This window comes from Miscanthus floridulus, chromosome 6 (genome assembly GCF_019320115.1).
Source record: "Miscanthus floridulus cultivar M001 chromosome 6, ASM1932011v1, whole genome shotgun sequence".
In the NCBI taxonomy this organism is placed as follows: Eukaryota; Viridiplantae; Streptophyta; class Magnoliopsida; order Poales; family Poaceae; genus Miscanthus; species Miscanthus floridulus.
This window is the reverse complement of record NC_089585.1, coordinates 3,752,989-3,822,652: the sequence shown is the minus strand read 5'-3', so window position 1 is coordinate 3,822,652 and position 69,664 is coordinate 3,752,989. Positions and strand designations below refer to the sequence as shown.

Sequence of the window (69,664 nt, the reverse complement as noted above, 5' to 3'; positions counted from 1 at the left end):
TGTGATGTTTGCAGCTTTTTAGAGGCCTAGCTTATATTCATAATGTACCAGGAGTCTGCCATAGGGACGTAAAGCCACAAAATGTTTTGGTATGTGTCGTGTGGACAAGGTTATGTTCTTTCTTTGATTTGGTAACTAGTTCTGAATTGGTCTCATCTCTCTTTGATATACAGGTTGATCCTCTCACCCACCAGGTCAAGCTCTGTGACTTTGGTAGTGCAAAAGTCCTGGTATGTTGATTTTCCTTCCATGAGGATCTATAGTTACATCCAGTTGTTGTATGCTTTCTTTTTTGAAATATTCTTATCATAGGCTAGCCGTACTGTTGACACGGCATTAGTGGTTTGTCACTACATAACATGTATCATCGATATGCTGCTTTTGCCTGTTATGATTGATTGTGATTGTAGTTGGTTGGTCCTATGAAACAAAACATGTCTTGAAGGTAGCTTAAATATAGAAGCGTGCCTCGTGGACATATTTCTCAGTGAGCTGTTGATATAAAAACTGCCCAGTTACATAGCGTTTGTTTAGATATCTTGTGGATCAATGTTGGCTACATTTAAGTCAAGCTTCTCAAATTGGTTTCATTATGTGCAGTTACCTTTATCCTATTTGATCTATGAGTTATTCAATTGTTTGTGGAGCTGTGTTAGTCTGTAATAGCAATGGTTCTTTTACTTCTGTGCGAAGTTCTAATCTTGAACTTGACTGTGATTCACGTGTTATAATAATTGGATTCTTTACTTGTATACTATAATTTTTTTATCCACATATTAATCAGTTCCTTATGTTACTTTGTCAGGTTCCTGGTGAACCGAACATATCTTACATATGCTCTCGTTATTATCGTGCCCCTGAGCTCATATTTGGCGCGACGGAGTATACAACTTCAATAGACATATGGTCAGCTGGTTGTGTTCTAGCTGAGTTGCTTCTTGGTCAGGTTGGTTGCCTTCATATAATGATTAACCTAATATTTTTGTACCTCAATTCGACTAAATCATGTATGGTGTGATTCTAACCTCTTGGATCTTGTATATGTATCAGCCACTGTTTCCGGGAGAGAGCGCTGTTGATCAGTTGGTAGAGATTATCAAGGTACTGCAAAATTTTCTAAAGTAGACATTCTATTCTTCTGCCATGGTGTTTCTTATTGTCATGTGATATGCCTGTAGGTTCTTGGTACTCCAACCCGCGAGGAGATACGATGCATGAATCCCAACTATACTGAGTTCAGGTTTCCTCAGATAAAGGCTCATCCGTGGCACAAGGTATTCATATGTTAAATCATGCTTCTGTTCACATCTATGATTCCATTTTACCTGTAGGTACTGTAGTTGTATACATGTAGTCCACAGTCCATGTTCTTGAAGGGCGCTTAAAGAACTTGTTTGTAGATCATATCGAAAATTTGAGTTTAGAATGCATCAGGTACTAACTGATCCCTCTACTTCCGGTTTTATCTGCCAGATTTTCCACAAGAGAATGCCTCCTGAAGCTATAGACCTTGCTTCCCGTCTCCTTCAGTATTCACCAAGTCTTCGCTGCTCAGCTGTGAGTATTTTTTTACTCTGTTTATTTAGAGTTGGCTTTGATGCTAATAGTTTGAGGGTAGTAGACATTGGAATGAGACATCAGACTAAGGTGATTGTGTTGCATATTGTCAATTTTACTTGGCTGTGCTTATTCGAAAGGTTCCATTGTTGTCAATTATTCGTAGTCTTGTAGACCAAGACCAATTAAAAGTGGTTAAGTCCATGTGGAAGTATGTCCTCTCAAACCTTAGCTTATGGTCCTGCATGGATATGATAATTATGTTGCCCAGTGGTCCAGAAGGTTAGAACCAAGAGTTTTAATGGATGTTAGCTGATGAAGAGTGGGGTGCAACTTTATAGTCACATGTGCTTGTTAAGTGTACTAGCTAGTGCCCCACCTAAAAAGAGTAGCGCCAGTGCTCATGCTGTAGGTGGCACACAGCATATAATCTTTAATATATCAGTTTGTTGGTTAGAAATGTTCTTATGTGTTTCATGTATTCTATGCAGCTTGATGCATGTGCTCATCCCTTCTTTGATGAGCTGCGGGCGCCGAATGCGCGCCTACCAAATGGCCGTCCATTCCCTCTGCTCTTTAACTTCAAACATGAAGTAAGTAAATTGAACACAGTGCAAAGTTCAAATAGCTAGTTTAGCCACATGCTTCAGTTCAATCATTGAAGACTGAAAGCATCCACTTTGCTCTTGCTCTACTGTTTTGCTCATCAGTTACCCCCTTTCTGCTATGCAGCTAGCAAACGCCTCTCTGGACCTCATCAACAGGCTTGTACCGGAGCACATTAGACGGCAGAATGGTGTCAACTTCGGGCATATCAGGAGCTAGGAAGGCAGGCGCTGCGATGGTCAAGTTTTTTTGTCTTGGTTCCCCATGTGCAGGGCCTATGCCATCCGGAGAGGAGAGGGGCTCAGCAGTACCTGAGAGAAGTATGTAAATTATCTGACCGTTAAGGAGTACCGCCAGTGTTAAGCCAGTAACTGGCACATGTTGGTCCAGTAGTTTAAGGGTAAGAATGTAGGAGGTGGAGACTGGTTACTGCTTAGGGTTGTTTTTGGTTATTGCCATTTTGTAATGTTCGTCGGTACTTCCCAGCAGTAGTGTAGCTGCTCCTGTTTTGTTCGTCCGCCATGATGTAAATGATCATCACCCAACTGCAATGTCTGTTCTCTCTGATCGTTTCGTAGTCCTGATGCTTGTTGTGATGGAGCTCTGACTCGGAGGCAGGAAAGTGGGAAGAACTTCCCGCTCTCGAAATGGAATTGCTGCTGGTGAAACTATGGCGAAGTTGTATTGAAATTTTGCATTCCAACAAACAGCCAATAAAAATGCATCTGCCGATTCTATTGGTTGGAACTTGGAAGTAGTCTGATCAGTGGTTCAATCGCAAATGTTCATTCCCAACTCCCAAGGCCACAAATACTTTCGGATCGTAGTGTACACGAACAATTCCTTCAAATCGTAGTTTGATTTTGGTTTTACACAGAGATGATCGAAATTTACAAGCAGACAACTGCGGCTTATAGACGCGGCCGCGCCGGCGCCTCGCCGCCGTAGTCCTAGACTTTGCTCCAGCTCCACAGCACCGGCCAGGTGGCCTTCCGGATGTTGGCCAGGTTCTCCCCGTCCCAGCCTCTGCCCGCGAGCTCCTCAGCCATGGCGACCGCCGCGGCCACGACGTCCTCCACGCCGCCGTTCACGGCAGCATCCACAATGCCTCGACGCACGGCCTCTGCGGCTGTCATCTTATCCCCTTTCATCACCAGGTCCCTCCTAGCGACCGCGCCCGGGACCTTCTGCCGGAGCACCTCGCTGACGAAGTCGATCTTGATCCCCGCGTCGACCTCGCTCATGTAGAGGAACCCGCGGGAGGCGCGCATGACGACGGCGTCGTGCGCCAGCGCGAGCGCACAGCCGGCGCCCGCGGCGTGGCCCGTGACGGCCGCGACAGTGAGGAGGTCGGCGACGAGACCGTGGAGCGCGGCGCGATATGCGAGTTGGCGGTCCGCCGGAGCAGTCCCGGCGCGCGCCCATGCCAGGTCGCCACCGTTGCTGAAGAACTTGCCCTCGGCGGCCAGGACGAGCGCGCCGGCGCCACGCGGGAAGGCCCGGACTGCGGCGACCGCGGCGCGGATGGCAGACAGTAGAGCCGGGTTGAGGCGGTGCTCGCCCTCGCCGGTGAGGGTGATGACGTATACCCGGCCGCGCTTCTCGACGGCGCATATGTTTTCGGTGGCCATGCCTTTCTTTGACCAAAGAAACAAAACTTGTTCAAGGGTCAAAGTTTAACCAAAGAAAAGACAACATGGAACTGATTTTAATCATATGCCCACCTTTAATGGAAGGTTACTTAGTGAATCAAGCCATGTGATTGTCCCTAAAAAAATAATCAGCGTATGCTTAGATGTTTCAACACCAATTGTTTGTAATTAGCATGAAATAAACCAAAGTCAGAGCATGCCAGTAGTAGTAGGACGGACCAGCGCATATGTATTCACTTCTATGCACACATCATTGGTAATCGCAAATGAAAAGTTTTGACTCTGCGCTTCTTCATTATTAGTTTTCTCAGTTGATTAGTCATAACCTGTAGCCTTTAAAGACATCAATAAAAAAATGTGGAAGAGAGGGAATTCAAACTAAAACATCCATTCAGAGAAAATACGATCTTCCCAAATGATTAGAGATCAACAGACCAGCAGCATAGCAAAGCATAAAAGACCGAGCAAGACACAAACATATGGTATAATTTTTAACATACTCCAACATAGTTCTATAGCTGGAGTCCACAAAACCTCTGTAGTATAAAACAATCATTTTTAATAGATGCACTAAACACAAATAAGTAATTCATGTTCTACCATTGGATAATGGATAGTGACACAAGAAACCCACAAAATATTTTATCATATAACATCCAATACATGGATAACTCTCTGCAATTTTTTCTCAAACGCGGACGAGAGCTGCAATTTTTTTATACTAAGAAGATTAGAGGGTGTGTGTGTGTGTGTGTGTGTGGGGGGGGGGGTGGGGGGGGGGGGGGGGGGGGGGGTGGGGGGGGGGGGAGGGGCAAGGAGCCCCCACGAAAGAAGACCCGGCCCACGGCCCATACAAAAAAAAAACTATAACAGACCAGACTCACACACTCACAAAACTCCGTGCAAAAGTGCCCTCCATGACAGACTTTTTGATAGAGGTCAAGGACAAGTCTACATGAGATACTTCTATGAAGCTGCGGTGCATAGTGGTTTGTGGTTGGTGTTTATTCCCAGTGTGTAGAGGGGTGGGTGTGTTCAATTAATTGCAAAGCTCTTGCCCTCTGTTCAAAGAAGAAAAGACAAGTCCAAATGGAAACAAAAGAGAGGCAACTGTGATTAGATAAAACAATGCTGGCCTGTTTGGTTGTGCCTCCAGGCAGTGCTTGGCCAGGCCGTCGATTTTGAGCACCTGGCGGCTGGGATCACTGCCTCGCCGGCACCCTGCCCAGGCCCGGCCCTGAGGCGGGGCGGGAGGGACGGCCGTCGCCCTCCCCAGTATGCATACACGTCTAGTACTCAGCCCAGTATCCAGTACGGCAGAGGAATCACGCACGGACTGTTCGAGTCCTTCCTTGCGAGTGCCTTCCTTCCTGCGTGTGGGTGCGTGGGAGGCCGGGCGGCGTTCGCAAACGGAGATTCACACAGGGCACTAATCTCACCTCACGCGATCCCTCATCCCTGTTCAGCTTCGGCAGTTCCAGCAATCGGCAGAGCAGGCAGGCGTCAGGCGGCAGCAAGGTAGGAATCTGAAATTTAGTTACCCAGGTAGGACAGCTATGGAGATTTTTGAGTTTGTTATCCCAGTACTTCCATTACTTATCTTATCTTGTTTACTATGTCGCATCAGCTGAGAAGCTTCTCAAAATTAAAATTGCTAAAGAACCATATGAGATCCATAATGTCACAAGAGAGGATAAATGGAATGGCAATATTATACATTGAGAAGCGATTGTGTGGATCAAATCGGTGCTCCGGGCTGTGCCGATTTACTCAATGATGGCGGACAATCTTCCTCCCTGGGCGAGAAAGGAAATCGACGCCATATGCAGGAAGTTCCTATGGGTCGGCAAGGATGCGTCGGTACGTGGGAAATGCATGGTGGCGTGGAACACTGCTCGCAGGCCGACGGAGTTAGGAGGGCTCGGAATCACCGACCTCAAACTCGTGGGCTATGCACTGCAGACGAGGTGGCTGTGGCTGCAGAAGACTGACAGTTCGCGGGCAAGGAGCGAACTGCCGATCAACGCCGAGTCAGAAGTGCGCGCCTTCTTCCGCGCATCCACGCTCACAGCCCTCGGAAACGGCATGTCTGCGCACTTCTAGGATGACCGGTGGATTCAGGGACAGGCGCCATCGGACATCGCACCCAACCTGGTGCAGCTCGTTCCCAGAAGAACCAGAGCTCGCCTCACCGTCCGCCAAGGCCTTGTCAACAGGCAATGGACGCGGAACATCACGGGCAGCCTGACACCGGTTACGATCGCTGAATACCTGGATCTTTGGGAGGCCACGGAGAACATCAGCCTCAACGATCAGCCAGACAGGACGGTGTGGCGTTGGTCACCTGATGGAAACTACAGCGCCAAGTCCGCCGACAGAATGATGCACGTGGGCTCCGTTCCATTCCGGGGGCACTTGCTAATATGGGAGACATGGGCGCCGTTGAGGGTAAAAATCTTCCTCTGGCTCACCTTCACGAGACGACATTGGACGAACGACCGGCGTGCAAGGCACGGTCTCAAAGCAAGGGAAGAGTGCTACCTCTACGATCAAGCGCCGGAGACGATAGACCACATCTTGTGTAGCTGCCCCTATTCAAGGGAGGTATGGTTCCACATTTGCCGAACTCTAGGACGTGAACTACCAGCACCGGCGCCATCAGTTCTAGCATAGCATGGTGGAGGCGAGTTCGACGGAGCTGGCACGACCATTAGAAGAAGGGCGTTGACTCGCTGTTCGCGCTGGTCTCATGGCAACTGTGGAAAGAGAGGAACGCCCGTTGCTTCAGGGATGCCACGACCACGGTGCCCGATATCCTGCTCATCGTCAAGGCGGAGGCCGACCTGTCGATCCAAGCTGGAACAAAGAATTTAGGGAGTTTAGCATCGGGGATAGCTCGCTACTCACCGAGATCTCAATGTAACCAACCGTCTAAGCCCCGCCTAGAGCCGGCACGTCTATTCTCTCCTTAATACAATGATATGCAACGCTCTTGCGTATTCGAGAAAAAAAGACACCATCATCGATGACTTCGCATCGAGGAATGTTAGAAGAAATTTTTGAGGTAATTTAATATGTATACAGATTATTTCTTATGAATATTGTTTTTCCATTCAGTTAACTGTTTATTGGTAACATTTTGTATATATGTGTGTATATATACTAGCAATGAGAGTATATTATCATGTTTATATAAAAGACCCAACATTTTAGTTCCGTTCTAGGTCCAATAAAGCTCAGGACTGACCCTGCCTGCCAGGTCGCAATCCAAACAGCCCTGCTATTAAGCCTGGGCAAAATACCCGATACCCATTACCCGTACCCGAATTATCCGAACCCGGACCCGAATTACCCGAACCCGAGGTACCCGATCCCAAATTCGGATAGCGATTTTGATTACCCGAAATTAGTTTGGGTAATTCGGGTAATATCCCCCGGTACCCAAACTACCCGAACTACCCAAAGATTTGTTTTTGTCTTTGTATTTATCATGTGTTGTTAGCTGAACCATTTAACTTATCACTTTATTAGAATATAATTCTCTCTATTTGAATGAGTGACTGTAATATATTATTCTCTACAAATTGCTATTGAAATTCTATACAAATTGCTGCTGAAATTATGTATAGATCGCTACTAAAATTTAGTGTAGTTTGTTGTTTTCTGTAAATTTGGGTATATCGGGTAATACCCGAACCCGAACCCGAATTATCGGGTACCCGAATTTGCGGGTAGTGTTTTTTCGGGGGTAATATCGGGTAGCAATTTTCATTACCCGAATTTTGAATTACCCGAATTACCCGACCCGAAAAAATCGGGTAACCCGAACGCCCAGGCTTACCTGCTATCTCCGTTCATAACTCAAGTGTGAATGTTTGATTTATTTGTGCTAGGAGATTGTAAGAATAAAGTACCATTAAATAAATATCATCTAAATCCAAAAAATACATAAGTAATATTGATGTTTCCAGAATAGTACTTATCACCAGCAGATGGCAAATACTTGGTTATCTCATCTCCATCCAGACCAATCAAATCCTGGGCAATTGGAGCTGTTCAGCAGTTAGCACATAGAGAAGAGAAAAAACCAATTATAGAGACTTACTGCATAAGGCCAGCTAAGTGGAGGAAGTTCAATAGACAGGCCAAGATCTTGCGCATCCTGGAGAAAACAAAGTATTGTTATGGTAAACAAAGGACAAAAAATATATTTTGAGATGTGCTGGCAGCATGCAGTTTTAAATAGAAGAATTGCCTTTGCACGTTGAACTGTTGTCCTAATCATGTCAGTTTTCACTGCTCCTGTAATAGTACCAAAAGGATCATCTTCATTGGGGAATATAAGAATTCGTTTACTGACGGTCTTCACAGATCTGAAAAGTTTCAAATGAGGAACATGGAATGACTAGATTCAGACAGGTATTAAGTGGTGCAATTGAAGGAAGACAAAGCACTACTTGCATGCTACATTCACTTTATCAATCAAATACCTACACAAACTGATGCAGTCTAGTTTGCATAATGTGAACAAATTTTAGCTTCATTGAGTGATCCTACATGAGAAGGGCGGGCCTGGTGCAAGCGGTAGAGTTTTACCGCCTGTGACCGAAAGGTCCCGGGTTCGAGTCGTGGTCTCCTCGCATTGCACAGGCGAGGGTAAGGCTTGCCACTGACACCCTTTTCCAGACCCCGCACAGAGCGGGAGCTCTCTGCACTGGATACGCCCTTTACGAAACAACAATTTGTTATTGGATGCAAATTACATGACACTGCTCAAAGGCCAAAAGAAGGGAAGTAGTCGTACCCCTTGCACAGCAGCGCCTGAGCAACCCAAAGAGCATTATACAGGGTATTCTCCCGAGATCCAGCTGTTACTCCAAATTGACTTCCAATGATGCTCATAAAAGAATCTGCGATTAGTCGAAACAAGGTTTATAACCAGAAAAGAAAACAGGATTGCTGACTTTTCCCTATACATACATAGATATCTCATTGAATTAATCCATCCAGACCAAAACAAAATTTATATCTATATATCTTTTAAAAGCAGTCCACACTACATATCTATCTCTCCATGCAAACTATCCATGTCTGCAGTCCGCTAGCGTGCAATTACGAAAGCTATCTCTCCATGCAATCTATCCACATCATGGAGGTGTCCCGAACCTCAAGCTCGTCTTTGTCCTCGTGCGGTGGAGCTCCCATGGTGGTCGGCGACGTCGCGCGTCATGTCGTCCTCGAAGGATCCGGCCATGGCCGCCGGATCTCGCACCCTCCTTGACAGACCCAACCATGGCTACCGGATCCCACGCCTCCGCTGCTCCGCGAGGTTGAGGTGGGTAGGCGCCTGAAGCGCCCGTGGGTCAGAGCTAGCAGGAGCCGGGATGCAGGCTGCCCACGAGCGGTAGGGAGCCGCTACTCACGCGTACGAGCTGGGCCTCGATGAGGATGACAAACGCCGTTTGGAGAGTGGTGGAGGTTGCGCCCAAGATTTGAAGAGGAGAGCAAGGACTGTGCGGGGCTGTGACGGGAAGAGGAGAGCAGGCGTCATGCTCACGAATCTGGCAGAGAGAGGGAGCGGGGGGCGGCGGTTGTGGGAGGAGATGTGTCCGGCGGTCTCTCGCGGTGCTTGGCGTTGCTCGCCTGGTGCTCGGCTGCGGCGCTCTCGGTGGTGCTCGCGCAGAGGGCGATGGAAGAGGTGAGCGGACACGACTGCGGGGCTAGCCAAGCCTGGCTTCGAAAAACGGTCACCCTTCGCGTTTTCGCTAAGACCGGCTAAGAGTGGGTCGGTGCACCGAAAACGGATCGGTTACGGACGGATATCATCGATATTATATTTGTTTTTATATTTCTGTCTGGATTCGGATTTAAATACGGATAGTGTCAACTATGTCGGATATGATACGATTGTATACCGACATCATAAATATGTGATTTGAGTATTCGGATACGGATACGGTATCGGATGTTGGATATCCGGACTCGGATACGGACAGATCTCTAAACGGATTCGGTTTCGAATACGGTCGGAAAATATCCGTACTGTTTTCATCCCTAACTACCTGGGTCTGGCTACGGGCCTTAAGCAGGCTACCAAACACTTCGAAGTTGCACTACGGAAGTCTGGATAGGGGGTGCACGAAACCAAACACTCCCAAAATATCCAGAGGTAGCTAAGCAACTCACAAATATGCTCCGAACGACAAAGAAGAGGTGTCGGCAATAGTTTTCAGACGGTGAACAGGAACGGTCCACTCAAAAGTACTCAATACCCAATTAAAAATTACAAGATGCAAGTAGTACTCGGTAAAGCATTCAAAGCCGCTTGCTTTAACAGAGTGGATGGATTAGCGACATATTGCTTTGTTATACCTATATAAAACTGTAATCCTTTGACTGCGATATCCTATCTTTCACCTAATTGCAACAAGAACAAATTCAAGAGACATGAGAGGAGAAATGTCTCTTTTGTACTCATTCGCTTCACTGTAGTCCTGCATTTGTCGCTATCAGTTCTGCGACGAAATATTTTTTTTGAATTGTTTTACGGAATACAAAGACGCCCAAACGAAATCCACCAAGATACTTTGCAAAAAAAAAAAAATGGCGATGGCAATTACAAATTCACAATGGTTTGACAACGTTCAGTTGTGCCTTTCACTTTTCCTTTTCAAGGTTACACAATAGGAAGTTTGGACCTGGTCTAATTGATTACAGATATAGGAGTATAAAATTGAAGCATACAGATGTCTTTGCGGCGGGTTTATGTAGTTCCTGAACTTTTCTCCCGCATGTTTCTACTACTTGCTGCTCGCCATTTGTGAGATGGGTGCTATGCAACCTGTCTAAATGTAAAGCCTGTGGTTGTGGAGGTACAATGTTTGGGCCAAAACTTTGCCTCCTCGATTTTTCTAACTCTTTAAGTCAACTTGCGATTTGACCGTCGAGATCATGCTGTGCATGCATGGTCCTGACGATAACTGCGGTCGGCGCCTCCAATCTTGAAAACGAATTATGACTCGTTCTTCACGCGTTTTTGAGGAAACAACCAAAAAAAACTTGCAATAACTTTGAGCTTCAGTCTTCTGCTCGTTGCAAGCTCAACAAACCCCTCTTGCAGTCGTCTTGCAGTCTTCCTCATGTGAGCTTTCCAAATCGCTTCGCCGATCCCGACACGCCCAATGCCTCCCTCACACCTCCTCTCGCTGCTTCTGGCCGTCACCATCGCTGCCACCGTCGACGTCCATGCGCAGGGCATCCCCTTCCCCACGCCGGCATCCACGAACCTCTCCACCAGCTGGACCATCAGCCTCAAGGCAGAAGGCCACGGCGCACAGTCCTTCGACTACATGGACAGCACGTCCGTGAGCGTCTTCCTCCTCCAGTCCATCCAATCGCCGCCGCAGGAAGGCCTCTGCTTCGCCGCGTGCTTCTACTGTGTCGCCCCGTGCGAGGCCTTCCTCTTCGGCGTCTGCATCGTTTACGTCGACGGCGGCGGCTTCCTCAGCTGGCCGAACGCGGGCAGCCCGCAGGTGGTCTGGTCCGCAAACCGGGATCGCCTCGTCCGTGAGAACGCCACCCTCAGCTTCACGGCCGGCGGCGACCTACAGCTCCAGAACACCACCGGAGGCCTCGTCTGGTCCACCGGCACCTCGGGCCAGTCTGTTGCCGGGATGACCGTGACCAAGTCCGGCAACCTGGTGCTGTTCAACCGCAAGAATGCAGCGGTGTGGCAGTCATTCGACCATCCGACGGATTGTCTGCTCCCAGGCCAGCCACTAGTGGAAGGGATGAGGTTGACACCAAATGCATCCGGCACAAACTGGACGACCAGCAATCAGCTTTATCTCACTGTCCTTTCTGATGGTTTGTATGCATTTGCTGAATCTTCGCCGCCTCAATTGTACTACCAAAAGACGGCGACCACCAAAACTGGAAGCAGGAATAAAACTTACATGATCCTGACAAATGATTCGCTGGCCATCTTTGCGTCCGTTTCCTCTGCTAATGTATCAACTCTACAGCCAGACAGCATGATCAACACGACGGCTGGAGAGATGGAGTATGTGAGGCTCGAATCTGACGGACACTTGAAGCTGTACCTGTATAAAGGAATAGAAGGATGGCCGATGGTGCAGGACATTCTTGCGGGGCAGGTAGACAGTTGTGCTTACCCAACTGTCTGTGGTGCATACGGCATCTGCATCAGTGGCCAGTGCACATGCCCAACTGAGACTGACGGCACCGCTACATACTTCAAGCAGATTGATGACCGCAGGATCAACCTCGGATGTGTGCCCGTGACTCCGATTTCTTGTGCCTCGCTGCAAGACCACCGGCTCCTTGCACTGAGTAATGTTTCTTACTTCAATTATATAGATACAAGGGCCGCACTAGCACTGCCTCAGATGACTGACGAAGAAAGTTGCAAGAAGGCCTGCTTGCAGAATTGCTCCTGCAAGGCTGCATTCTTTCAGTATGGTGGTAACGACACCTCTCAAGGCTCCTGTTACCTGCCAACACAAGTCTTTTCGTTGCAAGTAAATCAGTGGCAAGAAACTCACTATAGTTCTTCTGCATACCTTAAGGTGCAGGTCACAAGGTCTCCTCCTCCTATTCCTGGTCCCTCGAATCCGAATGGAACAGTGAGTAGGTCCACACCCACAAGAAAGGGAAGGATTGGTGCAGGTGCGATTGTTGGATCCACACTTGCAGGGGTCATTTCTTTACTAGCTGTGATCATCATTACCTTGGTGGTTCTCCGCAGGCAATGTCAGAGTAGAGATGATGAGGATGATTTTCGAGAAGTGCCAGGTATGACTACTAGGTTCACATTTGAGCAGTTGAAAGTAGCAACCGAGCAATTCAGCAAAATGATTGGGAAAGGAGGATTTGGATCTGTTTATGAGGGGCAGGTAGGCGAGCAGAGAGTTGCAGTAAAACAGCTGGATCAAGCTGGTCAAGGAAGGAGGGAATTCTTGGCAGAAGTTGAGACAATTGGAAACATTCATCATATAAATCTGGTGACATTGATTGGCTTTTGTGCAGAGAAATCTCATAGACTCCTAGTATATGAATATATGCCCCAAGGATCATTGGACAGATGGATCTATTCCCAAGATGCAAGTATGTCTCTTGATTGGCATGCACGATGCAGGATTATCACCGATATCGCCAAGGGCCTAGCTTATCTTCATGAAGAGTGCAGGCAGCGAATTGCTCATTTGGATATCAAACCACAAAATATCCTCTTAGATGACAACTTCAGCGCAAAGCTTTCTGATTTCGGGCTATCTAAGATGATTGACAGGGATAAGAGCCAAGTGATTACGAGAATGAGAGGCACTCCTGGATACTTAGCTCCTGAGTGGTTGACATCACAAATCACTGAGAAAGTTGACATATACAGCTTTGGGGTAGTAGTCATGGAAATTATCAGTGGGAGAAAGAATCTTGATTATTCTCAGCCTCAAGAAAGTGTTCATCTCATTAGCATATTGCAGGAAAAGGCAAGGAACGATCAGTTGGAAGATCTGATTGATATGCATAGTGACGAAATGCAAATTCACAAGGAAGGAGTGCTTCAGATAATGAAGCTCGCCATGTGGTGTTTGCAGATTGATTACAACAAGAGGCCTCAAATGTCAGTTGTTGTCAAAGTACTGGAAGGTACAGTGAATGTGGAAACTAATATAGAATTCAACTTCGTAGCTATGGTTCCAAACAACCTTGCCAATGATAGGAAATCGGCTTCATCAGCTCCGCTTCTGGCCTCACATTTGTCAGGTCCCAGGTGAACATGGAAAATCTAAGCAAAGATCGCAGAGAATATTTGTATGCACAGAATAACCATGTTTCTGTTGCACATAATAATATATTCTGATGTACTAGATTTCTCAAAAACATCAAAATACCATAATGTTTTTTAATACCAAATGAAGAATATCCTGAGAAGAAGTGTAATATTAATGTTATTATATATATTCTACCAAAGAATGACAGAAACAAACATAGAATAGGTAATATCTTTGTTAGTGTTAGGTTTTGTGGTCCTGTTTTTTTCAAGAAAGAGTGGTAGTCCTATGTAACTGAGTATTGCACAAATTTAGAGAGTATACTTGTAGCTGGTATTATAGCTACAGGCTTGGATTACTATTTCGTTGCATGGGATTTTTAAAAATAAAGGATTTGCAAAAGAAACCATGCGCAACAGATGAGCAGTAGGAAAATATAAGCAGGCAGAAAGGTAATTGATGCATGAAGTTGTGATAGTATTATGTATTATGTTTCATCTGTAGATAAAAATGCTACCTGAACAGAGAATTCTTGCTTAATCATACTTCCTAAGAAACCATATACATTTTCATTCCTCCGGTGTGCACTTCTATTTTGAGATGCCCAGTTGCTAGTCATCATACTGTGTCTGTTAGAGGAGCCCAAGGATGTGTGCCGAACGGTGTGGAGATGGGCACGACGGCGTAGGATTCGGCCGGCGGTGCTGCGGAGAACAGGGCCGGCGCAGCCCAGGGATGTGCGCCGAGCGGTGTGGAGAAGGGCACGGCGGCGTAGGATCCGTCCGGCGGCGCTGCGGAGAACAGGGCCGGCGCAGCCCAGGGATGTGCGCCGAGCGGTGTGGAGAAGGGCACAGCGGCGTAGGATCCAGCCATGGTCTCTGATACCAGATGTTATGTGGTTGCCATGATTGAGAGGAAGAGCCGAGGGTCGCGACGGCGGCTGACGCGCTACAGTACCCACGGCGCTATAGTACGCGCGGGTACTGTTCACAGCGGCGGCGGCTAGGGCTGCAAGGGCGCTGGGGGAGGCCGGCCGTGGGGCTTCGCCCACGGCCGGCAAGAGAGAAGGGATTTTTTTCTAATCTCTTGCTTGATTAGATTGATACATCTCCTCTCCTTATATAGAGGTTTACTTGACTCCTAAGCAAGCGACTAATTAATCCTAACGGGCTAAGGCCCAATAGGCCCTTGACTCCTCTAACACTACTCCCCACCCGGACATGCAGCTCGTCCTCGAGCTGCGACCTAACAATGATGCTAACTATGGCTTCGCTAGACACAAACTGAACACCTAAGAACAAGCCTTTTACATCTCAGCTTATTTCAAATAAACTCGACTCTTTATTCTTGAATCCTGAAGATGCGGCGGACACCCTCCGTGTGCTGGACAAGCTCGTGTAGCCGCCTGGATCCCATGGAGACCATCGAAACGAGAGGGTTGCACGGGTACGGCTGTCTGGAATCAATCGCAACAGCGACCAGCGGAGACGACCTCGTGGCGGCCGACAGCGAAACGCGGCAGCGCTAGGCAGTGCGTCTCCGCCGGTGATAAAGAGGAGTGCGCTTCTTCTATCATCACTCCCATAGAACTGGAGTGCGCCGCCTGCGGGAACAGCACCATGCTCGCGCCTGGAGACAGCAACGGGTCGGCGCGGTTGTTGTTGGCCGTTCGACGGGGCGAGGTCGTGCCCCCCCTTGCCGAGGTCGATCGCCGTCAAGGCCGCCTCATGCATCTGCCGGCGTATCTCCTGCAGTCGGCGCCGCGCTAGGAGGCCGTGTGCTGCAACCTGTAATCGCACCGTCGCAGACTGACAATCACTCTTCTGCGCAAGCGCCACTTGCACGGTTGCTGCTGCAGTGGCGATCTGATCGCCCGGCTGTGCACCTGTGAATGGAGGCACCAGCACGCCGAGGACGAGGCCCGCCGACTGCGCGCCCGCGGATGAGGGCACCAACGCCGGCTGTGCGCCAATGTTATGGACGAGGGTCGCGAGGACGTCCATCTGGCGCTGCAGGTGGTCGAAGGTCGCCATCCACTCACCGAAGGCGCCTGTGGAAGGTGCAGGCTGCTGCGCAGGCAAGGGCGCCACAGTGGCTGTGGCGGTGGTGAACACGGGCGGAGCTGCGGAGGACAGGGCCAGCGTAGCCCAAGGATGTGTGCCGAGCGGCGTGGAGATGGGCACGGCGGCGTAGGATCCGGCCGGCGGCGCTGTGGAGAACAGGGCCGGCGCAGCCTAGGGATGTGCGCCGAGCGGTGTGGAGAAGGGCACGGCGGCGTAGGATCCGTCCGGCGGCGCTGCGGAGAACAAGGCCGGCGCAGCCCAGGGATGTGCGTCGAGCGGTGTGGAGAAGGGCACAGCGGCGTAGAATCCAGCCATGGTCTCTGATACCAGATGTTATGTGGTTGCTAGGATTGAGAGGAGAGAGCCGAGGGTCGCGACGGCGTCTGACGCGCTACAGTACCCGCGGCGCTACAGTACGCGTGGGTACTGTTCACAGCGTCGGCGACTAGGGCAGCAAGGGCGCTGGGGGAGGCCGGCCGCGGGGCTTCGCCCACGGCCGGCAAGAGAGAAGGGATTTCCTTCTAATCTCTTGCTTGATTAGATTGATACATCTCCTCTTCTTATATAGAGAGTTTTACTTGACTCCTAAGCAAGTGACTAATTAACTCTAACAGGCTAAGGCCCAATAGACCCTTGACTCCTCTAACAGTGTCACTTGTCTGACACCAGGAATTGAAGTTTGTCTTCACTTCCCTTCTGGGTAGAGCCGATAGAATTATATGAGGAGGCTGCTAGCCTGCTACTACTTTCCATTCCTTGATATTGCTACGAGCCTGGGGTTGAACATGTTTAGCTGATATGAATTGCTTGCTCTGTTAGGATTCATGTAGAAGCACATCTGACAGCAACATTCAGCAGTTCATAGTGGCACAATGATGAATTGATCCAACCCATGCAGATATCTGAGATCAAGATAATTCAATGTTCTATATGCCACAAGACGGATACAATTCACCTCCCAATCCACTCAATATTTCAAAAAAACCTTCATGGTGTTCTCACTGCAAGTGGTACTATCCATCTGAACATTGACCAATTTTTGCCCATAACTAAGCTCCCCTGCACCAGAAGGGATCAAGCAGCACCCTTACCAGAAGCGAATCGAAGTGGGGAGGACCCCCTGGCTCTGCATACCTTCATCCACCTGGTTTGGATCGTAAGAAAATGACTGTAATTCATCACGTCCGCCTTTGCTTGCACCCAGTTGGTTCATTACACAAATACTCCTTTCTCAAATGCAGCACAAATATGGAGAACTGGAGACAGCTGAACTGCAAACACGACATCAATCTCAACCATTGACAAGTTTAGCTGTTAGGATTCATCTGGAAGCACGTATGACAGGAAAATTCAGCCGACCCTACCAGGAGAAACACGCCAACACCACATGACCACTTCATCCCACCACTTAACCCAACTGGCAGTGGCAACTGGCGCCGAGATTATTTTAATAAATCTTCTGCAGTCTGAACTTCTAGAGAGTGGAGTACTACTAGACTGATCGACTCCAGATGGTTCATGGAGTGGAGTACTACTAGACTGATCGACTCACTGACAGCAGGAGAAAAATACTGAATGGAGTACTACTGAAAGTACTAGTAATCAATTGTCACATGACGACATCGATCAAAGTAAAGACAATGTCATTATATGCAATTCAGTATGAATTACATACAGCTTATACTACGTACTACTATCCTGAACTCTTGATCATACTACTAGTACAAGTTGGTATGATCTAGGGCCTGATTAATATAATAGGGTATAGTTGTCTACACTGATTGTTTCCTCAGAATTTACCGTGAACAAATTAACCGGGGGAGAGAGAAATAAGATCTACATGGGCTGCAGTAGCTGTACCATTTAGGATCGTAATGCATGCGCGCTGACATCGATCCACCCGTGCGAAGCTACGGCGTGCATGCCGCTCATTAGCCATCACTTGAATCCGCCGGAGCTGCCGTAATCTCTAGCCGCCGCGTCGGGGACAATCGGGTTCCAGTCCCAGATCATCTTGTCAGATATGGCGGCCAGGGACATGGGTAGCGTCCCGAGCGCCATTGGCTGCCGGCAGGGGGAGGAAGCTGTGGTATTTTTCTCCACTAATAGTAGCAAATATGAAGCGTGGTATTTTTCTTAAGGACGATGCTAAGGTACAAACTTTATCTTTGAGGAGGTAATATCAGCCATTGATTTTTTATATTTTATAAATTACTTAATAAATTAATAAAATCCAGGAAAACAAAATAAAATCCCTCCACATCCCCCTAATGACGGGAGTAAGACATGCATGCATGCATGCATGCATGCCGAATTGCCGATTCCCCTAATCGTGCGCGCCGTAGCTTTGTGTTCAATCATGCATTTTCATTCATACTTCTGAGATAGCCATCTCGTCCTTCCCTCACGTTCTGCAGCTGGCATCTCCGAGGACGATGGTGTCGGTTCTCCGTATCACCTGCAACTAGATCGGTATGCGCTCCACTCCCAAGGCCCTCACTGAATGTTGGCATTTGTTTATTATTGCTGCTCTCCGTATCATGATCGAGTACTTACATTGTTCGTTATTATTTATCACAATTGAATTCAGATTATTGAAGTTGGTGAAGTGTGGGCCTTAGCTGCTTTAAAATGGTATTCACCGTCTAGATGTGTCTGGAATGCACCTAGACACATCTATACACTCCAGGACCTTTGGGTTTGGACAATCGGTATGGCATGGGGGCTCTGCACTCTGCAGAGCAGGGGGATAGGTAGGCGTCGAGCGAGACTGTAGCAGCGCGTGACAGCTCACGTCGCCGCAGACTTGCAGCCATGCTTGCTGCACCAACGCGAACGTTGGCCCCCGTCTTTTTTTACTAAGGAGGAGGCGTGTGCGGTGTGTCCGTGCAGGAGTATCGAGCATCTCTGAAACATCACACATCTCGTCACGTCACTGCTGAAAAGAGCTCCAGTACCAGCAAAGGAGAAGGCCATACGGTGCGGTGGAGTGCAGACTGAAGATTTATTAAAATAATCTCGGCACTAAGATCTACGACGTCGAGCTCGACGTCAGTGTCTATGGCGCAGAGCTGTCTGCTATATCACCTCTAAGAGCTCGGCGTCAGGGACGCTGGCGTCAAGACGTGTTAGCTCGGCGCCAGCATCGATATCACCGAGCTAAAGGTTTATATTCTGAAATCTTTTCGCCAGGGATCTATTTATGAAAAACTTAAAAAAAAGCTAAAAAGTAAAAAATTCGGAGGATCCGATGAGCCCTATGAGATGGAAGGATTCTCACGTGAGTACCCCTCATATTATCGTATTTAATTCTTTGTTGCAGCTAATGCCATATTTATCCTGGTAGGCATATATATAAACACTAATGACATGAATACATCTACCTCGGGCAAGTTATTTCACTGGTTGCTTCGTTTTCATGGTAGATCATGCCTTTTAAGTTTTCTTGTATACTCATGGTCTGGATTATAACAACATAGGAGTATACATCATTCTGAAGTCTGAACTAGTACAGTGTTCCTTGAGCTCTTCTTTCCCTACAATGTCACCCATTCATTGAATGAATTCGTTTCAGTGCTTTAGAGGACCAATGCATTGTCTTGTTGAAACTGCTTTAGTTGGTAGCTAGTGCCTAGTTTTTTTTGTCAGGTAGTCAGGTTACTTGTTTTCCTACATTTACTTGTCTCTGTCATTACTGGAATCGATCACCCTGTTCGCTGATGTTGAAATTTAGCTTATGCTGATATTTATGTTGAAATATTATGAGAGAAAAATATTGTTTCATAACTGAAAAATAATTCTGAATAAGCTCAAGCGAACAGTGCCAATATCTTCTGGATTTAAATATTTTTGCTTATTAGTAAATCAAAACCCGGTCTCCTTGTAACTCAACCTAGTTCCATATGTTGTTCCAGTGGTCTGCTCCCATATATACGCTCTTGTAACCGGCTAGATTCTCGAAATTGACTGGCACTTGTTGCTTCACTAAAATACTTAATTTACAGGAGTCATCTCACTGCTTCCCTTGAGCAAAGCTTCAAGTAAATTATCTTGTTAAGAAAAAGAGCCTCTGGTTGTTGCAATTAGCCAATCACCTGTATTTAATTAAGGCAATGCTTGAAATGTTTGGTCTAGTTGCTAGGTTTATTCTTGTCATATGTCTAATGATAGGCCCAAGGGATAGGCCAATGGTACCCTGCTGGGCCCAAAGCGGACCCGGCGTGAACTGTAGCGTGCCCGCCGCCGTCGCGAGGAGTCGGTTTAGATTATATAGGATCAAGAGAAGTCCAAATCTATAAGGACCTTTACTTAAGATGCAAGTCTACTCGAGACTATAAATACGGAGGCATTGTAATCATCTGGAATCAAGAAAGAACAGCCTAAGGGCTTCTTTCTCTCCATGCGTCATCTCCTTCTCTTCTCTCCCTAAACCCTAGCCGCCACCTCTCCTCCACCATAGCCACCATAGCCACCACCGCCCCTAACCCTAGCCGTCGCACCCCTAGGCCCCCCCTCCCAACAGGGCTCTTACAATTCCTTGCCAGAACGCACCCTAATCAACAAGGTTAGGTTAAGTGGTTAATGTGTGATGTCATGTTATCCTCAGCAGGCACTGAATCTATGTTGAAAGCTAGGTGTGCCTGTGCAGGTTAGTACCTAAGTTTTTTTTTGAGGGGTAGTACATAATGATTTTGATACCACTTAAACTTGACAACTTAGGTACAAAAAAGTTGATGAAGACCTAGTTGGTCTATCTTGGAAAGAAGAATCTGATATGAAACTGGACCTGGTGTTTATTTTTTTTCTATGTTCTTTTTTTCTTTCACTGGTGTATGTTGGTCCCAAGATCTCTGGCACGGGTGAGCCGATCGCTTACCGTCGTTGCCGATCACACACACTACGGCTGGAGGTAGAAGAAGGGAGGGAGAACAGAGCGCACACACACACACACAGCACAAGCACCTGCGTTGGCCGGAGCTCTACAGAGGAGATGGCAAAACTGAACTCGCTCAACTTTATTGAGTTACAGTGGAAAGCTATATATACAACTCTACCCATCTAATCCTAGTACACAGACATGCCAGGCTGCCATGCTGCTACAGTGACTAGATGTGATAGCAGGACTGACTTTGACCCCTGCCCCTGCTGCGGCTACAGTGCGGCGGGGGGAGCCTTTCGGCGTCTGCCCTTACCGTGGCTACAGTGCAGCAGTAGGGGGAGCCCTTTCGGTGCCTGCCCCTGCCGCACGTACAAGCGAGGGAGCAGCAAATTACTTTACAATTCTTCCCTTAATCCTACTGCTAACCCTAAAACCTCCACTATGTCGATCATGTTCTTCAGCTCCGTGAACCGAAGACGGCCGAGCGGCTTGGTGAGGACGTCCGCGAGTTGCCGACCAATTTCGACGAACTCGATGACGATCTGCCCTCCATCGATACAGTCCCTGAGGAAGTGGAACTTAACGTCGATATGCTTGCTCTGGTCGTGGAGAACCGGATTCTTCGCGAGGGTGATGGCGGGCTAGTTGTCCACTATCAGTGCTGGTGGGTGAGCTTCCACTCCGGTCAGCTCGCCCAGCAGCCAACGTAGCCACACAGCTAGGCACGCAGCTGTGGCCGCCGCCATGTACTCTGCCTCGCACGTTGACAGCGCCACCACCTTCTATTTCAACGACAGCCATGAGATTGGAGCCGACCCGAGGAAGACGAGCACGCCAGAGGTGCTCCGTCGTCCGTCGATGTCCCCCGCCATGTCTGCATTGCTGAACACAGTGAGCTACAGCTCACTTCCAATGGTCTTGGTGAAAGTGCATCTAGCCCTTTAGTGGGTTTTGGATGATTGAATGACAATGTGATTAAAGAACTAACATGCTTGCTAAGTGTTAGACAGGAAATTGATTTTCTCACAGATACTTGATGAAATTGTATAAAGCCAAAATGATGTATTGTTGTATAAATAATCTAGTTCAAGCACAAGACAACAATGCAAATGGAATTCATGCAAAGGCTTATTTATTGTGGGATTTCAATGATCTATGTGAAAGCAAGCACGATAAGAGTTAATTAATGAGACATGAGGGATTGCATATGGAATGGTCTCATATTTGAAGCTTGCTAAATTAAAATGAAAAAGATGACAATACATGAATGGATGATTCAACACAAGATGTGACCTGATGGCTTGAGATGGTGAAGATAGCAAGGAAAGGCTTCGAGGTACTAAGCAAGGGTGAAGGGCAAGCGACGGCTTGGCGGCCGAAGAACCTAGCTAGGGTGAAGAAGGAAGTACTTGCATTTAGTTGAGGTACTAATCAAGCTATGATGGCCATGTTTTTGTGGAGGATCAAATCACTATTGGAGTGTTTGATGGAAGTGACTTGATGCATTTGGAGTTATTCATATTTGATGAATGGAATCAAGTCACGTGCTCAAGATGGCTATGCTCAAGTGAAAAGATCAATATTGACATGTTGGCACCCTCACTTGATGAAGATTGAAAGACACGGCATCAATTTAAAGAAGATCAACTCAAAAGGTTTAATTTTGTTTTTCTTTTGATCTTGAGTTAATAGGTATGCCGTACTATTAAGAGGGATGCAAGTTTAGGTGGTCTGAGGAAGATAGAGTGCTCAAGCATAATAATTAAATCAAAAGAGAGACACTCTAGCACTTCACGAGCACAAAGAATAATTTTCTGTGACTGTCGGTGTCGGAAGTCCCGACGTAAGCCGGAACTCCCGACAGTCGGAAGTCATGACTCTTGCCGGAAGTGCTGACTCCCAGTCACTGCCTGTGCGATGACTGTGGACGTCGGAAGTCCTGACGTGAGTCGGAACTCCCGACAGTCGGAAGTCCCGACCCAAGCCGGGAGTCCCGGCATCGATGGTTCTATTGACCTGCTGACTGTGCACGTCGGAAGTCCCGACGTTCGTCGGAAGTTCCGACCGTCGGAAGTCCCGACGTTCGTCGGAAGTCCCGACGTTGGCTGTCTCGAGTGGACTTTGACCTCGCATGAACAGTGTTTTCTTCATACGTCGGAAGTCCCGAGATCTGCGTCGGAACTCCCGACGTAGATCTGAACGGTTAGATTTTGCCTTGGAGTATATATACCCGTCTCCTCCATTCTAACCGTTGCCCACTCATTTCATTGCAACAAACACTCGGCCAAAACAGCCCCCAAGCATTCTAGGCTCGCCACTCTTCTCTCCTTTGCCTCCAACTTCAATTCCTAAAGGGTTTGAGTGATTGGAGAGTGGATTGAGTGAGAAAAACACTTTGAGCAAGCTTGAGCACTTGATTTCTTTGTCAAGCCGGTTTGATTTGCATTTGTTACTCTTGGGGATTTTCCCCTAGCCGGCGAGGCGTCGCCCAAGAGCTTCCATCTTGTGAAAGAGCCTTAGGAAGTTTGTATTACCCTTGTTTTCTAGTGAAGAAACTCAAGTGACCTTTGTGGTATCCTTGAGTGAGGCAAGGAGGTGGAAGAGACTCCGACCTAAGTGGTCACCTCAACAACGAGGACGTAGGAGCTCCTTTGTGGGGCTGCCGAACCTCGGGATAAATTCTTGTCTCCCACGTGCTTGTTGTTGTTGTGATTTGCTCGAAATTACTTGTATTTGGTTGTCTCCCTCTCTCTAGCTATTTCTTAGGGTTTGGGACTCGATCTACGGAGTGGTGGCTTATCAACGTCAAGAGAGTGACCCAACACCTTACCTTACCACTAGGAAGTGGGTTTGTAAGTCATCGGCATCACAAAGTTCATTTTAGCACTTGTAATTCATTTCCTGTAGGGGTCGGAAGTGCTGACAGTTTGCGTTGGAAGTTCTGACCTAAACTGTCGGGACTTCTGACACGTCAGAAGTTCTGACCCAAACGTCGGGACTTCTGACACGTCGGAAGTTCTGACCCAAACTGTCGGGACTTCCGACATTAACTGACTAGTGCATTTTGATTCAACTCTTTGGTTGCCGTTGTTTGGCTCCCTAGGTTTATCTAGTATCTTTTATATACTTTGTGGCTAACTTGTGAGGGGTTGTATTACTTTGATTTGGAGTTTCCATTGTGGAAACTCCTATTACTAATCGTTTCCGCTTTTAAAGGTGTTGATTTTTCAGAAACGCCTATTCATCCCCCTCTAGGCGACATCCTAGATCCTTTCAATTGGTATCAGAGCAAGGTTCTCACTTAAAGCTTTACCGCCGTGAGAAAAGGATGTCGACACCTATCGAGTTGGAGCCGATGCTTCTCCAAAATGATGGTTCAAACTTTCTACCTTGGTCAATTCATGTACTCAATGCTTTTAGAAAGATTAGTCCTCTTGTTGAGCATATTGTGTTTGCAAGCATACCTCTTCCTATAGTTGATTGGAGCAACTATAAGAATTTATCAAAAGAGGAAGAGATATGCGTGCAACTAAATGCTCAAGCTATTAATATCATTTTGAGTACATTGAGTGCAGAGGTTCAAGATGAGGCAATATTCAATGGACAACCACCTCCGGAGAGTGCTCATCTCATTTGGACCAAACTCATTGAGTTATATGGAAAATCCAAATGCGATGATGCACTTGAGGTCGAGTCAATGGAAAATATGTCCATTATGTCTTCATGCAGCGAAGAAGCCTCACAAGATCTCAAGAGCGCCGAGCCGGAGCAAGAGGTGCAAGCCGAGGTGACTACGCTGTCTGCAAGCGCATGCCGGATGTGTCCGGTATCCCTACCAGACGCGTTCGGTATGGCTGAGGCAGCCGGACAGCAGGCAGTCTATGATGATGAGGCTCAAGCCCGGTGGCGGCCAAGTGATGAGTCAACCTCAGTATCTCATGATACTCATCACTTATGTCTCATGGCCAGGAAAAGCAAGAAGAAGGCTAGCAAGAAAGATCAAGCCAAGGAGATAGCACGAGTAGATGATCAAGAAGAGAGTGATATTGAAATTGAAGATAGCTACACTCTTGATCATCTAAGCAACAAAGACAAGCTCATTCTCATGAAGCTAGTTGAGAAGAATGATGAGCTAGAGGAAGAGAATGAGAAACAAGAGCAATCACTTCAAAATAAAGAAAAGTTTCTCATCTCCAAATTGCAAGAGCTAAAGGCCATAAATGAGAGGTATGAAAAATTATCAATTGAGCATGCTTTAGTTACTAACTCCTCTTCTAGTGTTTCACAACTAGAGAAGAAAAACTTTGAGCTCAAGGCAAAATTAGATGAACTCTCAAGCAAATATAATGTGCTACAAGCAAACTATGTTCATCTCAAGTGCTCTCATGAAGAATTAGTAGAATCAAGCATCATGCTTGAGGTGGCTCATGAGGTTGTGATTACAACGGTAAAATCATCTCAACCTCCTACTCACACACTCACTTGTACACAATCTCAATTGAATATTTCTTGTGCTAATGAGTGTGCTTCTCAAGCAAGCCAATCTTCGATTGAGCAAAAATTTATAGAAAACATAGAGCTCAAAGAAGAGGTGAAAAGATTAAAGAAAGATGTGATTTGATTGAAGGGTAAGGAGAAAGCATAACCTTTTCAAGATAACCGTGATAACATGGTGAAGAAGCTTGAGAAGGGTTCAAACCTTGCTTCCTTCAAAACCCAACAAAGGAATCACATTTCAAGCAAGGCCAACACAACCAAGAGCAAAAAACATGGAAAAAGTATGTGCTATGGTTGTGGATTGTATGGACATGAGTGGGCTACGTGTCCACATAAGAATTGGGCCGACAAGGTTGAAGCCGCCACTCAAAAGGCTTCAATCAAGGAGGCCAAGCAAGTGAAGAGTGATGGACAAAGCGCTTGTCTCATGAGCAAGAAATTGGGGCATCCTACTAAGAAATGCCCAATATATCAAGAGTCAAGAAAGGTAGCCCAAGTTGCAACAAGAAGATGCTATGGATGCAATGAGATGGGCCACAAGGTTGATAGATGTCCATACAAGCAAAACAAGCATAAAGCAAACAAAGGTCGCATATGCTATGCTTGTAAAAGAAAGGGGCATCTAAGCTATGATTGCCCAAATGGTAACATCCCTAAGCCGAACACATTTGTTTATAATAATATGCTTAGGAAGACCACAAAAGGAGTTAGCACTAGCAAGGTGATGTGTTCACCACAAACTAGTACTAAGGCCATTTGGGTGCCTAAGCACTTGTTGACTAACCCAAAAGGACCCAACAAGAGTTGGGTACCAAAATGTGCTTAGGTTGATAATGTAGGTACTTGGTGGTGAGATGAAAGCTTCGGGGTGGTTGAGCAAGTAAATTGAAAATATTCACTCAATCTATCAATCAATTCTTATCATAATCTCATATATGGTTGACCCGAAGATAAATCAATGACCATATCGTTTACTTCATCTCTACCATTGGTAACAAGTATCTAAAGACCTTATAGGATAGCCACTTTGTGTTTAGTGCTCAATGGCTCACAAATAAGCATATTTGTGAAATATTTGGAAGTGACTAATTAGTTTTATTTAATCATTATCATATTTGCCATGTGATGCTTTTAATAGCTCTCTAGTAGAGCAATGCATTTGTTCAGATGCAGGCATACAAGAAGTACTAGAGCTAAAACGAAGAATCACAAGCAGCGCTTCAATTGTTTCTGTCCTATGCCAACCAGACATGTCCGGTATGGCCAGGGCAGAAAGGAAAAGTGTTTATGTTCTTCACATGCCGGACGTGTTCGGTATGTCTACCAGACGTGTCTGGTATGGCAGGAACCAGAGCACTAATTGGGATGTAATTGAGGTTTGATCCATACGATTTCATATATCCTTAATTTGCTCAGAAGCTTGTGATCTATCAAACCTAAGTGGGTTGTGAGTATGTCTCAATGAAATTTAAATATGGCAAATTACTTTGTGTTGGTCAAAATAGAAAATTGACTCCCAAATTCTTAAAAGAATAAAGTGTTTGTTGAAAGTCATTCAAATTACTTGTGGTACTTATTTAGGGGGAGCTTAGTTTCTATTTTGCACCATTGTGGACTAACAAATCTATCTAGTATTATTTGTAGTCCTTTGGATGAAAATTGATTTCATATATGGTATGATTATTTGACAAGTGAGGTCAACATGATGTTGTCATGCCATGTATTATCTCAGTGGTGATATTGTGGGCTCAAGGCAAAGGTATGTATTTACATACATGCATTGTAAGTGCATCTAAGGCCCTTTATATGTTAGTGTGTGCATTTGTGTGATATAGGATAGATGTTTTTTCAAAATCCCTAACTAGCATGTGTAGGTGGTGTGGTTTTTTGAAAATCATGTGGTTTTGGGTCTTTGTGACCTAGTCATGTCATATTGTGATTATTGCTACCCTTGGTTGATTATTTGCCTAATCACATGTGACATGGTTCTCTCAAGTCCATAAAAATCCCTATGTCCATCTAAATTCTCTCTCAAGTTTTTGAAAATCATAAATTTGCCAAATATTCGTAAAAGAGAAAATCAATTCTTGGCTAATTCATGTCCCCTAAGTGAGAATCCTAAGCCTATTTCAATTGATGCAAATATTATGCCTAGGAAGGTTTGTTATTGTACCTTATTGGTTAGTATTGCAAAAATTCCGCTATTCATACTAAGGCTATGCCTAAGTATGTTGCATCTAACATGAGAGGACCCAAACTAGTTTGGGGTACCATCGAAAAGTGGATGATCGTTTGTAGGTACCATGGCATTGGAGACTTGATTCAATGAAATTATTATTGTTCATCTTATGTTGAGTCAAGTATTAAAACCTAGTGCAATTCTATCCTAATACCAAGTCAAAATTGATTGAAGTCCATATGCTATCAACATACAAGTGTCATATTCAAGTTGTGGGAATTTATTGATGTATTTGAAGGCCTGCAAATAAGTGGAGTTGCAGCATGCAAAGATGATCATAAGCTATCAAGGTATATCTCTTGTTGATCAAAGTTTATTTGGGTGCATATGAGTTAATTGAATTGGATATATATATATATGCATATGTTGCTTGCTATGAGATGTTTGAATGGATTAAATGCTTAAGTAATCAAGTTTGAAGTTGGTTTGATTGGATATGTTCATAAGATTTCTTCTAGTAAGTGGTTTGAATGGACATATATCTTGTGAGAGTATTCAAACAAGTTGATTTCAAGTTTGGTTCAATTTGGAGAAAAATAGCTCAATTATTGAAATCTGTCCAATATTAAAAATCTGAGCTAGCAGTGATCATTGACATGTTTGAGCAACCAAATCTATTTGTATTGGCTTGAAACTTGGTCTGCATGCTCTACACTTATGGTATTAGTTGCTGTGCAAATTTCATGAGATTTGGATAAGTGATACTTTGGATTTGGAGTAGATCTTGTTAGCTATAGTGCAGCAGTTTTCAGCATGTAGCAGTGTGGAAAGATATGAAATCTGGTAGAAATATAGAAGTCAAAAGAAGCTAAAATTTTTACAGCTACTAGAAGACTTAGTGTGTCACATCTTCACCAAATTTTGTGGTTTTTGGATATGTACTTTGGGAGATATGATTTATTCTTTGAAGAGTACAGAATTTGCCAGGAAAGTGACAATTATGGGATTGGTCAAAAGTCACTTAGATTCAAAGGTCCTCAAACTAGAATCATATCTATAAGTGATTGAGGTACCTATGTTTTGGTTTTGGTTTGAGATAGAAGCATGACAAATGATGAGTACAAGACAATTTGTTTGAAGAGTGTATCTGGTACACATTTGGTACTCAAGCTAGAGATAAGACCAAGATGAAGATGAAGATGGAGTTTAAGTTCTAGTGATAATTGGAGATCTTTTGATAGAAAGAAAAGGACTTAAACAAGTAGAAAGAAAAGGACTTAAAGAAGGATTCAAAGTTATTCATCAAATTAAGTCCAACAATATGGATCAATCAAACAAAATCTTTCAAGTGGATCAAGTGATTTTCTTTTAAGTTATTTCAAGTGAGTATCAATGATGGTTCTTTGGAGAGAGGTCACTTTATCCTAGGCTTGGATGGCTAAAATCAAAGTGGTAATCTAAAGGGACATTTGAGGTACTTGGTTGAAGAAAATCAAGAGATTGGTCTAGAAAGCAAGCAACACCCAAAAGAGAACAAGTCATGAAATTTTAAGTGGTATTACAAGTGGTGCATCTTTTTTAGTTCTCTCAAGCAAGCAATGATCAAAGAAGAAGCAAGCCAACCACAACAAGAAGAGTGCACTTGATCATTAGTGATTCTCAATTCATATGGGTGAAGAATAGGAATTCAAAGAATTGGTATCTATTGGTTTTCACCAAGCTTATAATTGGACTTCATGGTGCTATTGGAGAAATGAATTGAAATCTATATGACTATCTTCCTCTCCAATATAGCAAAGGTATCATTGTATTATGCATGATCATTTTTCATCCCTTACTAGTATGCGGTTAGTGCATATAGTACATGCTTATAGGATCATGCATTACAAATGAAAATTTTTAGACTCATAGAATACCACTATTGCTTGAATGATTATATAATCTAGTGGTTAGTGTATGAGTTGGTTCATGAGCTAGTAAACCCATGTACTTGATCTATTTTGAATTGCAAACAAGTGACAAGTACAACCTCTTTAAGATGACAAAGGGGGAGAGTTTAATATAAAGGGAGAGATTAGTACAAAGTTTGAACCTTAAGCACCCTTTGTGCTTTGTGTGACAGCTTGTAGCCCCTTTGTCCTTAGTATGTCATTGTTAGACCTTTGTGGTGATAGATGACAAAGGGGGAGAGAGACTGATTAAAGCTTCAGGATAGTCTCATTTGCTTATCTTTATACCTGAAGATATGTACTATAGGCTGTCGTTTCTTGTTTTTGAGCTTCATTGATGTATCTTAGATTTGAGATAGATTGTATCATGTGAGAGATGAGACTTACTTATGCTTTATCTATGTATCTCTTGAGACATGATCTTTATTTATATTTTAGTGGCTTGTGGACTTGAGAAAATGCGTAATGAGTGCTATGTGTGAATTACATGTGTTATATTTATTTTCATAAGGACTATGCATGCTAGAATGAAAATATTTGATGTGATGCCTTTATATTTATTCTTTTGTGATATATCTTGTCATATGCATCATGGTTTCACTTTGTCACACACACATGCACCCCACGGATGCAATGATTTAGGGGGAGTCTCCTATATGTTTTAGTATGTGCAATTGACATTTGAGGTCATTTTGTGAATTCTAATCATAAGCACATATTAAGGGAGAGCCTCTCATAAATCATTGAACCCAAAAGTTTAAATGTTTATATCATTTTGTAAGCTTTAATCAAGTTGTCATCAATCACCAAAAAGGGGGAGATTGAAAGTGCATCTAGCCCTTTAGTGGGTTTTGGATGATTGAATGACAATGTGATTAAAGAACTAACATGCTTGCTAAGTGTTAGACAGGAAATTGATTTTCTCACAGATACTTGATGAAATTGTATAAAGCCAAAATGATGTATTGTTGTATAAATAATCTAGTTCAAGCACAAGACAACAATGCAAATGGAATTCATGCAAAGGCTTATTTATTGTGGGATTTCAATGATCTATGTGAAAGCAAGCACGATAAGAGTTAATTAATGAGACATGAGGGATTGCATATGGAATGGTCTCATATTTGAAGCTTGCTAAATTAAAATGAAAAAGATGACAATACATGAATGGATGATTCAACACAAGATGTGACCTGATGGCTTGAGATGGTGAAGATAGCAAGGAAAGGCTTCGAGGTACTAAGCAAGGGTGAAGGGCAAGCGACGGCTTGGCGGCCGAAGAACCTAGCTAGGGTGAAGAAGGAAGTACTTGCATTTAGTTGAGGTACTAATCAAGCTATGATGACCATGTTTTTGTGGAGGATCAAATCACTATTGGAGTGTTTGATGGAAGTGACTTGATGCATTTGGAGTTATTCATATTTGATGAATGGAATCAAGTCACGTGCTCAAGATGGCTATGCTCAAGTGAAAAGATCAATATTGACATGTTGGCACCCTCACTTGATGAAGATTGAAAGACACGGCATCAATTTAAAGAAGATCAACTCAAAAGGTTTAATTTTGTTTTTCTTTTGATCTTGAGTTAATAGGTATGCCGTACTATTAAGAGGGATGCAAGTTTAGGTGGTCTGAGGAAGATAGAGTGCTCAAGCATAATAATTAAATCAAAAGAGAGACACTCTAGCACTTCACGAGCACAAAGAATAATTTTCTGTGACTGTCGGTGTCGGAAGTCCCGACGTAAGCCGGAACTCCCGACAGTCGGAAGTCATGACTCTTGCCGGAAGTGCTGACTCCCAGTCACTGCCTGTGCGATGACTGTGGACGTCGGAAGTCCCGACGTGAGTCGGAACTCCCGACAGTCGGAAGTCCCGACCCAAGCCGGGAGTCCCGGCATCGATGGTTCTATTGACCTGCTGACTGTGCACATCGGAAGTCCCGACGTTCGTCGGAAGTTCCGACCGTCGGAAGTCCCGACGTTCGTTGGAAGTCCCGACGTTGGCTGTCTCGAGTGGACTTTGACCTCGCATGAACAGTGTTTTCTTCATACGTCGGAAGTCCCGAGATCTGCGTCGGAACTCCCGACGTAGATCTGAACGGTTAGATTTTGCCTTGGAGTATATATACCCGTCTCCTCCATTCTAACCGTTGCCCACTCATTTCATTGCAACAAACACTCGGCCAAAACAACCCCAAGCATTCTAGGCTCGCCACTCTTCTCTCCTTTGCCTCCAACTTCAATTCCTAAAGGGTTTGAGTGATTGGAGAGTGGATTGAGTGAGAAAAACACTTTGAGCAAGCTTGAGCACTTGATTTTTTTGTCAAGCCGGTTTGATTTGCATTTGTTACTCTTGGGGATTTTCCCCTAGCCGGCGAGGCGTCGCCCAAGAGCTTCCATCTTGTGGAAGAGCCTTGGGAAGTTTGTATTACCCTTGTTTTCTAGTGAAGAAACTCAAGTGACCTTTGTGGTATCCTTGAGTGAGGCAAGGAGGTGGAAGAGACTCCGACCTAAGTGGTCACCTCAACAATGAGGACGTAGGAGCTCCTTTGTGGGGCTGCCGAACCTCGGGATAAATTCTTGTCTCCCGCGTGCTTGTTGTTGTTGTGATTTGCTCGAAATTACTTGTATTTGGTTGTCTCCCTCTCTCTAGCTATTTCTTAGGGTTTGGGACTCGATCTATGGAGTGGTGGCTTATCAACGTCAAGAGAGTGACCCAACACCTTACCTTACCACTAGGAAGTGGGTTTGTAAGTCATCGGCATCACAAAGTTCATTTTAGCACTTGTAGTTCATTTCCCGTAGGGGTCGGAAGTGCTGACAGTTTGCGTTGGAAGTTCTAACCTAAACTGTCGGGACTTCTGACACGTCGGAAGTTCTGACCCAAACGTCGGGACTTCTGACACGTCGGAAGTTCTGACCCAAACTGTCGGGACTTCCGACATTAACTGACTAGTGCATTTTGATTCAACTCTTTGGTTGCCGTTGTTTGGCTCCCTAGGTTTATCTAGTATCTTTTATATACTTTGTGGCTAACTTGTGAGGGGTTGTATTACTTTGATTTGGAGTTTCCATTGTGGAAACTCCTATTACTAATCGTTTCCGCTTTTAAAGGTGTTGATTTTTCAGAAACGCCTATTCACCCCCCTCTAGGCGACATCCTAGATCCTTTCACTTGGGGAAGACGATCACTTGATCCACCGCCCCCTTGATGTAGCGCAGTAGTCACTTCACCGCGGTCCAGTGATCCTCTCAGGGATCCTCCATGAAGCGGCTGACGTAGCCCACAGTGAACGCAATGTCGAGCCTGGTGTGGACTAGGTAGCGCAGACCGCCGACGATGCTCTGGTAGAGTGTTGCATCTACCTTCACCGCGATACTGGCCTTCGTCAGCTTTAGCCGCTCCTCCATCGGAGTCAAGCACGGCTTGCACTCAGCCATCCTGCTCCGCTCCAACAGCTTTGAGACGTACGGGCTCTGATCGAGTGTGAGCGCCTCCTTCCCCTATCTCACCTCGATGCCAAGGTAGTGGGAGAGCGCGCCAAGATCGCTCATTCAAAAACGAGCCACCATCTCGTGCTTGAAGCTGTCGATGTCCTCTGCACGCGTGTTTGTGGCAATCAAGTCGTCCACATACACATCGACGACGAGCTCCTCCTTCCCCCGTCGCCGCGTGTAGAGCGTGTGCTCGGTTGCGCATCGCTTGAACCCAAGCTCGCCCAGCGTGGCGTCAAGCTTGGCGTTCCACGCTTGCAGGGCCTGTCGCAGCTCGTAGAGCACCTTGCGCATTCGGAGCACCCTGTGCTCTGCTCCCTTGACGGCGAAACCCAGAGGTTGCCTGACGAAGACGTCTCTGCCAGCTCGCCGTTGAGGAAGGCCGATTTTTACGTTCAGGTGATGGACATGCCAGTCCTTCGCTGCTGCCAAAGCCAGCAACAGTCGGATAGACTCCATGCGCGCTACCGGCGCAAAGACTTCCTCGAAGTCGATGTCCTCGCGCTGGACCCTATGCCGCCAATGATATCGTCCAGCCTGCGAAACCGCACCTCCTCACCGTCGTGGAAGGCATCCACGAACTCAGTGATGTTGCTTGGAGGTGAGACGAACTCGATCAGCGTCGATGGAGTCCCCTGTTCGTCGGAGTGGTCAGCACAGCACCTGGAGTGCTCGGCACCCCGGCTGCAGTGCTCGACACTACTCCTGGACCGCTCGTCGCCACTCCTGGAATGGTTGGCACCACTGCAGGAGTGTTCGGCACCAGTCTTGGAGTGGTCGGCACCACTGCAAGACCTCTCGGCTCTGCTACGGGAGCGTTTAGCACCCATTCTGAAGTGGTCGGCACCCGTCATGGAAGCTATATATATACAACTCTACCCATCTAATCCTAGTACACAGACATAACAGGCTGCTAGGCTGCTATAGTGACTAGATGTGACAGCAGAGCCTTTCGGCGCCTGCCCCTGCTGTGGCTACAGTGCGGCAGGGGAGCCTTTCGACGCCTGCCCCTGCTGTGGCTACAGTGCAGCAGTAGGAGAGCCCTTTCGCTGTCCGCCTCTGCCGCGCGTACCGGCGAGGGAGCAGCCGATTACTTTATAGTGTACTCCCCGAACTTCATCTTTTCTCTGCAGCCATTGTTGAATGTCTGTCCAGTTGAGTTTTTTATCCTACCACATGTTGTGGTTTTATTTGTGAGAATTTCTTCTGATCAGAGTTGCTTTTGTGCTGTCTAATTTTATTTTTCAGATCAAATTTGGAATTTGCATTTTTCCATAATAATAGTTGTGCTTTGTTCTCATTACTATTTCTACATGGACATAAGCAAATTTGATATAGTTTTTCCTGATTATTGTGCTTAAAATTAGCTTTGTTTACTTGTTTAGTACTTCCTCTGTTCCAAATTTTAAATTGTAAGTCGTTCTGGCTTTTTTGGCACATAGTTTTTGCACGCATGCACCTAGATTTATATATATTATGTTCAGATACATAGTAAAAGCTATGTATCTAAAAAAAAAGGTCAAAACGACTTACAATTTAGAATGTAGGGAGTACTGTTCATTATCTTTTGCGACTCATAAATGGGTACATGGAGAATTGCTTCATTTGTGTTCATTATTATCTTCTGCAATAACTAATAAATTGGTACATGAAGTTTTTTTATAACCTTTGTTTTACCTATTATGCAGTTTGTGGTAGCCACCCTAACTGTGTGGGCTGGTTTAGTTTTTGGTGGGGAGAAGGAAAATAAGAAAAAGGTAACCTTTTAACCCTGTCATTTATACTTAAGCTTAAACTCTGCCGTATATATGAGTTAAGTACCTTAATTACTTGAACTGTGCTGTATATAGGAGTTAAGTACCTGATTTTATTCTTACCAGACAATTGACAAATGCACAGAAAGCAGAAATGTTAGCTGAAACCAAACTGTGGCTACCTGAACTATGAAAAGTATACTCTTTATTTGTTCTGATGTCAACTTGCTAACTGTAACGTAAGGCTATTATCACTGACCAATTAGTTAAGTTTGCGATACACATGCTTACAGCCTAACTACTTGCAATTCCGTCTTTTTACAGTGACTTTTGTATTTTTTTTTTTAAATCTGTGTCACAAAAATGATACTCCCTCACAGCTGTCACAGGCAATGACAAAGTAGAATGCAACGGAGGAAAGACCTATTTGGGTGGCAAAAACTACTCCCTTTCCTCCCGAATAAATTAATTTCTAGAGTTGTAAGTCAATTTTTTTTAAGTTTGACCAACTATATAGAAAAATAGCCTCAAGATTTATTTTGGTGTTATAAATATTGATGCTCTTCTATGTAAATTCAGTCCAACTTCAAATGTCTCAACTTAAGATAACTTTAGAAGTTTATTTGGGGACATAGGCACCAGGCTACCAGAGCTCCATACACACAACGACGACGTGGGGATACAAGATCATCCTGCTCGACGAAACGCGTGGCCTAATCAACGTCAGCTTTTAGGGTATGTAGTCGACTGATACCTGATGCTCCAGCAGTTTCTGTTTGGACCTGAACTCCTCTCCAACAGGTTGTATTCTTTTTTTTTTTTACAAAGCAACGGAGGGGAAAAGTCTTCCCCACCTGATATATTGCACTGACTTGAGTTTCAAAAAGCAATTGAACGACTACTCCATAATGGAAGAAAAAACATTACACCAGACTATGATTATACTAGAATCTATACTCGGTAGGCGATGCTGCCACAGCGTTGTGTAAAGTAATATGCTGCTTTTCCCTATGTGAACACAGGGCCGTCCCACAAATTTAATGGGTCCTTGGGCCAGTAAGACACTAAGGGTCCGGCAATGTAATATTTGAATAGGACGATTAAAGTATATAATTTGTAGCATATATTTAATTTTTTTTGAAAAGTTAATAGTACATTAAAGAAGATAAAAAACGACAAAATAACTATGATGGTTACCTCAAATAAAACTATGGTGCTTCAGTGCTTTTTAAAAAAGCGTCTTCGGGCATTTCTTGATGTAAAATCTTCAAGACCACTTTCAAGATCAATTGTATCTAAAATATCTTTCTCAATGCTGCACATAGCCAAGCCATTTAATCTTTCTTGTAGCATAGTTGACCTCAAACAAATTTTCAGTAGCTTCAATTTAGAGAAGCTTCTTTCAGCTGATGCTACTGTCACTGGAATAGTTAACAGAATCCGATATGCAATAGAGGCATTTGGATAGCAATCTGCAACTTTAACAAAGTGAAGAATCTCAGATGCTGACATCAACTGATCTGGCAAAGTTACTTGCAACACTTTTAACTCAGAGAACAAATCATCTAAATCAACATCAGACTTGTTGTCATAAGAAAAAGTATTCACAAAAGTTGTGCAACAGTCTCGTAGATCACTATGATCCAAGGACTTTAGATTTTCCGAATTGAATAAGAAACCAAATATTTTCTCAAATTCCTTTAGCTGATCAAATCGACTAGTCAATGAAACAATTGCATAATCAACAATAACTAGGAAGTAGTCATCATTGAAGTCATCTATAGCTGACCGTTGTAATTCTTTAGTTTCATCATCTTGTTCATCAAATTGCTTCTTCCTTTTACCTTTACGTTTTGTAGGAAATGTTGGCTCCACATCCAAACTAGATGCAATGGATTTTGCAGTCTCAATACTTGCACTTAAGCCTGTGTCTCTGTACTTCTTAAAATATGATATGACCCCTTCTATCTGTTTCAAAGTACTATCCAAGCACACAATTGGAGACTGCAACTTTTTGCTCATCATGTTGATAACAGATAAAATATCTTCCCAAATAACCATACCAACTAAAAATTCAAAATTCTCAATAGTGGTTACCAATGATCCAGCTTCACTCACCGATTTTGGGTCCTCGGTACAAGTTCTTTCCACCTCCTTCAAAGCTGATCTTATTTGAGAAGCTTGATACCTGATAGGTTGCACACTCTTTATTCGACTCTCCCAACGAGTATCAGACAAGGGTTTGACAGTGAACCTCTCAATATGATCGGTCAAAATTTTCCACTTTTTAGTAGATCGTGCAAACAATGCATATATCCGTTGTATGACACCAAAAAAAAGTAATAGCTTTTCTACAGGATTTTGCCATATCACAAAGAACAAGGTTCAGACTATGACATGCACATGGCATATACAATGCTCTTGGATTAATTTCAAGCACATGTGCCTGCACACCTTGATGTTTTCCCTTCATATTGGAACCATTATCATACCCTTGACCTCTCACATCATCAATGTTCAAATCAAGAGACTGCAATGCATCCAACAGTACATTAAAAAGCCCCAATCATGATGTGTCATCAACCTTTAAGAACTCTAGAAAAAATTCCTCTACTCTTGGAATGGCACTTGACATATTAACACACCGCACAATTAGTGTCATTTGTTCTTCATGACTCACATCTGGGGTACAATCCAAGATAACAGAGAAGTACTTGGCATCTTTTATGATCTTTAAGATATGTTTTTTCACAGCATCAGCAAGCATAGCAAGCATAGCAATTAACTCATTCTGTATCCTAGGGCCAAGATAATGATGATAGATTTCATTATTTTGAATGTGCCTAATATGTTCTTGCATGACAGGATCAAATTCAGCAATCATTTCCACTGTGGCCAGAAAATTACCATTATTTGATTGATAAAGTTTTGCATTTGTTCCTCGGAAGGCAAGATTTTGTTTAGCAAGAAACTTCACAGCAGAAACTATTCTTACCAAAACTTGTCTCCAATGCTCCTTCTCTTTTGCAATTTCCCGCTGCATTTCATCCTCAATTGTTTTATTTTTGCTCAATCTAATCCGAAGATCATTCCATGTATTCATGTTTGTCAGATGCTCCACACTGTTCTCATATTGTTTTAGTTTCTCACTCAAATGCTTCCAATCCCTCACTCCATCATTTGCTAACAAAGAATTATTCTGATTTGATTTGAATAGCTTGCAACAAAAACAAAAGACCTTGTCCACATGTTTACAGTAAACCAGCCACTTCCTGTCAACAACCTCTCCATTAGTTAACTTTCTGGAGTAGTAAGCATATGAAAAACGCCTATTACTAGGATCACTAGGAAATTGTAAATCCATCTCTCTCACAGGCTCTTTCTCAATTAAGATATCTCTTTTGATATTGTTAAGATTTTCCCATGTCCTAGGATCAAAGATAGTCAACATTGATTGTTCATCAATATATAAATTTTCTGTATCATCCGAAGGCTGCAAATTTTCACCTGATCCCAAAATGTCCTCATTAGCATCAGCTTGCGCATCTAAATTTTCCTCCCCTGCAACACCTTCATTAGCATCAGCTTGCGTATCTAAATTTTCCTCCCCTGTAACACCTTCATTGGCATCAGCTTGTGCATCTAAAATCTGCTCGTCTGTACCACCATCATTGCCATCAGCTTGTGCGATTATTGGTTGATCATGTTCCTGCCCCTGATCTTGACTGACTTTGGCATTTCTTGATGTTGGAAAAAACCTATGCAACGCACCCTTTTGTGATTCTCTGGATTGAAGTTCTTGTTTTCTTTCTTTCCTTTTTTGAGCACCGGACTTATGTTTCTTTGGCAACATCTAACATGACAAAAAATATTGAATTACAAATCAAATCCCTAAAGCCTAGCCCTATCCCCGTAAGCAGGTATTGATCTGTACACTAAAGTACTGAACTGCAATCAAATTGATTTGTTTATTTAAGAGGCATGATACCTTTGCCGACTTGCCGTTGCCGTGAAGAGGGACGCCGCACCGCAGTGCCACGCCGCCATGCCAGAGGGGCATCCGTGCTCGCGCCTAGCCCTAGCACGCCAACACCATCACGCAGTCCACAAACACGCACTCACGATCGAGAACGAGAATACGAGCGGCCGCCGCCAATTGGTACACAGGCCTGTTGGTACGCACTGTTGCCTTGCCAGCGTATGGGCTGATAGCATCTACTATACAGTATACACATGGGTACAATCATAGGCCCCTAGCCTCATGGGCCCATGGGCATCGCACAGGCTACCCCCCCCCCCATAGGACGGGCCTGTGTGAACATGCGGCAGGGGCAGATGTCGGAAGGGCTCTCTACAGGCTCCCCAGCCGCACTGTAGCCACAGTAGGGGCATACGTCAAAGTCAGTCCTGTTGTCACATCTAATCACTGTAGCAGTATGACAACCTGACATGTTGGTGTACTAAGATTAGATGGGTAGAGTTCAGTTTTGCCATCTCCTCTTCAGAGCTCCGGCCAACGCTGTTGCTTGTGTTGTGTGTGCGCGCGCTCTGTTCTTCCTCACTTCTTCTACCTCTAGCCATAGTGTGTGGTCAGCAACGCCGGTAAGCGGTTGGCTCACCAGTTGGAAGATCCAGGGGCCAACAAGTGGTATCGGAGCTGTACAAGCGCCGTCGCCAGACTAACTCCTGGCAATGACAAACGGTTTGGAGATGGGCGACAGTGGCGGCGCTGCTGTGGCTGCCCAGCCATGACAGGAGGTCGTTGTGTGCATGGTGCAGGAGATCAGCGGCACCAGTTGGACAATACTGACTCGCACCAACTATGGCGAGTGGGTGGTGACCATGAAGGTCAAGCTCAGAGCCCGATGGCTCTGGGATACCATTGACAAGGACACCGACAACGAAGAAGATGACATGTCAGCGTTGGAGGCTATCCTCGCTGTTGTGCCAGCGGAGTACAGAGAGCCGTTGGGGGCGAAGAACTCTGCTAAGGAAGCGTGGGAGGCCATTGCAGCGATGTGCGTCATCTCCGACTGCGCAAAGAAGGTGACATCAAGTTCAAGGATGGTGAATCGGTAGAGGACTTCTCCCTTCGCTTGCAGTCGCTCATCAGCATGCTGAGGAGCCACGGCGTCATCATCGACGAAGAAGAGGCAGTCTCCAAGTACCTCCACTCCGTGCCGGTGAAGTACATCTAGATCGCTCTCTCCATAGAGACGATGTTGGACTTGTCCACCCTCACCATTGAGGATGTGATAGTCCGTCTGCGGGCGGTGAACGAGCGCATGGAGCAGGCCACAACAATGACGGATAACGGCAAGCTGCTGCTGACAGAGGAGGAGTGGGCTGCTCGGAAGAAGTCCAGGGAAGCCTCATCCAGCCTCCGCGGCAAGGCTTCTTCGGAGAAGAAGAAGAAGGTCAACCCCAACGTCTACCGGCGCTGTGGGAAGATGGGCCATTGGACAAAGGAGTGCCCAAATCGCAAGCAGGAGAAGATGGCTAAGGGTCATTTAGCGCAGGCTAATGAGGATGATGAGGCCACTCTCCTGATGGCGACGTTCTGTGTACTGCACGACGTTGAGGGCAAGGAGAAGGGAGAGGTGATGGTGGTGGAAGGGCACGATAAGGCTCTGAAGGCTATCCACCTCGATGAACCGCGCGCCCAACTCCACCTCGGACGTGTGGGCAGCAAGTAAGAGCAGCGGTGGTACCTAGACTCCGGCGCCAGCAACCACATGACAGGCTCCAAGGAAGCCTTCTCCGAGCTCGACAGTAACATGACCGACACGATGAAGTTTAGTGATGGCTCAAGGGTAGCGATCCGAGGGCGTGGCACCATCATCTTTAGGTGCCAGAACGGTGAGCACCATGTGCTGATGGATGTGTACTACATCCCGCAGCTGTGTTCAAGCATCGTCAGCATCGGGCAGCTGGACGAGTGTGGATGTGAAGTACTGATCGAGAGCGGGATCCTAAAGATTCAGGATCGGGAACGGCGTCTTCTTGTGAAGGTAAAATGCTCACATAATTGATTATACCTGCTCGACTTGAAGGTGGAGCAGCTAGTGTGCCTAGCAGCATGGCACACCGAGGAGCCGTGGCTGTGGCATGCCTGGTTCGGCCATCTCAGCTTCGACGCACTCGGTCGGCTGGAGAAGATGGTCTGAGGGCTGCCCCACATCAAGCAGAGGAGGCTACCGTTCCCAAAGGCGGCCAAGTATCGCATGGCAAACACTCTCAAGCTCGTCCATGATGATCTCTGCGGGCCAATCATGCCAGCCACAAATGGTGGTCGGGTGGTACTTCCTCCTGCTCAAGGATGATTGCAGTCGCTATATGTGACTGCAACTCCTGATGAGCAAGGACGAGGCGGTGGAGGCGATCAAGAAGTTCAAGGCGCGCGTGGAGGCGGAGAGCGACAAGAAGCTACGCGTGCTGCGGACTAATCACAGCGGCGAATTCACTTCGGTGGAGTTTGCTGCATACTATGTGGGTCAGGGTGTGGTGTGACACCACACAGCGCCGTACTCGCCACAACAGAATGACGCGGTGGGGTGGCAAAACTAGACGGTGGTCGGCATGGTTCGATCCATGATGAAGGCCAAGGCAAGCCGGCAAGGTTCTGGGGTGAGGCGGTGGCCACGACTGTGTTCATCCTCTACCGTGCACCCACCAAGGCCCTGAATGGCAAGACGCCATTCAAAGCTTGGTATGGGCGCAAGCCGAGTGTGTCCTTTCTTCGAACATTCGGCTGCATCGGCCACGTCAGGAAGACAAAGCCAGTCCTTACCAAGCTAGAGGACAAGAGCACACCGATGGTGCTCTTGGGCAACGTGGAAGGTACTAAGGCGTACCGGCTCTACAACCCACGCAAAGGCAAGGTGGTTGTCTCGCTTGACGTCATGTTCAACGAGAAGGCGGCCTAGGACTAGGACAGTCCGGGCATAGGGGAAGCTGGCGGCTTCACTAGTATCTTCGTCGTCGAGCACTTGGTCATCCATGGCGGTGGAGACGCTGGAGAGGAGGTGCCGACCACTCTAGCAATAGAGCCAAGCACTCCTAGGCGGTGCCGAGTACTCTAGGAGGGGTGCCAAGCGGTCCTACAGTGGTGCCGACCACTCTAGGACGGGTGCTGAATGCTCCCATAGTGGAGCCGAGAAGTCTTGCATTGGTGCCAACCACTCCAAGACTGGTGCTGAGCACTCCTGCAGTGATGCCGACCACTCTAGGAGTAGTGACGAGTGGTCTAGGAGTAGTGTCGAGCACTACAGCCGGGGTGCCGAGCACTCCAGGTGTTGTACCGACCACTCCGGTGGAACAGGGGACTCCATCGATGCCAATCGAGTTCGCCTCACCTCCAAGCGACATCACTGAGTTCGTGGATGCCTTCCACAACTGTGAGGAGGTGTGTTTCCACAGGCTAGATGACATCGTCGGTGGCATAGGGTCCTTAGGCCTGGTGGGTCGGCTGCTCAATGACCCAGAGCTGCTTCTCATCAGTGCAGAGGAACCACCCATGTTCGCACTGGCCGAGCGTGATGTAAATTGGTGACGGACGATGCTGGAGGAGATGAAGGCGATCGAGGAAAACGAGACTTGGGAGCTCGTCGATCCATCTCCAGGATGCCGTTCGATCAACCTGAAGTGGGTGTACAAGGTCAAGCAGGACGAGCATGGCGCCATTATCAAGCACAAGGCACGCCTCATCGCCCGAGGCTTTGTCCAGCGTGAGAGCATTTACTTCGAGGAAGTCTTTGCGCCGGTAGCGCGCATGGAGTCTATCCGACTGCTGCTGGCTTTGGCAGCAGCGAAGGACCGGCGCATCCATCACCTGGACATAAAATCAGCCTTCCTCAACGGTTAGCTAGCGGAGACGGTCTTCGTCAGGCAACCTCTGGGTTCTGCCATCAAAGGAGCGGAGCACAGGGTGCTCCGAATGCGCAAGGCGCTCTATGGGCTGCAGCAAGCCCCGCGAGCGTCGAACGCCAAGCTTGACGCCACACTGGGTGAGCTTGGGTTCGCGCTGTGCGCAACCAAGCACGCGCTCTACACGCAGTGATGGGGCAAAGGAGGAGCTTGTCGTTGGCGTGTATGTGGACGACTTGATCATCACCAGCGCGCGTGTGGAGATGGCGGCTCATTTTCGAATGAGCTATCTCGGCGCGCTCTCCTACTACCTCGGCATCGAGGTGAGACAGGGGAAGGAGGCGCTCATGCTCAGTCAGAGCGCGTATGCCTCCAAGCTGTTAGAGCAGAGCGACATGGCTGAGTGCAAGCCATGCGTGGCTACGATGGAGGAGCGGCTGAAGCTAATGAAGGCTAGTACCGCGGCGAAGGTAGATACAACACTCTACCGGAGCATCGTTGGCGGTTTGCGCTACCTAGTCCACATGAGGCCAGACATTGCATTCGTCGTGGGCTACGTCAGCCGTTTCATGGAGGATCCCCAAGAGGATTACTGGGCTACGGTAAAGCGGCTGCTGCGCTACGTTAAGGGAACGGTGGATCAAGTGATCGTCTTTTCTAAGACCAGCAGAAGTAGGTTGCAGCTCATTGTGTTCAGCAATGCAGACATGGCGGGGGACATCGACGGACAACGAAGCACCTCTGACGTGCTCGTCTTCCTTGGGTCGGCTCCAATCTCTTGGTTGTCGCTGAAACAGAAAGTGGTGGCGTTGTCCACGTGCGAGGCAGAGTATGTGGCGGCAGCCACAGCGGCATGACAAGCTGTGTGGCTGCGCCGGCTGCTGGATGAGCTGACTGGTGTGGAAGCTCACCCACCAGCACTAATGGTGGACAACCAGCCCACCATCGCCCTCACGAAGAATCCAGTTCTCCATGACCGGAGCAAGCACATCGACGTCAAGTTCTACTTCCTCAGGGACTGTGTCAATGGAGGGCAGATCGTCATCGAGTTCGTCGAAACTAGTCGGCAACTCGCGGACGTTCTCACGAAGCCGCTCGGCCATCTTCGGTTCATGGAGCTGAAGAACATGACCGGCATGGTGGTGGTTCTAGGGTTAGCAGGATTACAGGAAGAATTGTAAAGTAAGCTGTTGCTCTTCCCTGTGTGAACGCGCGGCAGGGGCAGACGCCGAAAGGCTCCCCTGCCGCACTGTAGCCACAGCAGGGGCAGACGTCAAAGTTAGCCCCGCTGTCACATCTAGTCACTGCAGCAGCATGGCAGCATGACATGTCTGTGTACTAGGATTAGATGTGTTGAGTTCAGTTTTATCATCTCCTCTACAGAACTCCGGCCAACGCTGGTGCTTGTGCTGTGTGTGCGTGCGTGCGCTCTATTCTCCCTCCCTTCTTCTACCTCTAGCCATAGTGTGTGGTCCGCAACGCCGGTGAGCGGTCGGCTCACCCGTTGGAAGATCCAGGGGCCAACGCATTGCAGCTTCCTTCATAGCCCTTCGAAACCGAACTAAGGATGGTTCCCGCCATCTGAAGTCCATCTCATTTCTGTGCTTCCAGATCATATTCAAGTCACTAGCAGCAGGAAGACATGAAAGTGCTTTGGCGGATATCACTGCTGGTCTCTTCATCACTTCCGAGAGTTATCTCTCTTTGAATGTAAAGAGAACAAGAGCAAAGAACGAATGATTGAATTGTCTCTTTTATTGATTGGTTGGGGTTTATATACGGTCTCTTTTATTGATTGATTGGGGTTTATATATATATACAGTGAAAAGTCACCGGGAACCCACTGATGTCCGTACGAAGGCAACACCCACGAATAGACACGTTGGTTCTGGCGATGTCGGTGATCACATGAGTCGTCCGATTATATGGATGGCTAATACTAATCCTAGTCACTAATCCGCGTGAAGATGGATCCATGGATGCGATCACCACCTTGTGATTGGTTGATCTGGTTCTTAACACTCTCCCTTGATCGAATCCAGTCTTGAGTTCAATCAATTGTTTATATGTTGGGAAAACTCATGTAAAGATTCATAAAACGATATAACATATATTTGTTATTGCCTCGTTGTAAACCCATATGAGAAAACCTCAAGAGGAAAAACTCATAAAAGGAGTTTAGAGAGCAAGGCTTTGATATATGGAACATGGTCCTCATCAGATATGTGCATTTGTTCTTGGTGCGAAATAGTGAATGATATGAAAGTGTGTTGATTGCTCAATAAATAACCTTCTTTGTTTATTGTTCACTTCAGAAGAATGAAAATTGGAACACGATCTTCTCTGAAAGTGTCTTCTTTGACCAAGGTCCATGGATAGCCATTAATTGGGTGATGATAGACACTTCGGGAATCATTTTGGAGTCGACTTCGAGAATCAAAGAAACTGTAATGATCCTTCAATCGAAATTCCCTTCTGAAGAATGAGAAACGAATAGACCAATGTACACTGTTTGCGTAGTTCTCTTCGGGAGACAAGAGGAAGATTCATTTCTCTTGAAATAGCCTGAGTCTTCACACTGGAAGCATTCGCTGGGGCAATGAATATGTGTTGCTTGGATGTCGCACGGATGAATATCCAACAATAGTTCGGCTGGTTGGTGATGTAGTATGGTGGTGTGACTCTTCACACTGGAAGCTCGGACAATTCGTTAGTCATGATGGAAAATAAACAACGTACGTATCATCTTTCGCTGAGAATAGCTCTTGCGAGAAATAAATTGAAACTCACGAAAATCATCCTGGGTCTTCGCTTAGCTTGTCAAGAGGCAAAATTTTACTGAAAAAAGAAAAGTGACTGAGTTAGATGTTAATTAATCTAGGCAGGTACCTCAATAACTGGTGAAATGTGCAGCTTCTGTAATAAAAGTAATCATTGCGAAGTGGTTAGTAAATAACAGCAGAGGTTCCGAATGTCGATGTTTTGAAACCTCAATAAAATAAACAATTGGTGTATTTTGTTTTTTCATTAAGAAAAAAAAATTGGCTAGGCATGCAAGACGCCTATCTTGGTCCGGAAGCTAGTTCTCGATGAATATTCCATGCGAATGCTTGTGGTCTGAAATTGCTCGTGGTCTACAGTTCCTTTGAGATGCATGCTGATGGATTTGCTCACAAAGACATGTTGGCCCTGTTCGGCTTACCCCGTATTTGGCTTGTTTAGCTTCTTTTTTCAGCCACAACAATTCAGTCAGAACAATATTTTTCAGCCAGTTTCAACTAAAATTCTGCCAGCCGAATGGACCGTAGATTTTAATTGCCAGAAAACTTAAAAAAGTGAGAGAGGAACTCCCGAATATTGTCTTCACTTTCTGGCAGAATGCAGTGTCGAAGGTACTATTTTCCGTGATACAGTCCCGAAGATGGTCTCGCCTATGGTGTGAAAAGACTAAACAGAACTTCGGCAAAAACATACGTCCTGTTTGTTTGGACTGGTTTGACTTATAAGTTATGGCTGAAAATATTATTGACTAGTTTAGTGTGAGAGAAAAATATTGTTTGTTGGCTAATAAATCATGGCTTATAAACCAAATACGATTAAGCGAACAGACTGATTAAACGCATGAATGTATCCGACGAGAAGATAATAGAATCAGGAGAATGGTTAGTGGAGGACAGCTATCGAAAAGCTCTTCCTCCTCGCACTCTTCATTCGTTTTTTCTGTGATGTCGAGCCTTTGCAAGCCAAAATGGATTGTTTTACTTAATAATGATAAAGCAAGAAGCTTAGTTGAACGTTCGCTGATGCGATTTTATGATGGGAAACCCTTAAGAAATGCATGACTTCGCAGGAGAAAGCCATACGTCGACAACTGATAATTCTGGTTGAATCAAGATGTGGAACCTTGGCTTCACGAAACCCGAGGAAAAACCTGAAGAATCCCATTGTACTGCTCGACTTGGCTGAAAAAATCGAGCTAGGAACCAGGCTCCCAAAGAGACAATGACGAATAGGAAGGTTCACTCGACCATCAGGCCAAATCATTTAAGTTGTACAAATGGTGGCCTCCAAAGTAACGCCTTACTGTAAAGGAAATCTAAAAATGTTAGCTGCGAAATGTGAATGCTGGAGTCCGGGCCCTGAAATGGCAGAGGTCATCTTTCCGAAGTAGTGCATGAGCTCATCACGTCCGAAAGAGGAATGTCAGCAAATGAACTTTGTATGCTTAACAGAATGTTATGAGGCTGTGCCCAACACACCACGCTGGCGTGTTGCCCCATGGGCCACGTCCGAGCCAGCACTCCATGTCATACAGATTGATAGCTTCGCAGGTTGTCACTGTAGAAGTTGCGATCTCCTCGACTGGCAAAAGGTGAAGGCATTGGCTAGAACGAGCGTTGTGGCGAGGAGGCACCCTACAGTAACATCACCTTCCCAGGACCATGTTCAGTTGACGATGGAAAAGTAGTGTGCATGCACCTGACAGCAAGTGACGTGACTGGTGGGATTAGAAATAGTAGTTTGGGCCTAGTTTAGATTGTAAGTTTTTTCGTTCTCTCTCCATCACATTAAATCTTTGGACACATGTATGGAGTATTAAATATAGATAAAAAAATAATTAATTACACAATTTGATTATAAATTACGAGAATAATCTTTTGAGCCTAGTTAAGCCATGATTGGATAATAATTGTCAAATACAAACGAAAGTGCTACAGTGTCAAATACTGATTCCTAACTAAATCTAAACAAGACCTTACGTTGAAAGAATAATAATCTTAGATTGCCTCGGTCTACGTGGACTAATACTTTTACGTGAGGCTAATATCGATGACTGCCCATGTTGGACGTGCCCTGAGTAGCGAAATGGTTAGTGGGAGCAATGATGACCTCGGTTTCGAACCACACTGAATTCGTCATCGTCGTTTTATTGTAGTGCTTAGTGGAACCTTCACCGTTCTTCTTGTCAGCGGTGTTTGCATCCAGCTATTTAGAAGATATGTTAGGAGGATGTTGTATGTGATGTTTGGATACTAATAAAAAAATAAATTACATAATCCGTCAGTACTCCACGAGACGAATTTTTAAGCCTAATTAATCCGTCATTAGCACATGTTTACTGTAGCAAAACATTATCAAATCATGAACTAATTAGGCTCAAAAGATTCGTCTCGCAAATTAGTCGTCAACTATGTAATTAGTTTCATAATTAGTCTATATTTAATACTCCATGCATGTGTCCAAACATCCGATAGGACAACGACTAAAATTTAGGAGAGGCAACCAAACACCCCCTTAGCCCAAAAATGATCAGAACAGACCTGCAAAACGCTTAGGCTAGGGAGAAAATAACTTATTTCTAAAGTTGTCATCGCTTTCCGAGGTAGCATGAAGCTAGTGTGGTGAAAAGTTCAAGAACAAAAGGCACTTCGATGTGCCCATAAAGCGGTATGTGGTCTATATGGACGGTTACTTAAACTCACAATAACTGAGAGACGTTCCTTCACTGCTCCACCAGCTATGCCACTCGAGAATATAGAGGGCTAGCCACCATAGACAAGTATGCATTGAGGGGGAGTGTTGAAAATAATAGTTCATACTTCAAACATTCTAGAAGATTGTGGATACAATTAGACCTTGCCATATATGTGGATAAAATCTTATTCATAGCGAAGGAAGAAATGAATAGAAAATGCCACCATGATTAATTGGGAATTTGAGAAAGTTCTAGCTAGAAAGATTTGGAGACTACAAGTTAGGATCTTTGTCATACATATACCGAAGTCTGAAATAATGTACAAGGTAGGTTTCCACTTGGCACCAATCCAATGGTTGTATACATAGACCTCATCTCCCATACCATATAGAAGGCAATGCCATGGTAGGGTGGAATGAAGAGTTGAGTGAATAAAAACAAGTTCCATGTATGATATCAAACATCAACTAATTGGCCTCCATACTTTGATGTGGTTCATTGTGCAACTTTTCTTTTCACTTATAACATTTATGATAACGGGTTTGAAAGTAAACAATATAAGTTAGTGCATTTTGCAAGCTAGAAGTAAGAATGACAATGGGGACATTTCCTTAACTATTGGTGGTGTGGTGTTACAGACTATGCTTGATACAAGCGGCACATGAAACTATATATATTTATGTAAGCCAAAACTTTTATAAATCCACTCCACGTCATATATCTCATCCAATAAAATTTCATTGCTAGCCTGCTGATTTCATTTGACCAATGAAACCTCTGGAAAAAAGTTGTTCGTGACGAAGCTGAGAAGAAGGCGCCATTGCCAACGAGATTAGATTTTTCGTTTGTACATGTGACCGCCAGGTTTATCCTATCCGTGGAAATGTCCCAGACGTCAAGGTTCGTGCCAACTAGCAGAGAGCATTTGTTCGCCTACTCAGTCAATAATGAAGGGCAATATTGGAAATGAACAACCTGTCAAAGTATGCGCGGGGAGTGAAAAGCACACAGTTCACCCAAATCGACATTGGAAAAGAGAATAGTAGGTCGAGCAACGAGCATTATCGAAAACTGGAGCTGCGAAGAAGCTTTCAAGATTTGCGATTGGTGCTAACAAGAAAAACTTCCTCTCACTCAAATGCGATTGGTGCTAACAATAGGAACTTTTTCATTTTCTAGATTTGGAAAGGGATACATTTATGTTGAAGTAGATATCTTAGTAATGCATTGCACAATTTCAATTCAAACAAGCTTTTTCCATATAAAGTATGATATTGAAAGTTTGCGGGAATTTGTAGCTTAGGGGATTAAGTTACCAATGAGAAGTATCCAGTAGAAAATAATGCATAGTTTGAAGGAAAAATTCGATGCAGAAGCACCTACAGCAGGGATATGGTGACAATACTGATTTAGAGTACTCCTCTGAGGAAGTTAGCAGCTTCTTTGGATAAATATGGATGTTCTCGTTTATTTTTGCTCTAAATTGCCCATATATAGGAAATTTGTATAGATTATAGTAATTGTTGGGAACAAGTCTGCTAGGTGTCATTTAGCTGATTCACATGGGCAGCAAACTGGTCAAGCATTTCTAATCCTTTAGAGAGAAGTTCATATACACATAATGCATTTAAGCATTTAACACAGAAGTGAATATTTATCAAGATGAACTTGATGTACTTAAAATTACTTACAAACTGGACTGAAATGTTATACTTACAATTGAGCACAAATAATTATCTTGGCATGGAGATTCATGATTAGTATGCAATTTTAGATGCTCCTGCCACCCTCTTGTGTAACAAACAATAGAAGCTGGTCTCACCTAGTTAAATGGCAGTAAAAACACCTAAGAAATCTAGTAAAAATGAATGATTTGCTGAGGAACAGGGGGATTCTTTCATTTATCTGACTCTTTCCAAACCGCATCAGATGTACCAGTGCAATCTAATTCAATGAACACACTCCAAGTGTCAGGCATGTAAACTTTGACTCTTGACAATATCATATGGTAAGGGCTTGAAGGGCCAAAATTCAAATTATCAAGATAGAAAACCTAAGAAAAATGAAAATGGCCAATTTATCACCTTATCTAACCTAGACAGCTGTATATTATTTAGAATTGACTTTTTATTAATGAGGAACGTATGCTTTTTATATTATCTTGAAAATTTGTCCCAAATAATTCGACATAAAAACAAGATCATAGAGGGCGGGCATTACATCTTATTTAATTTTGTTCAAATTGTTTGCACTAACAACAATCAGGATCATACGCACAGACACACAGTGGGAGAAATTGGCAGCAGTGGGCCATGGGCCACTACACGAACATAGAGAGATGGTTACCACAGCGTAGACACTCTTGCTGAAGTAATCAACATCGATGGAAAAAATCCTGCAGTTTGAACACAATAAACAGCAAGATTACAGGTGAGTTGTTACTAGTGATTACCTAGAGGAGGTTAGAGGCGTAGAGCCACAGGTGCAGTGCAACCTCTCAGGGGCTCCTCTACCTCCATCCATCCTTCCGATATGATTCCAAGCAGTAGTAGCAGCAACAGTGCCATGAACCAAGAGGAGCTCGGCAAGGGGTTGGAACACACGGCCGCGCAGGAGGGAGACAGGGGGGCGGTGACCATGGAGCATGGAGGAGCAATTTTTAGGTGGGCCGTGGGGGGAAGATTGAGGCGGCATGCCTGGCAAACCTGAGCATGAGACGGGTAGAGCAGCGCCGCCTCCCTTGGAAACGACAACGGGATTTCACGCGACAGGAGGTTGAGAGGAAGGCCGGAGAGGGAAAAGTTGAGGATGCAACGGCGTAGGATAGAGACAGGGGTGACCGCGCGAAGGAAGCAACCAAGCAGGACTTTGTTGGTCCGGCGGTGGACAGGATTTGGGAGGAGGGGGAGCCAATAGGAAGGAAACGACGACTGGCGAAGGTTGAGCGGAGGAAGTAGGGCAGGTGGTGGTCGATGGGTCGAGCATAGGAAGAAGAGCATGAGGAAGAAAGAACGTGTGGTGTCCAAAGCCTCTGTGTAGGAGAGATGAAATCGAGAGGTACTCACACACGGGGGCAGGTCCAAGGAACCACGAGAGGCCAAAATGATTACGACACATGGGGCCCAAACAGAAGAGCAATCGTCCAGAGTCCAGACACCATCATAGGATTGCCACGCGGCCTTGGAGCAGGAGAGCATCTCAATGGAGGCGGATACTTTCCCCGATAAGGAATTAGAGATATACGCATGGTCAGCTGATTAGGGTTTAATCCAGGGTTTGTAAATGTAATCATGTAGATTATCTTTACTTGCATTGTTCCTTCATGGAATGAACTAGTTCAAAAGATCTGTGTTTGTTGCCGACTTTGTCATATGCATCGTGTTTCCTTCTTGTTCATTTGCGCCTTTTTTGGGTGAGCACTTGTTCCTGTTGTTCTTTGGTCAAAGTCAACTGAACTGAACGTTAGAAGAATGTTATGAGTCGGATGATATAAACATTGAAAAACTCAGTCTTAGATAAAGTAGAATAAAATAAAAACCAAGTTAAATGGAGTGACAGTGAGTTCCTATCTGGAATTGACTGTAATTACTGTTGCTACTAAAATTTGTACAGCTGATCTTAGTTCCCTACTTAAAATAGTAGATAAGTATCGAAACAATTTCAAGATATGCATGGAAACTGAATCGGCAACAAAGAAAAAACAAGCAGTCATTCAAAGCTGGCTCTAAAACCATTTCATTTCCAGTTGGGGATTTCAAACAGCGAAACCTACCAGCATTCCAAAGAGCTCTTCTCCCTAAAACGTAGCCAGATTAATTTAAACCCTGCCTCCCATACATGTCGACGTTATTAACGTCCTTAATGCACTAACTTAATTCACTCCAAATTAATCCAGCTTTCTATATATACACTGGAGATCCCTGCCAAACCGCTTATATTACACAAAAAAAAAAATCATAAAGTATACATAACATCTTCTGGCGGGCTATTGCCTAAGAGGAGGATATGATTACAGCATTTCAAAGCAGTAGGTCCAGATCAGGTCTCGGCAGTTAATGATGTAATCAAGTTTGCAAATGGCAATCCCAGATGGCAAATGAATCAGGATCTGAATCTCTTCCTGCAGTTAGCTGTAGTCTCCAGTTGATTTCTATGCGAATCCATGGGAGGTTTGTTGATGACTGATGAGTTGCTGACGAGGCAATACACTGAGCTACCAGCAGCAGCGGACCAGCCTACCCTTCCGTTTCAGAGCCAGTGTACTTGCTTGCGGCGCGGAGGAGCTCCGCGAGGGCCGCGAGAAGAAGGACATCCGGGCGGGGGCGCGCGCGTAGGGCGGCGGCATCGGCGCAGGAGGCCGAGCGGCGAAATCAAACGACGTAATTTTTTCATGCTGTCCCGCCGATTTGGTAAGAGCAAATTAACAGCCTGTGATCACACGTGATCTCTAAATTTAGCAGGTGAACTTGAATTCCTCTAGATTATCTCCACATTTAACCCACAGATTATCTCCACATTTAAGCTCCTTCCTTCTTGTATAAGTAGGCACCGAACCCGACCAATAACTCCACACCAGTGCAAAGTGAAACGAGATTCATATGGACAAGGGATCGAGCTCCCGCACCGCGTCCATGGAGGTCGAGGGAATGAGGGTGCAGCAGCCGGAGGACGGAGAGGAGAATGTACAGGCGCCGGGGAAGGAGGAGGAAGTGTCGTCGGCAAAGGAGCTCGACCTCCTCGGCGCACTCGGCTCAGAACCGCCCGAGGCAAAGGCCGTGGAGGCGGTGGCGCCAGGGAAAGGTAAGGAGAAGGGAATGCTGGCGGAGGAGGAGAAGTCGCCGGCGACGGGGACGGCAACGGCGTCCGGTGGCGTGGAGAAGAAGCGCTCGTTCAAGTGCAACTACTGCCAGCGTAAGTTCTACACCTCGCAGGCGCTGGGTGGCCACCAGAACGCGCACAAGCGCGAGCGCTCGCTCGCCAAGCGCTGCGCCGCCGCGGCCGCTGCCGCAGCAGCTGCGGCGGGGCGCGGGCTGTACGGAGGCGCCGACCCCTTCCTGCCGCCGCACCACCTCCGCTTCCAACACGCCTGGCCGTACTCCGCCGGCGGCAGCAGGCCGTCGCCGTTCCTTGGGTTCGGACGGGGCCCTGCTGCGGCACCGTTCTACGGTATGCACCACGGGTGGGCCGCGCATGCGCAGACGCAGTCTTCTATGGCGGGGCTCACCCGCCACACCGGTGCCGACCGCCCAGTCTACACGCCTCACGGCTACGGCTACGGCTCCTCGTCGAGGGCCCCTGCCCCAGCCGTCCTTGACTCCACGATGGCTGGGCTCCGATGTTCCGGCGCCGTTGACAGTGGCGCTGCCGCCAGCGGCGCACATGAAGTGCCGACGCAGGAGGAGGAGGAGGAGCAGAGTTGCAAGATAGACCTAAACCTCAGGCTCTAGCTCTGCGTGAGCTCCATTTCCATAGGGTTCATTTTTCCATTAGAGTGTCTGCTCTTGATGAAGAAGACAAGTGTCCAAGAGCGAATATGATTGCTCTATTATATATGTAGCTGCTCCTGTTAGTGATTCATTTTGTTTTTGATTAATCATACTAGCTAGCATGACATACGCGCTTCGCCGCGTGCGCGCCTGGTCATCGTGCTCATAAAAATCATGTGGGTTTAGTTAAAAAAAATCACGTGTGGGCCGCTAATGTGTTGATGAGTCGGACATCATGAAGTAAACATCTTTAGGCGATCGACGACAGTATCAAGCATCAACCGTTGTAGCACTCACGTTAGCCTATTTTCTATTTCAGTTGGAGGCATCATGTGTTTTCATGCTGGTTTAATTTTAGCGCTGTCTTGGTTCTCGACAGAGTATATATTTGGAAAGAATAAATCACAGAATGTAATTTACCTTGAATGCACTTTATTCGGCATGGTAATAGTAACCATCATTGTCATAGGAAGGCAGATACGGAGTACACGATAATTACGCCGAGGCCGAGCACACCGGGACAGGTCGCGCCGATCATTCCCTCCGATGGTTGACCCTGCTAGGGAAACGAACGCCCACAGATGTCTCGTGATGCGTGGGGACCACCCAACGATAATTCCCAATGGCGTGGCGTGGCCTTCATCCTGATTTATTTTTTATTTTTTGCCCTTTTAAAAAAATATTTACATTTAGACTCTTGGGGTTTTTATTTTTTATAGACCCGGGCTCGACGCCATGGCCTACGACGCTGAGGTAACATGTCCTGGCGTCGAGCTGTGTGGCGTGGAGGCTTGCGTGGTAGTGACCTGGCGGCTCGCTCGGTACCATGGTCCTTGGCGCCGAGCTCTAGCCAACTGGCCCCACGCATCCGTCTCCTTATTCCGTGTCTCTCTCCTTTCCTGTCTCCCTCCTTTGCTGAATTGGATTTCAAACTTGGAGATCAAAAAATGTCCAAACAAAGTTGTGTGTTTTTGCATGCTAGGTTTTCTAGAGTACTACAACTTCTATTTAGGGTGTAAAAGAGGTTGCCACACAAAATTGAAATGGAAGCACCCCCAACAAATGGCATGTTAAAACCGGTAAACAAGGACTAAGACAAAATTTTGGAAGGCAAAATAGAATCAGATTCAAAGTTGTGTCCACTATTTGACAAGGTTAGAGGATGATTTAGGGTTTGTTCCAAAAATAAAGTTTGTAGCACACAACCGAATGTACAACTTTGATTAAAGGTCAAATACCAGAGCTTGTATAGAAAGTAAAGTTCTACTTTGGTCAAAGTAGTAATATGAAAAAGATCTTACACTTGATAGGAACACAGAAGCATTTTCAAGCCATGTCACCAACATAAACCCTAGTTCATTTTCAGTCCTTAGGAGTTGGAGGTTGGTTAGGTGGTCAAACATTACTTGTTTACATCCTAACTTCCTTGGTCTTTCAACCATTTTAAGCAATGGACACATTTGATTAAACCTAACGCTACATGGACAGTACATAGAACAATACATGGCATGTGTGGAACTTTAGGTACGTAAAGCTAAATAGTCACATCACTAATCCTAACATGTGACATCTGGCCTAGTTTAGATTTTGGCCCATAGTGGTCCTTGTGCATGTTAATGACATATTGTGGATAATTTAGTCCCACCTTGGATGTTAAAAGTGGGATAAACCAACATATAAGGCTTTCAAAGTCCATCCCACCATCCCCGGGTTAATCCTTTTACGCGAAGCGAGGACGAAAGCATAAATGGGATGGTGGTAGGTGTGGTTCGCTCAGCGTGCAGAGTGGATCTTAGCCGTTTAGACTTTGGAGCATTACAAATGGTATAAGAGCCGACCTTCGCGGCCACGGACGTGTGCGGGTCAGGGGTGTGAAAGCTCTAGTTTGTATTTGGATAATTGATGAAACATATACACTAACCTTTGTCATGAGTTGTGAAATGAGCTAGGTTGGTGCAATCCAAGTTTGAAGCATGGTGGCACTCAAGAGAAGGTGTTGATCACATGAAATGATGAGATGCCCACATGGGTTTTTCCTTACATGCCTCTTAGGAAACAACCTCAACCGTTGATTTAGACACCAACTCGACGATACACAAGCACTAGACTTGTGGGCTATTTTTTGCAGGGCACAATGCATACTACATGTAGAGGGGCAGTCCGGCAAAGATAAGGGATCGTTTCTAACTATCCTCCTGTGCTTCATCCAATAGAGTCCTAAACAAATCCTTTTGTAGCACCTAGATGCATAGTGATGCTGACCGAAACTAGGGACGTGCTTCCTCTAGCTATTTACTTAGCTGATGCAGCATTTTGCACTCACTATGTGATGGTTCAAGAGGGAATTGACTTGATCACAGCGGCTCTAGAAGATAGAGTGCCACTCAGGCCGTTGAATAGTTGATCAACTCCTTGTTGGTCATTGTTCTGTGAGACATAGCCTTCATAGCTACCGACAAGTCATTACCTAGCTAGAGATTAACCTTCCTACTGGTAACTAATTAGTTGTCTCTCAACACTTAAAAAGCTTCAAAACTTCTTTTTGACGGCAACAATTGTAGTTGATGTGCAAACAGATAATCACCATGGAAGTCAGCAGAGAAGGGGTCACACCGAAGAAGGTCGGTTTCTGACTACATGATCATCTCGCACCTAAAGATCAAGAACTTGAACAGGAAGCTCATGAGCACCGGTGACCTATTACAGCACATAATATCCCAGTCCATTTATCATCCAACTAATAACTTGTTCAACCTCAAGTGTGGTGCACCTTTCTGATCCAACAAGGATGACATAAGTTGCTCACTAGATGATCGACGTCATTATAGGGACAGTCAAGTAGAGTCACTTGTCTACCACCTCTTGCAGTCTGTTAATGTTTATGTTAGTGACCTGTTCTTCGTGGTTATCCTTTGGACGTCTTCAGAAGGAAGCTCTCCTACTGCATTAGGTTCAACATACTCCCTCCATCCCAAAAAACCTGACGTTTAGGACATGATTGTGCTTACCAAGGAGTCATTAATTAGGGTATAGTTTTCCCTATATGCCTCTATTAAATACTGTTGCGAGCGCTATCCATACGAGAAAGTTTCCTGGTTCATCTGGTTAGTGCGGTGTGGGTGAGCCCTAAGTCCCGAGGTCTCGAGGTCAAAACTCCGTGGACGCATTTTTTTGCCCGTGGCTTCATTTTGCATGGGTTTGGGTGGGGCGTGGCACGTGCGCGTTGGCTCGCATGGCACTGGTGCGGGTGGGAGCGCGTTTGGTGTTGTTTTGGCGCATTTGGGCAGCGTTGGTGCTTGTTTTTGCGCCGTTCGCGCTCGGGTTTGTGCGTGGCCACGTAATTTTTCTATCCGCGCTCCAAGCATTCTAATTTGGCGCTAATCTGGCTGGTCTCCGGACACTTCGACTGCTCTGGCTGCTGCTTCATTTAAAACGCCTCGTTCTCCACTGTACCACTCCCATGCTTGTCGTGCTCCACTCTTTCCTTCTCCACTCCTTCTCAAATGCAATGGCTAATCCATTTGATTTGAACGTTCGTTTGGAAGAAGATGACGGCGACGTCGATCTCAATGAGCCAATATTGGAGGACGACACCATAAATGGTAATGTACTACTCAGTTTGTTTGGTTTTTTTGTTTTATATTCAAAGCAAGAACGTGTGGTAACGTTTCTCATTTTCTTTCTTCTTTTTTTTGGACAGGGTTCGATTTGAACTTGCCATTAGATGATTTTGGTGCTGTCGATTTTGATTACCTACAAAACCTTGCTGGTAATTTTTTTCTCATTTTGTTCTTTCGTTTTCTCCGTACTTGCAATGAAGCTGATGCTTTCTTTCCCTTTGATCTGAACGTTTAGCGGACGATGACGACGGCAACCTTGCCTTGGATCTCAACGAGGCTGAAAATGACGATGGCGACGCCGGCTTTGATCTGAACGAGCCTGAAGATGACGAGCATGGCATCGGTAAAATGCTTCGTCTCTTGTTTTCCTCTTCTGCATGTACTACAGCATGTTCTTCTTCTCTTGTGCATGACGAGCTAGAACATGCCGTGAGCATCTGTTGTTGAATGTCTTTGTTTTTTTCATATATTGAGAGCATGCCATGAGTACTATTAAAATGGTTGTTTTTTTCCTTTTGTTAGAACAACATGCCGATCAAGTAAATCAACCGAAGCATGACTATTCTGATCATGTTAGACAACAAGTGTACCAAGCATTGTTGATGAGAAGTAAGAATGGGAAACTAGGCAAGCAAGATACAACAATTGTTGGTGCTCAATTTGGAGTAAAGATTCGATCAGTTCAGCGCATATGGAAGCAAGGTAAAAACCAACTTGCTCACAAGATTCCAGTCATGGTTCCTAATCTAAAGAAAGGTAGAAGTGGCCGTAAAGCAATCCCTCTTGATTTGGAAAAATTGCGGGACATTCCTCTCAAGCAAAGAATGACCATAGAAGATGTGTCTAGTAGACTTGGTATTAGCAAATCTAGGATACATAGGTACTTGAAAAAAGGTTTGCTTAGACGCCACTCTAGTAGCATAAAACCTTACCTCACCGAGGCTAACAAGAAGACTAGGTTGAAGTGGTGCATTGACATGATTGAGCAAGGTTTAGTTGATGATCCAAAGTTTAAGGATTTGTTTGACTTTGTGTTTATTGATGAGAAATGGTTCTACGTCTCTCAAAAATCCGAGAGATACTACTTGCTACCCGAGGAAGATGAACCACATCGTACTTGCAAGAACAAGAATTATATCCCTAGGCTCATGTTTTTGTGTGTTTGTGCTCGGCCAAGATTTAGAAATAGAGAATGTGTGTTTGATGGCAAAATAGGTTGTTTTCCACTAGTCAATTTTGAACAAGCTATTAGACGAAGTGGAAACCGTCTTCGTGGTGCACAAGTTATCAAGCCCATAACTTCAATAACAAGAGATGTGATTAGAGAGTTCATGATAAACAAAGTGCTGCCCGCTATCTGAGCCAAGTGGCCAAGAGAAGATGTGCACAAGCCAATTTTCATACAACAAGATAATGCACCTTCTCATCTAAAAGTGGATGATCCTATTTTTTGTGAGCATGCTAAGCAATATGGGTTTGACATTCGGCTTATTTGTCAACCACCCAATTCACCGGATTTCAACATTCTAGACTTGGGTTTTTTTCGTGCTATTCAAGCTATTCAATACAAGAAGAATGCAAAAACAATGCAAGATTTAATTCCAGCCGTGCAACAGGTAAATTGATCATCCATTCGATTGTTTAAATTGATCTTGGACAAGTAATGAACTCACTAATTCATTTCTTGAACACATGTTTTGTAGGCATTTATGGAGTACTCTCCACAGAAGGCAAATATGATCTTTGTGACACTACAAACTGTTTTGAAGGAAGCAATGAAGATAAAGGGTTGTAACAAAATCAAGATTCCTCACATGAATAAACAAAGACTAGAGAGGGAAGATAGGCTACCATTGCAAGTCCCTTGTGAAGCTTCTTTGCTAGCCGAAGCACTAGCTGCTCTCCCTGCATGAAACCATTAGAAGAAGCAAGTTAGCTTTTGCACCAAATTAGATAATGCATGTACTGTATGTTAGCTTTTGCACCTTACTGATCCTGTATGCACTCATCGTTAGCTTGTGACTCCAGTTGCTTCAGCTTTTGTTCTTCCAGTTTCTTCATATTGTATTGTTCGTCCAGCTTCTTCATTACGTGCTCAGGAAGAAGAATTGTGTCACCTCTCATTTGAAGTTCGTGCACATCAGGAATATACACCTCACAATCAAAATTTTCCATCTTATCACACACCCTTGCTGCGAGATTGTAGTCCTCATGTAAAAGGCCACAACGGGCACACCTGCGAGCTTCGCGACGAGCTTCGTAGCATGCTTCGCCGAAGACGCCGCCGGCATGGAACATGCCGCAGCGAGGACAGTGCACCACCTCGTCCAGCTGGTCGGAGTCCGGTAGTACCTCGATGGAGTCCGGTAGCACCACGTCGGAGTCCGGCACCTCCTCGACGGAGTCCGGCACCACGTCGATGAAGTCGAGCACATCGACGGACTCCATGGCCACAACAGAGTCCGTGCCCTCCGAGTTCAGCGTGTCGGCGGACTCCATGGCGCGGCGAGGGAGGCGCGTGCTGGCGGCGGCACCGTGCTGTGGAGGTAGGCGAGGGCGTGCGGAGGTAGGCGAGGGCGTGCTGCGGAGGTAGGCGAGGGCGTGCTACGGAGGTAGGCGAGGGCGTGTGTCAATGTTCTTGGTTGAACCGTACAAGGTCGCGGCGGCGGCGCGGTAAAACCCTAAACACTGCGTGCTGCAGAGGGCGGCGGCATGCTGCGTTTGAGCACCTGCGGCACAGCGGCAGGAGAAGAACGGCGTGTCAAGGTGTTGCAGAGGGACTATAGTGCCTTTACTCCACGCAAGAGCTGAGGACGGCAGCGACCAAGAGAACGAGGCATCGGTCCATCGAGCGATTAATGCGTAGTCGAAGGAACCGTTGGCGAGCGGCTCGCCAGGGGTAAACCCATCCTCGTGAGGCCTCGGGAGCCCAGGACGTCAGGTTTCATGAAAATGCTTTGGTTGCCCAGGGCGTCTGGTTTTTTGGGATGGAGGGAGTATAGATCTTCTAACAAGGTAAGGAAAGATAACCAAGGAAAAGCTCATGAGAAGATAACTCATCGGTGTATTTCCATAATGGATCATGACTAGAAACCTTGATAGCAGCGCGCACCCAACAAGGAAGCCCTAGGTTCCGCTGTGGTACCGTTAGTCATTAACCAAGACACCATTATCGAACATACAACCTACAAGAAATCTCACATGGCACAAATTGGGTTGCATAGGAGCAAGCACTATGTGAAGGAGGGATATCAAGCAAAGTTAGTCACAAGGTTAGGAGTCAACAAGGGGTGGTCCAAGGTAAAGACATGGCACAAGAGAAACATAGATTAGCTAATGAAGGCAACTGAGCATGAGACTCTTGCTTCATTTTCACGCACGCCTTGAAAGTAAATATGGGATTTTTAGTCTTGTCGAGCAGCAACATGAGATCAAGACTGATAAATGTCTAGAGACTTAAAAGAGTTGGAGACAAAACAAATGAGATTTAAGGAATAGAGTCAATGCACGGACTAGGGATTCAGTTGATAAAGCAACGACATGATCTGTAAGGAAAAGGTTTCAAAGCTAGGGTAGATAGCGATTAGCGTTGCACCAGATCATCTATAGGAGAAGGAGCAATGAGGTTCGACAAGGATTTTTTAGTAGGGTCCTCCCACACAGGAGCGAGACAACCATGACATATGCAAGCATTCAAGGGAACTAAGCTTGGGCTTAAGGTCAAGCAATGGCTCAGGCTCGTAAGAGAGAACTTAATTGGAGACGACAACCATGAGATTATCAAAACTTGGACGTTGTTCCAGGATAGTGCTCTTCAACACTCATGTGCTTACCGAGGACAAAAGGGGTGACAGCTACGGCACTACCTAGATAATGAGCATCCACACGTCTAAAGTACTAATGTGAAGATAACTTGAAAGGAAGAACCTGACATTATATTTAAAAGAAAAGCATGTGCAGGCTTCTAACAAGGTATCACTACCAGTTTTAGTTTTCAAAGGAGTGAAGTTTTTTATAACTACTAACTTGTCATCTATTTCCTTTGGAAGCAAACATATAAGGCAAAGCTAATCACACACTATCTTCAAGCACATCTATTCAAGCGGCATGGAATAAGGCATTTTGCTTAGCTTCACACAGGCAAGATAGTAACATCACATTGATCACAAGTTTCTTAGTATTAGAACAAAGTGAGGGAAGCATATTTATGCACAAGCACAATCATGATGCATGACCGTCCTATTTGTCCTCACAAAATTGCTAGCCTAAGATGGCAATCACGTTCTATGTCGGTGGCATAACACGTACTCTCTCGATATATAGCTAGTCGTTAGCTACATTCAATCTACGCATCCGTTTTTAGTGTACCTGCAGAAGGATTTCATTTCAGCCCAACCCCACAATTATATATGCAGAAATGAAAGTCTGGGCTCTATGTTGCAAGCTAAATACTTCCATATATATATATATATACCCACATATATATACTTCCATATCAAAGCTACCCAAAAGTAAATACGTCTATACATACATATAGAATATGCATATATAGCCGTACCAAAGCTAACCCACAATTAAATACTTTTGTATGTATATGAGATATATATAATTAAGTATCAAAACTATCTCTTCCCTTTGACCGCACGCTCACATCTTGTGGTCATGCCACTCACCATCTTACCTGGGCATAGAGATATATTGATCCATACATTACCACTCAAGCGAATGGCATCCATACAATAGCACGTCGTATGGATGAAATAAAAATTGCAATTAAGTAAATCCCACATAGTTATTATTAGTTTACTTAGCCACCTAGTAGTCCTTAATTGGGCTTAACTGGTGGTTGTCGCTAGCATAGTTTTGAAAATTAGTTTTGACAAATTTGCCTGTAGCTAAGGTTTTAGTCCAAATAGGCTTTTAAAACCAAAACTTTATTTTTAAAACTACGTACATGATAGTATTATGCTTAATCTTGATCCGATGCCAGCTGTGATAGAACAGCCTAATTTATATAAGATCAAGTATGGTTGTCCCTGTTTAACATGTTGACGCGTGCGTACTTTCACTTATATAAACCCGATAGTCCGCCAAGTGTCACGAAGGACCTCGGTAAATCAACATCATAACCAAGATTGCATGATTAAGCAAATACACATCACATACATAGAGTTGCAGTAGAAATAATATTACAAATAGGTTCACAAATAATAGTATAAGTTTGGGTTTTAAAATAGGTTAAAGGAAAACAACATAGCTTTTAAATGATTATATTAATATAAGTTCCAAATATATTGCTAGCATAAGTGACCTCCTTTGATAAAAGCATATAGATGAGAAACAAATATAGAGTCACCGAACCCACCGGCGGTTAGCCACCATCTTCAGCAGGTTGAGAACTTCACCTGCAACATGGTGGGATAAACCCTGAGTACTCGAATGTAGTCAGCTAGACTTACCCATCATAAACCATAAATAAAGTGACTCCAAGGAGTATGCAAGGCTTTATTGGTGGAGTTAGCTTGACAACATTTTACATAAAAGCTTAAGTAACATAACTTGGAGATTTAATATCTTTAGCATCAAATTGAATACCTATTCAATTAAGCATCTCTAGATTAGCACCTGTACTAGAGCAATCATGTGATTAAGCTAACAAGCATTAGTAACCATATCTGGTGTATTAATTTGAGCATCATCATAACCATCAAGTTCCATCAATTAATGCTATGTTGCCGCTGCTCAGTCAAGTTCTCACTATCTAGGAGAGACGATGACTCTAATCGATTTCAACCAGCTGGGGAGTTATTCCTAATATAAACCCATACATCCCTGCGCCAAGGTAGTCTTAGGTCACCTTTGGTACAACTCATGTATAGTTGTGGGTCCGGCAGCGCCGCACCCTCAGGGATACTACCAGTCTGCCAGGAAGTTCAGGCCCGACCTACCCTTGGAAAATGTACGGATGTGTGCTGGTCAGGGGTGTGAAAGCTCTAGTTTGGTTTTGGATAATTGATGAAACCTATACACTAACCTTTGTCATGAGTTGTGAAATGAGCTAGGTTGGTGCAATCCAAGTCTGAAGCATGGTGGCACTCAAGAGAAGGTGTTGATCACATGAAATGATGAGATGCCCACATGGGTTTTTCCTTACATGCCTCTTAGGAAACAACCTCAACCATTGATTTAGACACCAACTCGACGATACACAAGCACTAGACTTGTGGGCTATTTTTTGCAGGGCACAATGCATACTACATGTAGAGGGGCAGTCCGGCAAAGATAAGGGACCATTTCTAACTATCCTCCTGTGCTTCATCTAATAGAGTCCTAAACAAATCCTTTTGTAGCACCTAGGTGCATAGTGATGCTGACCGAAACTAGGGACGTGCTTCCTCTAGCTATTTACTTAGCTGATGCAGCATTTTGCACTCACTATGTGATGGTTCAAGATGGAATTGACTTGATCACAGTGGCTCTAGAAGATAGAGTGCCACTCAGGCCATTGAATAGTTGATCAACTCCTTGTTGGTCATTGTTCTGTGAGACATAGCCTTCATAGCTACCGATGAGTTGTTACCTAGCTAGAGATTAACCTTCCTACTGGTAACTAATTAGTTGTCTCTCAACACTTAAAAAGCTTCAAAACTTCTTTTTGATGGCAAGAATTGTAGTTGATGTGCAAACATATAGTCACCATGGAAGTCAGCAGAGAAGGGGTCACACCGAAGAAGGTCGGTTTCTGACTACATGATCATCTCGCACCTAAAGATCAAGAACTTGAACAGGAAGCTCATGAGCACCGGTGACCTATTACAGCACATAATATCCTGGTCCATTTATCATCTGACTAATAACTTGTTCAACCTCAAGTGTGGTGCACCTTTCTGATCCAACGGGGATGACATAAGTTGCTCACTAGATGACCGACGTCATTACAGGGACAATCAAGTAGAGTCACTTGTCTACCACCTCTTGCAGTCTATTAATGTTTATGTTAGTGACCTGTTCTTCGTGGTTATCCTTTGGACGTCTTCAGAAGGAATCTCTCCTACTGCATTAGGTTCAACATATAGATGTTCTGACAAGGTAAGGAAAGATAACCAAGGAAAAGCTCATGAGAAGATAACTCATCGGTGTATTTCCATATTGGATCATGACTAGAAACCTTGAGACATTGAGCGAGGCGGAGCCATCCCTTAGCCAGCCCTCAGCCATTGGGTGAGGCAGAGCCTGCCCTCAGACATTGAGCGAGGCAGAGCCATCCCTCAGCCATTGAACAAGACAGAGCCTACCCTCAGCCATCGGGCGAGGCAGAGCCAATCTTCAGTCTTCTAGGCAAGAAGTGTAGTTGCGTTCTTATCTATTTGGGAGCATTAATGTTTGATGGCTATTAGTTCCACCTTATTGGGTACCCCAGTATTAGGTTAACGATAGTAGCCCCCGAGCCCCTGGGTGATTCAAATAGAATCACCAAGGGGTGATTTGACTTGCCAAAGGGTGAGCGCGAGTGCACCCGACGGGTGTAGCCCCCAAGCCCCCGGGTGATTCAGGCAGAATCTCCCAGGGGGTATTTTGATTCTCTAGAGGGTGCACGCGAGCGCACCCATTAGGTGTAGCCCTTGAGCCCCTAGGTGATTTAGGCAGAATCACCCGGTGGGTATTTTGATTCGCCAAAGGGTGCGCGCGAGCGCACCCGTCGGGTGTAGCCCCCGAGTCCGGGGTGACTCAGATAGAATCGCCCAGGGGGTAATTTTGGACCCTTCACAGGTAAGGCTATGAGATTTGGTTTTTGTCAACTGGACAATTTAAAGGAAACCATGGTATCCCATTCACGGGGAGTTGTCTAGGGTTAGCCTAGTTGGGACTCGATTACGGATCGAGGCTCCCTTGAGGCTTGTGCGCCTGAGTTCTGGCCGCTCGTGGGCCCATCCCTCGTTGGGATGGCCATCAAGACTATTGGGCCAGCCCTTGAACTCCTAGGCCTAGGTGGGCCGGAGAAAAGCTTTTTGACCCGTATCCCCTCTATGGGAAAAGAGTCCTGGTCTGCTCGGGAAGGCAAAATGTCCGGCGCAATTTTGGTGGGAAAGGATAGGGATCGCGGGCGCATATCCTACGATGTGACATGGTGGTGTATCATGGCAGGCTTAGAGACCTAGGTAGGTGGTTGCTCTTCTCGCATCCGTCGCCCCTAGGGTTCTGTACTTTGCCTCATCGCCTTTGCATCTGCAACCTACGCTGCTAATCGCCTGAGCCTCCCGCACCCACATCGCAGCCGCCGTCAAGCTTGCATCTGCATCGTAGCCGCCATTAGGCTCGCATCCGCATCATAGCCACCATCAAGCTCATACCTAGCCCCCTCCCAATCGTTCAATGGAGCCGTGGTGCAGATCTAACATCACCCCTCAGTGCTTGGAGGGCCTCGTTCATTGTGGCCTCCTTTGCTCGCTGACCGCTACTGAGGAGTGGCGGCTGCCCGGTAATGAGGATGAGCCGTCGCCACCCGAAGGGTATGTCATCTCCTTCGCTCACTTCTATGAGAGCGAGGATTCGCCATACCTACCCACAAGTTCCTTCGGGGGTTGTTGGATTACTACAAGGTGGAGTTGCAGCACCTTACTCCCAAAGGGGTCCAGCACATTGCGGTGTTCGTCGCCCTATGTGAGGGGTTCTTGGGGATTAGTCCCCACTTTGACCTGTGGTGGTATCTCTTCGCCATCAACCTTAATGGGGGGAAGAGGTCTGATGCAATGACTATTCCAAAAAAGGAGGTATTTATACCTTTATTAGCCCCCAAGTGAGATCTGACCCCTTGCGGTCGCTGAGGCCAGATGTTACTGGAGACCGAAGCGAGGGTAGCAAACTTACTCTTGTATTCGCACGTACCTCTTACTTAGGATTTTGACGATCGTTCCATGATCGTGTGTTTGGTCTGATTGATGGCCCAGCCTTCCCCGAGCCCCCACGCATGGCGAGGATTCGATCAAAGGTCGACTCATTTTGTGACTATCGCCCCATCCATGGTTTCTACAACTAGAGGGGTTGAGGCGGTGTCACTTGTCTCGATGGCTCGAGTGACGTGCTTGATGAGCTCGCTAACGGGGATGTTCGAACGGAATCCGATCCCGTTGCTTTGCAACAAGGTCGGCAAAGCCCTCGGGTGGCGTTCTATTGCTCCTTGACCTGCCTTCCAATAGATTCCCCCTCAATGGGGATTCTATGGGCTTGGCTAGAGGCTAGATTAAACTAGAAGGTTGAGATGACCCTATCTGCCTCAATGCTGGTTAGGCAAAGGCCGCTGAGGCTTATCTACATTTTCTCCCTTAGCTCTTATTTGACGCGAGGTGGCCTTGGACACTTCGTAGGCCAGCCTTCAAACCATGGTCTCTCGATCTTGGATCGAGCAGCTTGAGCCCCTTGGGGTCTGATAGGGGTTGGCCATATTTTGCGTGTGACCCCATCCTTGGTTTTCGCAACTGGAGGGGCTAAGCTGACAACACTTGCCTCGACGGCTCGAGTATCGTGCTTAATGAGCTCACTAACGGGCATGTTCGTGTGGAATCCGGGTCCATCATTCGCTAATGGGTTTGGCAGAGCTCTCATGTGACATTCCACTACTTCTTAACCCACCTCTTGGTAGATGCTCGAGCCATTCAATAGGCTTAGGTGGCCTGTTGACCTTTCCTTGATGGAGATTCTATGGGTTTGGCTCGAGGTTAGAATTGAACAAGAAGGTCGAGGTGTCCCTGTCCACTTCTGAGTGGGGTCGGGCAAGGCCACTGGGGCTCATCTCGGTTTTTCTCCCCTGGCTCTGTTTGATGTGAGGTGGCCTCGAGCCCTTCGTGGGCCAGCCTTCGCACCTCTGTTAGTTGCCGCTCATATCGAATGAGGCGACTACCGCTTCGTGATGCGACACAAAGCGTTGAGAAACGACGATCGCATATGCAACATTTGGATGTATGGGTTTAATGTATGATTTAATTGAAACAAAAGCAGGGGTCGGTAATGTTACCTTGGTGGCATGAGTGGCGAGAAGCTCTTACCGAACATGTCCGTGCGGGGTTTGGGTCCAACATTTGCGACGAGGCTAGTGTGACCTGCACGAGTATTGCAATTTTTTGTTTCTATCTCTCGGCGGTGATCCGAGCCATTCAATTGACTTTAGGCAACCGGACAGCTTCTCCTTGTGGGAGATTATGCAGGCGAACCCCTCTGAACCCTTCTTGAGAAAGCGGATGCTAAAGCTTAGGGTACGGGGAACTGTTAATTCGATTATGCTAGTGAACAAAAACACCATAGCCGCCGAGGCATAGGGTCTAGCGGTTCATCTAGATTTACTCAAAGCTTTACACCCACACATTGTGTCTTTGGTTTTCAATGTAAGGAGGGGTCGAGCGAAGAGGATGTCTAAACAAGTAGACACTCTCAGCAGCCCCCGAGCCATGTACGTGCCCCTGCCGTTGGTAGGGTCGAAGGCTTGGTAATGAGATTAACACGCAAAGTAAGTAAACAGAGGTGCTTATCTTTTGGTGGCCATTCGTTTGTCATTTTACCTAGGCCATCTGATCGACCCAAGAGGCTCATTGGGCCCCCTTGATGGGGGTTCCATCATCGGGTCCTTCTAGGTCCTGCTTGGGGAAGCGGAGAGTTGCCTACATGCGGATGAGCCCTGATTCTCATCCTCGACGTGCGGTAGTGGTGGGCCATGCCCAGGCAATGTCCTGTTTGACCAGGCGATGTCTCATCGATCAGAGCGTGTCCCATCAGTCCAGGTGCGTCCCCTCTGATTCCCGCCAGCATCGATTTCCCATCTACATTGAATAGGGGAAGGGAGAGGGTTTTTTCATCCCAACCTTTCGCCTTTCCTCTGCTGCTACCTCTCTTCCTTAAATAGGGGGAGAGAGGGGGTTCTCGTCCCCATTCCTTCGCCTATTCTTGAGCTGCTACCTTCTCTCCTTCTTCCTTTTCACCGAATGCATTCATGCATCACAGTGGTTCCTAAGTGAGAGAGGGTAATTCTAGGGAGAGAAAAAAACTCATAGATCCGCTCGTGAATCCAGAGCGCGATGTTAAGTGGAGGTCATCCAACGTAGATGAGATGATGTCGGTTGCGTTCGCCGAGAAGGGGCTGCTTCCACCGAAGGAGGAGGCGCACTGGAGGGTGTTGAGCGTCGTTGATTTTGCCGTCATTTGTGAGGCCTTTGTTGGGATGGAGCCATATGGGAAGCCCTTCTGGCGAATCTTCTCCGGGCAAGTCTTGTTGGTGGGGAAGCCGCCTAGGACTATGTTGATGGGGGGTTTCGCCCTTGCAGCCGCTCAGATCAGCCAATTCATGAAGCTTGATGAGATGTTAGAGACATCCATCAGCCATGGTGACCTTTCTTCGGTGGGAAGCACCCCCCCTTATCTAGGTGCCGTTGTTAGGGTTGCGGCTGATCACGATGGCGTAGTCCCTAGATGCCCCGACAAAGGTGCCACAGTCACTGATGTGGTGCTCGATGTTGTAGACGACGGCACCCTCAGGGATCCCTCAGAGCAGTAGGACATTACCGATGGAGAGCATGGCGCGGCGACCGTAGTACTTAGAGTAGAAATGGTCAGAAACTATAATCGAATAAGTTGTGGGGGAGCCCCTGTGTGAACAGTTTTATGTATTCATGAATACATCAGTCCCTTTTTGTGATGAAATCACTTTGTAAGCGATGAATTTGTGCAAAAATGAACATGTTCTCAAATTTTTATTGCAAACAGTTTTTCAGCTCTTCTCCCTCTTTTTGGCAAAAGAGGTTTAATGCCTTCCGACTCTTCCCATAGTTACAGTCGCAAAAGACTCGGAGTGTGGGGGAGACAATTCTGATCATGCTGGTGAGCAAAGAGACCATAGCCGCTAGGGCGTGGGTTTCCCACGGTCCTACCAGTTATACTCAGATCTTGTCCCTGAAATCCTAGCTCTTAGGACTTACCGTGAGAAGAGAGAAAAAACACAGAGAATGTTTGCAAGATAACACAGAGAACATTTTTGCAAGGTAAACGTACCTGTACCAGCCCCGAGTGAGGTCTGACCCCTCGCACTTGCAGGGTTGGATGTCACAAAAGATTGGGGTTTTTATGACAAAACTGATAAAAGAAAGTACGCATTTGTTTAAGGGTAAAAATGACGTAGCTGCTCAATGTTCCAAGCGTTGGTGAAGACCTTGTCATCGATGGTTTTCAACTTGTAGGCGCCTGGCCAGAGTACTTTCATGATGACGTACAGTCCCTCCTAGGCCTAGGAGAGCTTGTGATGGTCCTTGTTGCTCTATACGAGGCAAAGAACCAGGTCCCCAACGCTGAAGGCTCGGTCCCACACCCGTCGGCTGTGGTACCATCATAGTGTCTGTTGGTACTTGGCCAAATGGAGGAGGGCGACATCGCGGGCTTCGTCTAGTTGGTCCATGGTGTATTTGTGGGATGCCTCGGCACCCTGTTCATCATATGCTCTGATTCTTAGCACTCCATAGTCAAGGTTGGTTGGGAGGACGGCCTCTGAACCGTAGACCATAAAGAAAGGCGTGTAGCCGGTGGCCTGGCTGAGAGTCGTCCTTAGGCTCTAGAGCACCGTAGGGAGCTCGGTGACCTAGTGTGCGCTGAACTTGTTCAACCAGTTAAAGATCCAGAGCTTGAGGCCCTATAGGAGCATGCCTTTTGCGCGCTTGACCTACCCATTCGTTCGAGGGTGCGCGACGGCGGCCCAATTGACCCGGATGTGTTGTTCATCGTAGAATCGGAGGAATTTCTTGCCGGTGAACTA

The 69,664-nt window shown here is 45.8% G+C and overlaps 8 protein-coding genes and 1 pseudogene across 9 annotated transcripts in view; 7 read left to right on the top strand and 2 right to left on the bottom strand.

Annotated features, from left to right (window-relative positions):
• LOC136461535 (shaggy-related protein kinase GSK1-like) overlaps positions 1-2,728 on the top strand; it is a 4,365-nt gene extending 1,637 nt beyond the window's left edge. The window contains exons 5-12 of one of the 2 annotated variants that reach the window (XM_066460806.1): positions 15-89; positions 174-230; positions 806-946; positions 1,051-1,101; positions 1,179-1,274; positions 1,474-1,557; positions 2,049-2,150; positions 2,290-2,728. In XM_066460806.1, coding sequence (XP_066316903.1) covers positions 15-89; positions 174-230; positions 806-946; positions 1,051-1,101; positions 1,179-1,274; positions 1,474-1,557; positions 2,049-2,150; positions 2,290-2,382 — 699 coding nt within the window. In that variant the 3' untranslated portion in view covers positions 2,383-2,728. Of the gene's footprint in view, positions 1-14; positions 231-805; positions 947-1,050; positions 1,102-1,178; positions 1,275-1,473; positions 1,558-2,048; positions 2,151-2,289 lie in introns of both variants that reach the window. The other variant, XM_066460805.1, reaches the window with a different exon arrangement.
• Positions 2,729-2,923: 195 nt separating this feature from the next.
• On the bottom strand, positions 2,924-7,829 carry LOC136461536 (enoyl-CoA delta isomerase 2, peroxisomal-like; annotated as a pseudogene).
• Positions 5,592-6,950, top strand: LOC136460127 (uncharacterized). The gene is made up of 3 exons (XM_066459951.1): positions 5,592-5,852; positions 5,919-6,263; positions 6,933-6,950. The coding sequence occupies exons 1-3, from the start codon at positions 5,592-5,594 to the stop codon at positions 6,948-6,950; spliced, it is 624 nt and encodes a 207-aa protein (XP_066316048.1).
• Positions 7,830-10,854: 3,025 nt separating the features above from the next.
• On the top strand, positions 10,855-13,996 carry LOC136457438 (G-type lectin S-receptor-like serine/threonine-protein kinase SD2-5). Its single transcript, XM_066457464.1, has one exon. The coding sequence runs from the start codon at positions 10,997-10,999 to the stop codon at positions 13,610-13,612; it is 2,616 nt and encodes an 871-aa protein (XP_066313561.1). The 5' UTR covers positions 10,855-10,996; the 3' UTR covers positions 13,613-13,996.
• Positions 13,997-35,644: 21,648 nt separating this feature from the next.
• Positions 35,645-38,486, bottom strand: LOC136460126 (uncharacterized). The gene is made up of 4 exons (XM_066459950.1): positions 38,415-38,486; positions 37,107-38,279; positions 36,881-36,956; positions 35,645-36,777 (listed from the first exon to the last, which is right to left on the bottom strand). The coding sequence occupies exons 1-4, from the start codon at positions 38,484-38,486 to the stop codon at positions 35,645-35,647; spliced, it is 2,454 nt and encodes an 817-aa protein (XP_066316047.1).
• A 1,675-nt stretch (positions 38,487-40,161) lies between these two features.
• On the top strand, positions 40,162-40,936 carry LOC136460125 (uncharacterized). Its single transcript, XM_066459949.1, has 3 exons — positions 40,162-40,437; positions 40,480-40,587; positions 40,790-40,936. The coding sequence occupies exons 1-3, from the start codon at positions 40,162-40,164 to the stop codon at positions 40,934-40,936; spliced, it is 531 nt and encodes a 176-aa protein (XP_066316046.1).
• Positions 40,937-42,555: 1,619 nt separating this feature from the next.
• LOC136460123 (uncharacterized mitochondrial protein AtMg00810-like) lies at positions 42,556-43,149 on the top strand. The gene has a single exon (XM_066459948.1). The coding sequence runs from the start codon at positions 42,556-42,558 to the stop codon at positions 43,147-43,149; it is 594 nt and encodes a 197-aa protein (XP_066316045.1).
• A 9,250-nt stretch (positions 43,150-52,399) lies between these two features.
• LOC136460122 (uncharacterized) lies at positions 52,400-53,215 on the top strand. Its single transcript, XM_066459947.1, has one exon. The coding sequence runs from the start codon at positions 52,400-52,402 to the stop codon at positions 53,213-53,215; it is 816 nt and encodes a 271-aa protein (XP_066316044.1).
• A 3,547-nt stretch (positions 53,216-56,762) lies between these two features.
• Positions 56,763-58,669, top strand: LOC136460121 (uncharacterized). The gene is made up of 5 exons (XM_066459946.1): positions 56,763-56,856; positions 56,955-57,023; positions 57,110-57,217; positions 57,397-57,576; positions 58,578-58,669. Exons 1-5 carry the CDS (start codon positions 56,763-56,765, stop codon positions 58,667-58,669), a joined length of 543 nt encoding a protein of 180 aa, XP_066316043.1.
• The last annotated feature ends 10,995 nt before the right edge of the window (positions 58,670-69,664 follow it).

Coding starts and splice junctions, on each gene's coding strand:
- LOC136460127 (XM_066459951.1), top strand. CDS start 5,592: ATGGCGGACAATCTTCCTCCCTGGGCGAGAAAGGAAATCGACGCCATA. Junction 5,853..5,918: donor CGATCAACGCCGAGTCAGAA/GTGCGCGCCTTC, acceptor GCGCACTTCTAG/GATGACCGGTGGATTCAGGG.
- LOC136457438 (XM_066457464.1), top strand. CDS start 10,997: ATGCCTCCCTCACACCTCCTCTCGCTGCTTCTGGCCGTCACCATCGCT.
- LOC136460126 (XM_066459950.1), bottom strand. CDS start 38,486: ATGCCCCTCTGGCATGGCGGCGTGGCACTGCGGTGCGGCGTCCCTCTT. Junction 36,957..37,106: donor TCTTGGATTGTACCCCAGAT/GTGAGTCATGAA, acceptor GATGCATTGCAG/TCTCTTGATTTGAACATTGA. Junction 36,778..36,880: donor TATGAAGGGAAAACATCAAG/GTGTGCAGGCAC, acceptor AAAATCCTGTAG/AAAAGCTATTACTTTTTTTT.
- LOC136460125 (XM_066459949.1), top strand. CDS start 40,162: ATGACAGGCTCCAAGGAAGCCTTCTCCGAGCTCGACAGTAACATGACC. Junction 40,438..40,479: donor AACGGCGTCTTCTTGTGAAG/GTAAAATGCTCA, acceptor CTCGACTTGAAG/GTGGAGCAGCTAGTGTGCCT. Junction 40,588..40,789: donor TCGGTCGGCTGGAGAAGATG/GTCTGAGGGCTG, acceptor CTGATGAGCAAG/GACGAGGCGGTGGAGGCGAT.
- LOC136460123 (XM_066459948.1), top strand. CDS start 42,556: ATGGCGGCTCATTTTCGAATGAGCTATCTCGGCGCGCTCTCCTACTAC.
- LOC136460122 (XM_066459947.1), top strand. CDS start 52,400: ATGGAGGTCGAGGGAATGAGGGTGCAGCAGCCGGAGGACGGAGAGGAG.
- LOC136460121 (XM_066459946.1), top strand. CDS start 56,763: ATGGCTAATCCATTTGATTTGAACGTTCGTTTGGAAGAAGATGACGGC. Junction 56,857..56,954: donor GGAGGACGACACCATAAATG/GTAATGTACTAC, acceptor TTTTTTGGACAG/GGTTCGATTTGAACTTGCCA. Junction 57,024..57,109: donor TTACCTACAAAACCTTGCTG/GTAATTTTTTTC, acceptor CTGAACGTTTAG/CGGACGATGACGACGGCAAC.